The following is a 67,710-nucleotide window of genomic DNA, read 5'->3' as shown; positions in this document are numbered from 1 at the left end:
TTAAGCGTCCGACTTCAGCCAGGTCACGATCTCGCGGTCCGTGAGTTCGAGCCCCGCGTCGGGCTCTGGGCTGATGGCTCGGAGCCTGGAGCCTGTTTCCGATTCTGTGTCTCCCTCTCTCTCTGCCCCTCCCCTGTTCATGCTCTGTCTCTCTCTGTCCCAAAAATAAATAAACGTTGGAAAAAAAAAAACAAACAAACAAAAACTCCTCTTGAAAATGTCCTGGTAGGAAACTACAGGAAAAAATCAGATGCAGGAACTCGTGAATGAGAAAAAAAATCCACCCGGAAGCCCTTGCTTAGAAGTCTAGGGAAAGGACCACTTTCCTATATTCTCAGAAGGATTCAGATATTGCAATCTTCCGGTAATGTCTTCTTCCAAAATTGAAATGTACACACTCATTTCACTCTTGCAAATCTATATACAAAAGTAAAGACAACAGTATAGGAGGAAATATGAACTCAGGTGGTTCTTAGAGCAATGTGTGTAATGGCAAAGTAATTAGCAATGATCAACACGTCCAATAGCTAGTTCATGGTTTAATAAATGACGGTATATCCATACTAAAGTAGTGTACATCGCGTAGCTGTTTAAATTTTTTTTTCAACGTTTATTTATTTTTTGGGGGACAGAGAGAGACAGAGCATGAACGGGGGAGGGGCAGAGAGAGAGGGAGACACAGAATCGGAAACAGGCCCCAGGCTCTGAGCCATCAGCCCAGAGCCCGACGCGGGGCTTGAACTCACGGACCTCGAGATCGTGACCTGGTTGAAGTCCGACGCTTAACCGACTGCGCCACCCAGGCGCCCCTTTCGCGTAGCTGTTTGTAATAAATTAGCTATGTATACATTAACCTGGAAGAGTGTCTGGGATGAAATAAATCTGGAACAGTGTCTGGGATACAATGATGTTAAAAAGCAAGGAGTTGAATCATTTCTGCGTGATCCCATTTCTGTGAAACGTAGAGGGGGACCTGTTCGGGGCTTACATCTGCATGTATTTACGAGACCAGAGAGAAAAATGTGGAGGGAAGAAAACAAACTGTCAAAGCTGGTTAATTCTATATTATTCAGCCATAAAAAAAAAAAAAAAGAAAGAAATCTCACCGTTTGCAACCAAGTGAATGGAGTCAGAGGGTATCATGCTAAGCAAAATAACTCAGAGAAAGACAAATACCATATGATTCTGCTCATATGTGGAATTTAAGAAACAAAACAGGGGCGCCTGGGTGGCGCAGTCGGTTAAGCGTCCGACTTCAGCCAGGTCACGATCTCGCGGTCCGGGAGTTCGAGCCCCGCGTCAGGCTCTGGGCTGATGGCTCAGAGCCTGGAGCCTGTTTCCGATTCTGTGTCTCCCTCTCTCTGCCCCTCCCCCGTTCATGCTCTGTCTCTCTCTGTCCCAAAAATAAATAAATGTTGAAAAAAAAATTTAAAAAAAAATTAAAAAAAAAAAAAAAAAGAAACAAAACAATGAGCAGAGGGGAAAAAAGAGAGAGAAACCAAGAAACCAAGAAATAGACTCTTAAGCATCGGGAACAAACTGATGGTTATGAGAGGGGAGGTGGGTGGGGGGGATGGGTGAACTAGGTGATGCGGATTAAGGAAGGCACCTGTCGGGATGAGCACCTGAGCACCAGGTGATGGATGTACATGTTGAATCACTATATTGTACACCTGAAACTAATGTAATACTGCACGTTAACTGAAATTAAAACAAATAAACAAGGGGCGCCTGGGTGGCGCAGTCGGTTAAGCGTCCGACTTCACCCAGGTCACGATCTCGCGGTCCATGAGTTCGAGCCCCGCGTCAGGCTCTGGGCTGAGGGCTCAGAGCCTGGAGCCTGTTTCCGATTCTGTGTCTCCCTCTCTCTCTGCCCTTCCCCCGTTCATGCTCTGTCTCTCTCTGTCCCAAAAATAAATAAACGTTGAAAAAAAAAATTAAAAAAAAATAAATAAATAAACAAGGGGTGCCTGGGTGGCTCAGTCGATGAAGGCTCTGACTCTTGATTTTGGCTCAGGTCATGCTCTCAGGGTTGTAAGATCCAGCCCCGAGGCTGGCTCCTCGCTGGCAGTGCAGAGCCTGCTTGGGATTCCCTCTCCCTCTCTCTCTAAGTTTTTTTAAACTTAAAAAAAAAAAAAGAAAGAAACGAGGGGCACCTGGGTAATTCAGTTGGTTGAGCATCCAACTTCAGCTCAGGTCACAAACTCATGGTTCATGAGTTCAAGCCCCGCATCGGGCTGTGTGCCGACAGCTCGGAGCCTGGAGCCTGCTTCGGATTCTGTGTCTCCCTCTCTCTCTGTCCCTCCCCAACTCACACTGTCTCCCTCTCTCAAAAATAAATAAACATTAAAAAAAAAAAAAAAAAGAAAAGAAAGAAAGAAGAAAAAGTGGGAGTGAATGGGGGCAAACTGATTTTCCACAACAGGGAGTTAAAATCATAGTTCCCTACAGACTATGATCATTAAATATCACAACCACAACATCTGAAAACCTTCAAGGTAAACGCAAGTAGAATGAACAAAGAACTCTAATTCTTTCCTTCTAAATTATTGAGCATTACGGTAAACAGTCTACACAGCACTAGAAAGGAAATTAACAACAATTTTAAGTGCTGCTTTGGCACGTGGTGAAATGAGGAGGACCTTGAATGGCCTGACCGCTGAGTTCCCCTCCCCACTTTGCTCCTCAAATAAGGTCCCCCAGCCAAAGAACTCTCCTTATCAGGGGTACCAAGAGCAGGTTCGGCTTATTCCTGAGGAACAAGTTTCAGTTTCCTGCTAGCCGGCATAATTATTCAAACAAGCCAATAATATTCTCCCATGAAAACCAGGGGTTATCACACCCCTTTGATAGTGTAAAGGCTACCTTGCACGGCCTGTTGGTACACTCTGTTCCTGAACACAAACCTCCTATGACCCTGCACAGAGCACTGTTTTCCCCTCCCCTGGGCAGTGAGTATATGTGACTAATAAACTGCCCAGAATTGGGCATCATGTGTTCGGCCATCCCAACGACCCTAGGGAAGGAATCCCTCCTTCACCAAAGAGGTGAATAGAAGGCAATTAAAACACAAGAAGATATAAAAACAAACAAACAAACAAACAAACAAACCCAGAAAGCTCAAATAAGTTGACAAAAACAATACCAATCCTGGTACTGCTAGGAGAGAAAAGGAAAATAGACTTTCTCAATTCAAAAGAAGGTAGGAAAGGAGGAAAAAAATGTGGAGAAAATGGAAGGTGAGGAGAAACTATAGCATAATAACAGAAGAAAGTTCAAATAAATCACTCACAGCAATAAATATGAATGGATTAAACACACTTAGGAAGATATGGCTTATGAGATTGGATAAAAAATAAAATCTCTATTGTATGTTACGAGTTTTTTCTCCAACTCTGGAATAATCTCAGCTATCAAACCTTCAATATTATTTCCCTGCCATTTTCTTCATTCTTTTCCTTTGTAAATCCTATTAGAGGCTCTAGATCTATTCTCCTGTTCTTTGAACTCTTTTCTTTTGAATTTCTCTATTTCTTCTTGCTAAATTCTATGTATATCCTTCCAAACTATCATCCAGTTCACTAATTTTATTGTTAGCTATATCCAGTCTAAAATTCATCCCATCTTTTGAGATATTTTTTTAATTTCATGACTAAATTTTATCTCTGAGTTTTTTTGTTTTTGTTTATGTTTTATTTTTTAAAATTTACATCCAAATTAGCATATAGTGCAACGATGATTTCAGGAGTAGATTCCTTAGTGCCCCTTACCCATTTAGCCTGTCCCCCCTCCCACAACCCCTCCAGTAACCCTCATGTTTTGTTGTTTAAGAGAGAGAAAGAGAGAGTGAAAGCAAGCAGGCAAGAGGGGCAAAGGGAGAGAGAGAATCTAACCATGGGATCATGACCTGAGCCAAAATCAACCAACTGAGCCACCCAGGTGCCCCTATTTCTGAGACTTATAGTTGCTTATATTTCATTTCATTTTTTTTTAAAGATTTTTTTCGGTAACCTCTACTCAATGTGGGGCTTGAACTTACAACCCCAAGGTCAAGAGTCACGTAGTCTCCCGACTGAGCTAGCCAGGTGCCCCACTTATATTTCATTTCTATATGTTCGGTTTATTTTCATCTGCATTGTTTCATAATTTCTTGTTTGTCAAATGATGTCCTCATTTATCTCTCTGAGCGTCCTTATTTTCAAGTCTTTGCCAGATTAGTCCGAAAATGAATCTCATCTGTGAGTGCCTATTTCAGTTGTTGAGTTGGCTGGTTTATTTAGCATTTGATTTCTTCACGTGCTTTGGAATTTTAGTTTATAGGCTCATTATGGCTGGGAGTTTTTGCTTTTACTTTATGCTATGTTTTTCTCTCTCTCTTCTTTCTTGTCTGGTGGTTTTAGTTTTGTGACTGCATCCACAAGATGATTCCAGAACTGGTCTTATGACGGCAGCTGTGAACTTGTGCTTTTCACCGACTTGGGGGTCTTGCAGACTCGGTCATGGGCTTAGGGGAGGGCTTACCCAGTTATTGGCCGTGAAGCTGTCTTTGCTATGCTGCTTCCTCAGGCCCGCAGTTTCGGCCAAAGCCCCTAAGAGCTGGTCAGTTGCCATCCTTTTTTTTTTTTTTTTTTAATGTGTTTATCTATTTTTGAGACAGAGAGAGGCAGAGCGTGAGCACGGGAGGGGCAGAGAGAGAGGGAGACACAGAATCAGAAGCAGGCTCCGGGCTCCGAGCTGTCAGCACAGAGCCCGACGCGGGGCTCAAACCCACGGACTGAGAGATCACGACCTGAGCCGAAGTCAGACGCTCCATGGACTGAGCCACCCAGGCGCCTCAGTTGCCATCCTTTTTATTTATTTATTTATTTATTTATTTATTTATTTATTTATTTTTTTAAAGAGAGAGAGGGTGCACAAGCCGGGGAGAGGGGGTAGAGGGAGAGAGAGGGAGAGAGAGAGAGAGAGAGAGAGAGACTTAAATAGGCTCCACGCTCAGTGGGGAGCCTGACTCGGGGTTCTTTCCTATGACCCTAGGGTCATGATCTGAGCTGAAATCAAGATTCAGATGCTCAACCACCCAGGCGCCTCAGTTGCCATACTTTTCAGCCGCTTTTTCACAAATCAGGGGCCTTACTCCAGTCCCTGGCTTTAGCCAGAGAGTCTGGCTTTATCCTCTATTTCATGTGCAACATTTTAGCTTCCACTACTCCGTAGGCCCTTGGCTTTGGCTCTACTTGCCATCTTGGTTTCCAGTGAGATGTTTATCCTGGTGTTTTGTTTTGTTTTGTTTTTGTTGGTTTGTTTGTGTTAGTCTGTTTATCCTTTTTGTCTCTTGCATGCGTTTGGAACATAGAGAGTATGTCAAAGCATGAACTCTCCAACGTTCCTCCCGTTAACGTTTTTGTTTAAGTCACTTGGAGATGGAGTTTCTGCTTCTCACAGTGAAAACGTGCTGGCAGATAGAGTTTGGGGATTAAAGAGATGGGTGTTGAAACCACAACCGTGGAAGTACAAGTAATGGGCTTTCATGTGGGTTTAGTGGGCTGGGCAGGGCTGTGGGTCAAACTAGGAAAAGCCCTTCTGGGCACCTTTTAATTACTGACCAGCTTCGTACAGCGCCTCCACGTGGCAGCAAAATGATTTGCAGGAGCAGAATGTTCCAACCAAAGTGCTCTCCTGTTTGGGGGTGGAAACCCAGCTGCCCACCCCCCACCTCCTTTTGTGAACTGCATGTGCCCAGCACGGGCTTTTTAGACAACTTAGAAGACCAAGAAAAAGCTAATCCTGCATATGGGCCCTCAACTGGTTAAACAGAAAGATAAGCGATCTGACCCTTTCATTTTTGGAACAATTCATACCGTTGACATACACTTTAAACAAAATAACTGAGAACGAAAAACAAAAGAGACATAGTGGAGTGTTTAAATCCTTCCCCAGAAAAGAGATGCATGAATTTCAGGACCGGCCCAAAATTTCAGCACAAAATTCTGAACAGACTGATAACCAAGAGGGGGAAAAAAAAAAAAAGAAGTTGTCAAAGAATTAGCTCCTTGAAGACTCTTGGTTTACATGTTTTTTTGGGGTGTTTTTTTTTTTTTTTTTTTTTTTCTGACAAGGCTTTTCTAACATTTAAGGAACAGCAGTGTCTATTGTTGTATAAATTATTTCAAACACAGAATAAGGAAAGAATGTTCCTCGATTTGTGTTGTAAACTGATATAACTCTCAGATTTACCAAAAAATAAAAAGAACAAAGAAAACCATCGACTAGGGTTTTCAAACACGAGTGTCTATAAGCCAGAAAGGAGTATAAATGGGTGAAGTTGCTTAGGTGTGAAATGACAGGGGAAAGTGGGAGGTGCTGGAACTAGAGAGAAATTCAAATCCAGACACCTCAGGGGCACCTGGCTGGCTCAGTCGGAAGAGCGTATGACTCTTCATCTCAGGGTCGTGAGTTCGAGCCCCACGTTGGGTGTAGAAAGGACTTAAATAAATAAACAAACGCAAAAAAGAAATTCAAAGCCCTGGGCTGCTGAAACAAACAAGTCCCATGAGTCACCAGTCTGCAGCCTCCAGTGTAGGTCGGGCTATGTTGTAACCACAGATGCCAAAATTCTAAAATCAAATACTGGCAAATCCAATTCAACCTATACTACAATTAAAAAAAAAAATCTGATAAGACCAAGTTATATTTACCCTAAGAGATGTAAAAAAATGTTTTAATATGTGGAAATTGTTTTTTGTTTTTTAAATAACCCATTATCTCAACAGGTTACCTAAGAAAAACCCACAGGATCATTTCAATAGATGTTGGAACTTATTTCCTGACAAGCAGAAGCCCCGGGACCCGGAGCTGCATTGGCCGTGGGTTGGCAGAAGGTGTCCCAAAGGTAGCATCGAGGAATGAAGCCGGCACCGGGCCCAACAGACAGCCCAGTGAGGTGTCCATCCAAGAGAACCAGACGGAGAAGTGGAAACCAGAAGAAGGCCAGAAGACAGAGCTTGGGGAGATGCTGGGAGGCACAGCCCCCAGGCTTCACTGCAGGGCCCTGCACACCCTCTGGTCCTGAGCCAAGTTTGGACGCTAGCTGTTGAAAATGCATTTGAAAACATTCAGCATCCAGGTCTTATAAAGAGCTCCTAAAACCGAGACTAAGGAGAAAGGCTTCACACAAGAAAGACTACGTCATACAAGCAGTCCCCTTAAAATGTAAAAAATGTTTAAAAAAAAACAAACGTAAAAAATGTTTTTCCTGTTCTGAGTTTTAAGGAGCCATTTTGTCTTTTCAAGAATTCTCGGGGCGCCTGGGTGGCGCAGTCGGTTAAGCGTCCGACTTCAGCCAGGTCACGATCTCGCGGTCCGTGAGTTCGAGCCCCGCGTCGGGCTCTGGGTTGATGGCTCGGAGCCTGGAGCCTGGAGCCTGTTTCCGATTCTGTGTCTCCCTCTCTCTCTGCCCCTCCCCCGTTCATGCTCTGTCTCTCTCTGTCCCAAAAATAAATAAACGTTGAAAAAAAAAAAAAAGAATTCTCTACAATAAAAGGAAAAATAAAAGGATGGAAGTTATAGGGGAACTGGAAGAAACGAGGAGACCGTGGGGAGCAATGAACCTCGCATTTTCTATGGTCAAATCTAAATCAATCTATGCATGTTATAGCTCAGTAGCAAGTGTCTTAGAAAAATTAGTAAAATCTTAACGGGTATTGAGAGAGTAACCGAAAAGAAATGCTAAATAAAGACTTCTGCACCTCTGCCTCATACCATAACATAAAACAAATTCCAGGTGGGTTAAGACGTAAATGTGAAAAAAAAAAAAAAAAAAAAAAAAAAAAAAGACGTAAATGTAGGGGCGCCTGGGTGGCTCAGTCGGTTAAGCATCCGACTTTGGCTCTGCTCATGATCTCACGTCCGTGGGTTCAAGCCCTGCGTAGGGCTCTGTGCTGACAGCCTGGAGCCTGTTTCAGATTCTGTGTCTCCCTCTTTCTCTGACCTTCCCCTGTTCATGCTCTGTCTCAAAAATAAATAAATTTAAAAAAAAAAAAGAAGAAAAAAAAAGACGTAAATGTAAAAATGTAAGATAAAAATCGGAGGAGAAAATGTATGACACCGAATTCCTCATGAAGGACAGGAGACATCTGCTACACCAGAACGGAAAACGAGAAGCCATAAAACAAGAGAAACATACTTGATCCTCCAAAAAGTTAAATATTTTGAGAAAGGTCTGAAAAAGTCCAAGTGCTGTGATAAATTGAGGGACACTTTCAATTTTTAAAATGATGAAAACCCCTTAAAATGGATAAGAAAAAGATAAATAATGCAATTGCAATAGATAAACTCAGGAAGACGGTGAAGAGGCTGTTTTGGGAGGAGCAAATCCAAACAGTCAAGAAACCAATTAATACGCACCCCCCAGCAGAGAACCGAAAATTAAAAAAACCAAGGAGATCACTTCTCAGTTATCAGACTAGCAACAATTAAAAACAGAGCGCCTGGGTGGCTCAGTCAGTTAAGTGTCTGACTCAGCTCAGGTCATGATCTCACGGTGCCATGAGTTTGAACCTTGCATGGGACTCCCTGCTGTCAGCATGGAGGCTGCTTCAGATCCTCTGTCTCCCTCTCTCTCTGCCCCTCCCCTCCCTCTCAAAAATAAAGAAACATTAAAAAAAAAGATAAAAATCTGCCGCTGAAAGGAAAATTAACACTCTCGGACAGTGCTGTTGGAAATGTGAATTGTCACAGCATTTGGGGAAAGCAAGCTGGCAATGCTATTAAGATTTTAAATTCTTGGGGTGCCTGGGTGGCTCAGTCGGTTAAGCGTCTGACTTCAGCTCAGGTCACGATCTCGTGGTTTGTGGGTTCGAGCCCCCCATCGGGCTCTGTGCTGAGAGCTTGGAGCCTGGAGCCTGCTTCAGATTCTCTCTCTGTCTGCCCCTCCCCTGCTCTCTCTCTCTCTTGAAAATGAATAAACATTAAAAAAAAAAAAAAGATTTAAAATTCCTTCCCCCTTCCCCCCCCCCCCCCCAAGCCATTTCTGGGAAACTCTACCATAGAAATAAAAGCGTCAGTGCATAGGGATATGCATAGAACCAGGTTTAACAAAGCCTTGTTGGTAGTGGTAAAAGCTATAAACCAAGTGAATGCCCATTCAAGAAGCGACGGAGGTAAGATAAGGGCGCCTGGGTGGCTCAGTTGGTTAAGCATCCGACTTCGACTCAGATCTGATCTCACCATTCACGCGTTCAAGCAAGCCCCCGTCGGGCTCTGTGCTGACAGCTCAGAGCCTGGAGCCTGCTTCAAATTCTGTGTCTCCCTCTCTCTACCCCTCCCCCACGTGCACTCTGTGTGTCTGTCTCTCTTAAAAATAAACATTAAAAAATTTTTAAAAAGTGGGGGGGGGGGCGGATGGAGGGGTGCCTTGGTGGCTCAGTTGGTTGAGTGTCTGCCTCTTGGTTTTGGTTCAGATCATGATCTTGTAGTCAGGGCATCGATCCCTGAGCTGGGCTCTGCACTGAACCTGAAGCCTGCTTGGGATTCTCTGTCTCTCTCTGCCCCTCCCTCGCTCACACTCTCTCCATCTCTCTCAAAAATAAATAAACTTAAAAAAAAAAAAAAAGATGGCCCTTAAAAAAAGAAAAAAAAAAAAAAAAGAAGGGATGGGATATTATGTAGTCATTTAAAAAAATAATGGGTTAGGGGCACCTGAATGGCTCAGTCGTTTGAGTCTTGCCTTCAGCTCAGGTCATGATCTCGCAATTTGTGAGTTTGAGCCCCACATCGGACTCGCTGCTGTCAGCACAGAGCCTGCTTCAGATCCTCTGTCCCCCTCTCCCTGCCCCTCCCCCGCTAGCTCTCTCTCACAAACAAATAAAACGTGTAAAAATAAAAATTAAATAAAAAAAGAATGGTTTACACTTGTCTCATCCAACTTGGGGGACTTTCTACTATGTATTTATGGTTAAGGGAAAGAAGCAAAATACAGAGAAGTGGGTGTAATATGATTCAATTTTTTAAATATAATGACACTCCTCCCCCCCCACCAAAAAGTCTGTGTGTGTGTGTGTGTGTGTGTGTGTGTGTGTGTGTTATTAGGAGAAAGATGAAAGGAAGGAAATTAGGAAAGAAAGAAGCTAGGAAGTAAACCAAGCTGTTAACATGGTGGGAAAGTGAGAAAAACCCTTGAAAATATTTGAAAACCATGTAATATGACCCCATCTGTGCAAAATTATGTACACATAAAGAGATGGCAAAAAAGAGGGTCACCAAAATGTTAATGATGATTATCTTGAGGGATAGGATTGCAGGTGACTTTTACTTTACTCCTTATATTTTTTCTGTGTTTTAAATGTTATACGATGAGTATATATTATTTAAATAATCAGTGGAAAATAAAGCTATTTTCAGTGTGTGTGTGTGTGGGGGGGGGGGCAGTATTGGCAGGTAGAAGTCCCTAGGGGACCTGATTTAATGAGCACACAAGATCAATATTTAATTAACATATCAATTGCTGGCGTGTCAACTGATGTTTTCCAAAATCCTTGAGGTATAGGTTCTCTTAAGTAGCCAAACTGTCATCTGAAACATTGTTTACAATTCTCCCACTTAACTAACGCTGAAGAATGGAATGATTACAAATACCAAAGGGGCAGGAGATGATTAAAGTAGGTCTTAAATTTAAGTGCCATCAAATACTGGATCTCCTGTACTCAACACAGCTTAGAATTCCCTCACCAGGTTTATCTCCTGGCCACTTGCAACATTTACATTGCTTTAAAAAATATATATAGGGGCACCTGGGTGGCTCAGTGGGTTGAGCATCGGACTTCGGGTCAGGTCATAATCTCAGGGCTGGTGAGTTCCAGCCCCGCATCGGGCTCTGTGCTGACAGCTCGGAGCCTGGAGCCTGCTTTGGATTCTGTGTCTCCTTCTCTCTGCTTCTTCCCCTCTTGCACTCTGTCTCTCTCTCTCTCTCTCTCTCTCTCTCTCTCAAAAATAAATAAACATTCAAATATATATATATATATATATATATATATATATATATATATATATTAACCATTTCTTTTTCCAGACCACTCTGTAGTGGATCTTAAAGTCTTTATTTTCAATCCTCCAATTTGGTTTTGCTCTTTTTATTGTTTCGTCCCCACGGTGTTTGGCATTGGCTGGGCATGCACTTTTCGGTGGGCACTGCTTTCCCTCCTCTTGGCCCTCTCTCTGTGGACATGCCAGGTTCAGGGGAGGGCTGTGGGTGTTTAGACCTTGTCTACACTGTGCTTGAACATGCCAGACTCTCAAAAACTGTTAGGGTCAGCTGGTTAAACAGCAAGTTGGGCTTCGCCTCCTCTTTCTTTTGAAACATTTCTTGAGCACTGCTAAGTGTCCAATGTCAAGACAAGAATTCAAAGGTGAATTAGGCAGGATCCCAGAGAAATCACGACCCGCTATGTAGTTAGTGCTCAACTGCACAGTGTTCGGGAAGCACTTGGTGGGAGGGATGTCACTGATGGGGAGGCGGAAGGAGGCAGGCAACAGCTGCTAGCACTTGGCAAAGAGATCAGATATGCAAAGGTCTAATGGTTCTCCAAGTGTAGCCCCAGACTAGCAGCATCGGCATCACTCGGGAACTTTTTGAAAATTCTAAATCTCGGGGCCCCACTCCCGACCTACCAAAGCAGAAATTTTGGGGTGGGAACCTATCATGGTCCTCCAGGAGCATCCGATGAACCTTAGAATTTGAGAACCCCCGGCTCCAGTAGAGGCCTTAAGATCCTTAGGATGAAAAGAAGAGGCAAGAGGAAACGAGGCTCTGTGCAAAGCCTCGGGTGCCAGTCAAGGGGGTTAGACTTTGCCCCGTGGGCGCGGCCTCCAGGGTTTCTAAGCAGGGGCCTGTGGCGTTTATACACTCTCTCAACTCGGCATTTCTGGGCGCTTTAGCATTCTCTGCGCGCCCAGGGCGGAGAGCTGATCAGCAGGGGGCTGAGTTGCCCCACCTCCCGCGACACCAGGCGGCGAGCAAGACAGAGGTCGGGCCGCAGACCTCTCCGCAAGCCGGTTTGCCATCCTGGAGCCGGTGTGCGCCCACGGGGACCCGGCCACGGACGGAGACCGGGGAGGAACCGCCAGGGAGGCGGACCCCGCACGGGCCGGGCCCGCGGCTCTGCGACCCCAGGCTCCGCCCCTGGCCTGCGGGGCGCGGCATTTCTGGCCCGTGGACCCCGCCCCCTGCCCCGCCCCGCCCCGGCGCGCGCCAGGCCCGCCTCCTATGGGGGGGCCCACCGGCTCCGTCCGCGCCCAGGCGCGCGCCCGCGGCCGGGTTGCAGGGCTGGGCGCGCGCCCCGCGTCCCGGGCAGGAAGATGGTGGCGAGCGCGCGGGTGCAGAAGCTGGTGCGGCGCTACAAGCTGGCGATCGCCACGGCGCTGGCCATCCTGCTGCTGCAGGGCCTGGTGGTGTGGAGCTTCAGCGGCCTGGAGGAAGACGAGCCGGGCGAGGTGCTCCGACGGCCGGGCGGGCAGGCGGGCAGGCCGGGCGCGGGGGCGCGCGGGGTCCTGGCGGGGCTGCGGGCGGCCCGGGCCAGGGAAGTGGGGCACCGGCCGCGTGCGTGCTGGCGCGGGCGGCCGCGGGGAGCAGGACATCGGACCCCTGGTGCCCCTTTCCCAGGAGGGCCCCAGGGACTGCGCGCGGAGGCGGTGCGTGACCCGGAGGCCCGGGCCTCGGGCGGGCAGGGGGCCCGGGCGGGAGGAGCGGGTATCGGTGGGGTGGTCTCCGTCCCGGGGAGCTATGAAGGTCAGGCGCGGGGAGCAGGACCGGGAGGCGGGGCCGGGCCCGAGCCTGCTCGGAGGTGGGGAGCCCCAGGCCAAACTTTCTGAAGTTGGGAGGGGGCGGGGGTGTGCGTGTCGTAGGCGGAGGAGCGGGGCCGAGGGACCCTGGGCATCGGCGCCCAGCTGCGCCTGACGGGCTGCCGCCAATGGGGAGGTGGAGCCCTGGGCCGGAACTCCGTACAGCAACTGAGGGAACAGGGAGTGACCCCGAGGAAGAGAACTGGGAGTGTGTCCCCCAGGTGTGGTTTTCTTAGCCTGGGGTCTGAAGAAAAGTCGTGGGTCTTCAGGAGGAGATGGTCGGGAGAAGTGAGCCGGTGAGTGGCCTCAGGACATTAGGGAATGGGGGTGGGGGGAGTGAGGGGGGCCTCTAGCCCTTAGGGAATGGGGACAGCATCAGCTGGTTCAGCAGAGACTCAGGCCCGGGAGCAGGGACAAACCTGTCCAGCTCAGTACCCAGGTCCCTGCCTTGAGAGTGTCACTCACTCGTGACTGGGTTCAGCTGGAGGCCCATACACGTCCCCTCCCAGGGTGTTCAGGAAGGGTCCAGTGGGGTCTGAGGCCATTCTAGAGGGTCGAAACCCTGGTCCTAAGCTGTGGACCAGAGGACAAGGCTTCCCTGCCCCTACCCCCACCGGGTCGGTTCTGGTGCCTCTAGGGCTCTGAGTCAGACACTCTGCTTGGCATCTCCTCTTGGGCCTCTCCACCTGGCAGTCAGAAGGCCAAGAGAGGCTCCATGTACCCTTACGGCATCTCAGTGGTCAGGAAGGCCTGGTATGGAGACTGGGAGAAGGGCTGCCCTTGCCTTTCTGGGGAGAACCAAGAGGCTGGGAGGGTGAAGGAGCTGGAACACAGTCAGGTGAGACCACAACTCCAAGAGGAGCAGAGGGGGGTGGGCGGGGGGGGGGGAGGCTGGCTCTGTGACACCCAAAGGGAGTGAGCTTGTTCTGTGTGGACCCATAAGTAGGAGGAAGACGAAGAGTGTTTGGGGGTCAGTGTAGAAGACTGGGCAGATGAGATGTTCCCAGGCGCCCTAGGCTGCTGAGGCAGTTAGGGAACCCTCTGATCCTGGAGTCTGTGAGTAGACGCCAGTGACCACTGTGGGGAGGGCTGTGGCACAGCATCGGAAGCTTCTCAGAAACAAATGGCCCTGAGCTGCATGGCCCTGTGCGTCTCCCAATGGGCTAAGAGATTGTCCATTCCTCAAATCCCAGCTGCCCTGCCCATAGCCTGGGGCGGAGAACTGGGGAGTAAAGCAGTTGGGGTCCCACCACCCCACCTCCTTCTCCAGGTTCCTGGTAGAAGCTGACAGGGCCGGACTGGACTGGAACAGAAACGATGCTCGATGACCTAAACGTTGGGCGGTCCAGGCAGCCATTGGTGCTTGGACCCCTTCAGCGGCCACCTCGCTAGAGCTCAAGGCTTTCCAGGCAGCCTAGCATAGAGCTTAGGAAGGCGGGTGCTGAAGTTGTACTGCCCTAGCTCCTCCACGTCCTGTCTGTGTTTCCAGCCTTGCTGCTAAGTGGCAGGGAGACCCCGGGCCAGTCACCTAACCTCTTTCCGTGTCCTCATCAGTGCTCCCTCTCGGGAGGGGGTAATAATAGCCCCTCTCTCATTGGGTGATTATGAAGACTAAAAATGAAAATGAAAATGATACCTGGGAAGGATTTGCAGGAGTTCCTGGCACAAGCTAAGCCGTCAGGAAGTAACTCTTGCTATTATCTCAGTGCTACACACTGGGAATAGGGATTCATTAGCCAGCCATTCAGTCAGTCAGTCAGTCAGTCAACAAACACTTGTTCACTCCTCCTTAGTAGCAGCAGGTGCTGTGCTAATACTGGGGCTACAAAAATAAACAAAGCAGGGGCGCCTGGGTGGCTCAGTCGCTTAAGCATCCGACTTCAGCTCAAGTCATGATCTCATGGTTCGTGAGTTCGAGCCCTGCGTCGGGCTCTGTGCTGACAGCTCAGAGCCTAGAGCCTGCTTCAGATTCTGTTTCTCCCTTTCCCTCTGCCCTTCCCCCACTCACTCTCTCTCTCTCTCTCTCTCTCTCTCTCTCAAAAATAAATAAAACATTAAAAAAAATAAAAAAAAAAAAAAAAGAAAGAAAGGAGACAAGGCCTGGGCCCTGAAGGGCAGACAGAGTGCAGGGAGAGACTGACAGCAGAAAGGAAATTCATTGTCAAGGGGGTTGGTGGAGCTTGGTGAGGGAAGGCTTTGGCAGGAAGTGGTGTGTGAGCTCAAGGAGCCAGTCATCCGAGTTTGGGCAGAGGCCCTGAGGAGAGAGAATGGGCTTAGCTGGGTGCCTTCGAGGAATGGGAAGAAGGGTGTGGCCTGCTCCCTGGAGGAAGGCTCAAGAGTTAGTCTGGGGCACATCCTAGAGACCCTTAGGGAGGGCGCGGGTTTTGCTGTAAGTGAAGTGGGAAGGTATCGGAGGGGTTTCAGCGGCGCTGGGGTCAGACGGTGCCTTTCAGACACACACTCTGTCCATCTGTGGAGGGGCTAGAATGCAGACCAAGGCTGACCATTATCATCCAAAGAGCCACTTTACGGCTTTAAAAGCTTTCACAAACATGGTCTCACCACTTAACTTTAAACACCGTCTGAGAAGTCTGAAGGTGGTAGGATGTGGGGTAAGCCATTCTGCGTTGTCTGCCTCCCAGGCTCAGAGAAGGATTCCAAGCAGGACTGCAGGGCCAGGAAATGGCAGAGGACTTTGAATGCTTCCTCAGTGGGGAGGAGGCACCTCGGAGGCCAGAATGCATCCAGGCCAGAGGTCAGAGGGCGAGTCCCTCCCCCTCAGTAATCAGAGGGGACCCTGACCTCCGGGCTACTGAGGATCGTCCCTTTGGGGGCACAAGTAGGGGCCCCGCTGATGCCCCCATGAACGCTGGTGGGAGGGGGCAGAGGTGGGGGCTGGCTGCCCAGCAGGGGCCCCCCCCCGGTCCTCACTGCTGCCTCTAGGGCCCCCAGCTTCCTCTGGGATCGACCTTCTCAGGGTCAGCCAGCTCCCTGCTGCAGTGCAGGGCACCAGCCCGCCCATCTCCTCCCACATCCCGTCCCCCACCGCAGCCAGCCTGGCCTTGTGCCCCGTGCCCTGCCCTCTTGACCAGCTTCCTGCCTCGCTGGTGCTGGCTTCCACCCCGAGAGCCCACAGCTGCTCTGCCGTCTCTGTCCACCTGACTTCCGCCCACCGTGCCGCCAGGTCACCCATCACCGGGTCGACATACACTCAGCGCCACGGAGCCGCTTTCTCCTTTCCTGGGGGCTGCCCAGGCCAGGGCACCCTCCCCACCCTACCCGTCGCTCTTGTAGTGTCTCCTCAGACGGGGACAGACGCCCGGAGCTCTCGTGGGGCACCTCTCAAGAGATCAGAGGGCCGGCTGGGTGCTGTGCACGGAGAGTGCGGGCGCCTGGGTGGAGGAGCAGGGCGCGGACCCAGCCATGCGAGGTGCCTGCCATGTTTTGACAGGGGAGGGGAGAAAGGGCCTAGGGAGGGGAGGGGCAGGGAACACTCACTCAACCCAGCGTCCAAAATGTCTGAGCGCCTTTGCGCCTCTCCTGACTTCCCTAATCCTCCTCCAGTGATAGTCATAGCGGTAATAATAAGGATGTCAGGAGGTACTGAATGCTGAGCCTCTATCAAGAACTTTATATTCATTCATTCCTCCATACGACAAATATTTTGGGAGTGTCTGCCTTTGCCAGACATGCTTCTGGGCGCTGGAAGGCACTGGTTGAGGAAACAACGAAAGCCCTGTCCTCGTGGAGGTTGCATTCCTATGAGCGGAGAGACACGGGATAACACAATATGGATGCGTTATAGGATAAGAGAAGGAAGTAAGTGCTGTGGGGAAGGTCAAGTGGAGGCTGAGGGAGAGCTGGAGTTGAAATGCAGCGGTCAGGATGGGCCTTGCTGAGAAGATGCCATCTGAGCAAAGAATTGAAGGGGGCAAGGCATGAGCTATGGAGACATCTGTGTGAGGGGGGGGGCGCATTCCAGGCACAGGGGACAGTGTGTGGCCAGTGGCGTGGAGGGACAGCGGGAAGGCCACTGTGGCTGGAGGAGAGTGGGCGTGAAGAGAGGTTAGTAGGAGATGAGGTCAGAGGGGGAGGGCGGTGGGAGGGACAGCCAGACCGCAGCTCTTGTGGCCTCTGTGGGCTCCTGGAGGGGCTTTGGGGTTTCACGCTCGGCGGGGAGGCCAGGGGTGGTTTGGAGCAGGGGGGTGGCGAGACGGGGCTTGTTTGAACAGGAACACTGGCTACTACTGCGATGGGAACAGACCATCGGGAAACCAGAGTAGGAGCAGGGGGACCAGGGACACCGGCCAGGGAGGCCGTGGAAACCCCGGGAGGGCACCCGGCGGCTGAGTGGGGAGGGTGCTGTGGACCAGCAGGTGATGCTGCTGAAAGGCCAGGCCAGAAAAGGCCTGTGGCCTGTGCGGTACTGCTGGGGGCTGGGGGGACCCACAGAGGGGTCACAAGGGAGCAGCGGATGGCCGGTGGAGACGGCTCCTTCCAGCACACTCTCTTGTGCTCTATCTCACTTACGCTCACACCTCCCTCCCCCCTTTAGAGCTGAGGGACCTGCTCAGAGGAGGTAGGTGGCCAGGGGGACAGTCACACAGTGCCTCCTGCTCTTCCCACGTCTCAGCCGCCAGACAGCAGCCAGGTGTCCTACTCCACCAGACGCTGGGAGGTGGGGCTGGTGTGACAGTCTCTCACCTGGGAGCTCTGCCTGCCGGAGGAACCTGACCCTCGGGGGCAAATGGGGTGTTCGCACGAGGGGGCTTGGAGCTGGATCACGAAGGATGAGTGGGATGGGGTGCAGGGATGGGGAGGGTAGAGGAGGGGACAGAGGGAGCTGGGAAGAGAGTGCCGGTTTGAGAAGAGGCAGGGGAGCCAGGAAGCAGTGTGAGGCGGCCGGCCGGGACAGATTTCCCTCCGGGAGAGAACCCACCGAGAGGAGCGGTGAGGGGCCGGCCTCCAGCTGCGGGCGCCTTGAGGCTCGGCCTCAGCCCTCCGGCCAGTGACGGCATGTGGCAGTGGTCCACGCCATTCGCATTAGCTGGCCACGGCTCCCCCCGAGCTGCGCCACTGTCTGAAGCCCTTCCTTCTGCCCCCCTCCTAACACCAGAGTCAGGCCTGCTCGGTGGTCTGACGGCTTTGCCGGCCCAGCTCCGGCTCCTGCCCCCGCATCACCCACGGGTCTTACCCCCCAGGGAAAGTCACACACTCTGACTCCCTCTTGGTCTCTGCCTCCCAGAGAGCCCAACGAATATGCTGTCCCCCCCACCACCAGGCACGGTCTATTCACTCGCACGGCCTCCACACTCCCACATGGAAACACTGTAGTTGGCGGGATGCTTTCTTCCTGTCTCTTCCCAGCCAGGCCTGGGTGGGACCCTGGCGTCCTCGGCCGGGCCTGCCACCCTTCTTTTGGGACATACGCGGACATCGTATTTGCTGGGAGAGAGGGTGGTATTTGATTCCCAAGCACAGGGGGGATGCACAGGTGCCCTGTGGTCTGGGCATGTGGGGACAGGGGTGCAACGGTGCCGTGGAGGTAGGATGGCACTTCCTCGGCCGGCTGGTCGGAGAAGCCGCTTGGCGGACGTTGTTGCTTGTGCAGAGTCCTCCCGTGAGGAGCACTCACTGGGTGGAGGGTGGCAGGGGCCAGCAGGGAGCTAAGGGAGCAGGAGGAGGGTGACCGTCCCCATGACTTGTGTTTGCCTGTCTCTTACAGAAAGGAAGGCAGAGAAAGCCGCGGCCGCTGGACCCCAGCGAGGGCTCCAAGGACACAGACAGTTCAGCTGGGCGGCGGGGCAGCGCGGGCAGAAGACATGGGCGCTGGCGGGGTCGCGCTGAGAGCCCCGGCATGCCCGTGGCCAAGGTGGTACGGGCCGTAACCAGCCGGCACAGAGCCAACCGCCGGGTCCCGCCAGCCCCACCCCCGGAGGCCCCAGGCCGCCAGAACCTCAGTGGGGCAGCAGCCGGGGAGGCGCTGGTCGGGGCAGCTGGCTTCCCGCCACACGGAGACACGGGGAGCGTGGAGGGCGCCTCCCAGCCCACGGACAACGGCTTCACCCCCAAGTGTGAGATTGTGGGCAAGGACGCGCTGTCTGCCCTGGCCCGGGCCAGCTCCAAGCAGTGCCAGCAGGAGATTGCCAACGTGGTGTGCCTGCACCAGGCCGGGAGCCTCATGCCCAAGGCTGTGCCCCGGCACTGCCAGCTGGCTGGTAAGAGTACGAGACAGGCACGGGCGCAGGGGTGGCAGGGTCTTCACCTCATTTCTCAGAGGAAGAAGGCTCAGAGGGGCTCACCTCCCTGGCTAAGCCGGTGATAACCTGTGCTGAGTGGCAGAGGCAGCGCTGGGACCAGGGAGCATCGGGTGGGCGGTCCCTCTTCCCATCTCACCCCCGCCCCGGGGCCTGGGGAGGGGCCTCACTGATGCCCCTGGTCTCTCCTCTCAGGGAAGATGAGCCCTGGCATCCAGTGGGACGAAGTGCGGGCCCAGCAGCCCGTGGACGGCCCCCCGGTCCGAATCGCCTACATGCTGGTAGTTCACGGCCGTGCCATCCGCCAGCTAAAGCGTCTCCTCAAGGCTGTCTACCATGAGCAGCATTTCTTTTACATCCACGTAGACAAGGTACTGTTGCGGGGGGGGGGGGGGGCGGGGGGTAACCACACAGGCATCTGAGCGAGCGGCACCAAGACCCAGAAGGTCACAGATGGACAGGGTCTCTGATCTGCTCAGGTGGCCCGGAGAGAGGGGAGCAGGCCTAGAACATGGGGAATGGCCAGCACAAGGCGACATAGCCAGTTAGGAGCTGAGTCCTGCCCGGTGCTCTCTCCATTCCATGTCACTTGTCCCCGGGGGTGGGGTGGGGTGGGGAGGCTGTGATACCGGGGGTCCTCTGTGGCTACTGAGTCTCGCCCACCCGCCCCCAGCGTTCCAACTACTTGCACCGCGAGGTGGTGGAGCTGGCCCGGCGGTACGATAATGTGCGGGTGACGCCCTGGCGCATGGTCACCATTTGGGGCGGGGCCAGCCTGCTGAGGATGTATCTGCGCAGCATGCGGGACCTGCTGGAGGTGCCCGGCTGGGCCTGGGACTTCTTCATCAACCTCAGTGCCACCGACTACCCAACCAGGTGTGGGGCAGTGCTCTGAATCCCTCAGAGCAGAGGGCGGCCCGTGGGGGTGCTTGGGGTGGGAGGGGCCTGATAGACTCCTTCCCTTCCCCCCCCCCCCGCCCAGGGTCCGGTCCCTGGACCACAGCCTTGTGTTCAGGGAGGGGCTGGTGAAAGGTGATGTCAGGACTGAGAGTGACAAGGGACCAGGGAGCAGGCAGAGGCCCGGACCTGGGTGCTAGCTGAGAGGGCAAGGGGCGGAGGGAGGCTGTGGGTGCCCCCACCCCGGAGCATCATCCGGGGGCAGGGCCAGTGGCTAGGACAGCTCTCCATGAGGCAGGGAGGGGTGGGGAGGGAAGGCAGACGGTGCTGAGGGGGCTGTGCCCCGGGCCTGAGCCAGGCCCCCTACCCACACCGCCCACGCCCCTTCCCTTCTCTAGGACGAACGAGGAGCTGGTGGCTTTCCTGTCTAAGAACCGGGACAAGAACTTCCTCAAGTCACATGGCCGGGACAACTCCAGGTGAGGGTTCGGGGCGGGTGGGGGGGGGGGGGCCCGCCAGGGGGCTTGTCACAGCCCCTCCCACACACGGCCGGTTTGCAAAGCCTGCCAACCAACCACAGACCGAGGCCCACTGGTCCCAAGGTGCCCGAGCGAGCTCGTCTGCCACCCGCAGGTTCATCAAGAAACAGGGCCTAGACCGGCTCTTCCATGAATGTGACTCGCACATGTGGCGCCTGGGCGAGCGGCAGATCCCGGCGGGCATCGTGGTGGACGGCGGCTCCGACTGGTTCGTGCTGACGCGCGGCTTTGTGGAGTACGTGGTATACACGGACGACCCGCTGGTGGCCCAGTTGCGCCAGTTCTACACCTACACGCTGCTCCCTGCGGAGGTGGGTGGCCCAGGTCCCCGGCGAGGCCAGGGAGGCTGCGTGACGGGGTGCCCGAGGCTCACCCTCCACCCTGCCCTGCCCACCTCCCCCCCCCCCCCCCCCCCCACAGTCCTTCTTCCACACGGTGCTGGAGAACAGCCCAGCCTGCGAGAGCCTCGTGGACAACAACCTGCGGGTCACCAACTGGAACCGCAGGCTGGGCTGCAAGTGCCAGTACAAACACATCGTGGACTGGTGCGGCTGCTCCCCCAACGACTTCAAGCCACAGGACTTCCTCCGGCTGCAGGTGCTTCCCCGTGGCCCCTGCCCCCAGCCGCTCTGCGCGCTTCCCAGGGTCGGAAGGGATTCAGGGTGAGCCCACCAGAGCATCTGGGGGGGTCCTCCCCTGGAGCAGCGCCTGGGGCTCCAGGGGGCTTCCGGCGGCAGCAGGGAAGGGCCCCAAGAGGCCGGGGAGGGCCCCCACTCCAGCCACGCCATCTGAAGGGGCCTCCGGACCCCTTCACCCTCCTTACCTCTCCCGCTGCAGCAAGTCTCCAGACCCACCTTCTTCGCCCGGAAGTTTGAGTCGACTGTGAACCAGGAGGTACTGGAAATCCTGGACTTCCACCTGTATGGCAGCTACCCCCCGGGCACGCCGGCCCTCAAGGCCTACTGGGAGAACACGTACGACGCGGCCGACGGCCCCAGTGGGCTCAGCGATGTGATGCTCACCGCTTACAACGCCTTTGTCCGCCTCAGCCTGCGCCATGCTGCCACCGCTGCACCCCCGCTGGCCACCCCCCTCTGCAGGTGAGGCCTCCTTTTGACATAGCTCAGGTCCTCAGGGTGCCCCGTGGGGAGGTCAGTCAGAAAGCGTCAGCCCCCGCCCCAGGGAGCCCCCAGTCTGAGGCAGGGAGAAAGGCAGATGAAGCAAGCATGGCAAGAGCCAGGCGTGCAGGTGCTGGGGGCGTGAGATTTGGGGCGAAGGAAGCGCCTGGGGACGGGACTCCCCAGCGCCCCCTCCCTGGGACTCCAGGCCAGTCGGGTGTGCTGATGGCATCTCCCTTTCTCCCTGCTGGAACCTTCTTAGGTTTGAGCCCAGGGGCTTGCCGTCCAGCGTGCACCTGTATTTCTATGACGACCATTTCCAGGGCTACCTGGTGACGCAGCCGGTGCAACCCTCAGCCCAGGGGCCGGCAGAGACGCTTGAGATGTGGCTGATGCCCCAGGGGTCGCTGAAGCTGTTGGGGCGCAGTGACCAGGCCAGCCGGCTCCAGAGTTTGGAGGTGGGACAGGTCCTCCCCCTTGCTTTCTCCCGACCCCCAGCAAGACTCAGGGTAGTGGGAAGAGAGGGACAGACCTCAAGGGAGGGAGAAGGACTGGGCTGGGCCTCTCAGGACTGAGTCCATGGGCTCTTTCCCCGTGATGGAACCCTGGTGACGCCCTGCGCTCATGCCTGTGTCTCCCCCGCATGCGCACACTGAGAAGCACCTCCCCACTTGGGGTGCACCGAGGACATGCAGTGAGCGGGGAGGGGACCGTAGCTGCTCTACGACACGAGCCCAGGCTTCAGAAACTACAGTGATTTTCTTCTAGAGGGACTTTGCTATTCCGTTAGACGTTTGAGTGTCCTCTTGCTCTTAGAGGCCTTGGCTTTGTGTGGAGATGGTCTCTGGGCAGGACCTCAAACTTCATCTCTGCCTTACCGCCCCCACCACTGCAGAGCAAGCCAGGACAGGAGTGTAGAACAAATCCAAGAGCTGAGAAAGATACTAAGGAAATCCTAGTCCAAGCCCTTCGTTTTGCAAATGGGGAAACTGAGGCCCAGAAAGATACAGTGCCTGGCCTGAGGTCACACAGAGAGTGAGAGGCAGCATCAGAGTAGAGAGGACTTGCTCCCCAGGCTCCTGCCCAGCTGCCTCCCTCCCTACAGGTCGGCACCGAGTGGGACCCCAAGGAGCGTCTTTTCCGGAACTTTGGGGGGTTGCTGGGGCCGCTGGACGAGCCTGTGGCCATGCAGCGCTGGGCCCGGGGCCCCAACCTCACGGCCACCGTGGTGTGGATTGACCCCACCTACGTGGTGGCCACATCTTACGACATCGCGGTAGACGCGGACACCGAGGTCACGCAGTACAAGCCCCCGCTGAGCCGGCCCCTGCGGCCAGGGGCCTGGACTGTTCGACTGCTTCAATTCTGGGAACCCCTGGGCGAGACCCGCTTCCTCGTGCTGCCCTTGACCTTCAACCGCAAACTACCTCTCAGGAAAGGTAAGGATCTAGGCCCAGAAGCCAGATAGAATAAGATTTGCCTGGCAGGTGACCCCGAAAAGCTGACCATCAGAGCTGACCCTCGAGTAGGGGAAGAGGCAGGGTTGGGGCCCTGATGGTCTGGCCCTTAGTGTCCCCGCACTGAGGTAGGGCAGAGAGGCAAGCTTTGGAGTCAGGCAGACTTGGCTGTGAGGTGTAGCTGACACTTTACTTGGACCTTTATCCTTGGCAAATTATTTGGCCTCCTGAGCCCCAGTCTTACTACGTGTAAGGTAGGAGTGATACAACTATTGGAGACCTCCTGGGTGTGTGCAACACAAGTCCCCTCAAACTAGCTCAAGTACAAAGGGAAAATTTTTGGAAGAATGCAGGGCTGTCCCCCAGAACCCAGGAAACGTCTCGGGTTTCACCGGGAACCGGAGGTGCTTTGTCTGTCTCTGTGGGGCCATCTTGTCCCTCATCCTGTCCCGTCTGTGTGTCAGCCTCAGGCTCTGGCTTCTCAGTACATGATACGTGGCCTCTCAGTGCAGCAGAAACTAACCAGGGCCTCTTGGGGCCCCTGCTCCTCATTCTTGGGACAGCAGATCCGATTGGCCCTCAGTCCGTTGTGTGGCTGGGTGGGCAGGGTCACGTGGCCCACCCCACACTTGGCTGAGGCTAAGCGAGCAGGCTCTGAACACAGGCAGAGACTTCAGGTTCCCTCGAGAGGGGCCTAGTACAGCCACCGCCCGGGAGATGTGAGGGATGAGCATGCGGGCAAAAGTAGCCCGTATCCAGTAGGTCAGCAGGTGCTCAACGGGTAGGTAGAGGTTCCCTTCCTCCGGCTACATCTTATCACAGAGAAAGTGGGTCAGAGCAGGGGTGATCTAGAGAAGGAAGGGTGGGGGGCGCTGTGGCAGATCCAGAGCAGACAAGCCGCACCCCTGCTCTCCTGGGACTCCCAGCCTGATGCAGGAGATGGGGACAGATGGAGGCCGCTGTTGGAGCTGAGCCTTGATGGACTGGAATTTCATAGACAGAGAAGGGCTGTCCTAAGCTGAGGTGTCTGGTGCACAAGGGGAACAGAGAGTCGCAGGAGTAGGATGTAAGGAGCGGTGGGAAGGGAGGCTGGACAAGCGAGCTGGGCCCCAGAGCTGAGGGCCTGAGTGGGGGGCCGTTCATGGCTCTGGGAACCACTGGAGGTGGTTGAGAAGGGGCACAGGGGACACAGACCAGACCACTGCAGGAACGTCACCTTATCATCCGTCATGCCTTGAACCCACCTTTCTACTTAATCCCCAAGTCGGGGATTCAGAGATGACCGCCGTGATTTTATAAAACTAACAGTTTTACAGGCACAGAAGGTTCGGCAGATGAGCCCGAGGTCATAGGTCACTCAGCCGTACGTGACTCAGTGGTAGAGTTGGGACAGAAGCGGGGGTGCCCAGACCTGAATCTCAAGAGTCTGGCCTTCGTGGCCTCAGTTGGGCGGGGCATGCTTACCACCTATTCTGTGTCCCCCCCCCCCCTCCCCCCCCCGCCCACCAGATGACGCCAGCTGGCTGCACGCCGGGCCACCTCACAACGAGTACATGGAGCAGAGTTTCCAGGGCCTCAGCGGCATCCTGAACCTGCCTCAGCCAGAGCCCGCGGAGGAGGCCGCCCGCCGGCACGCGGAGCTCACAGGCCCGGCACTCGAGGCCTGGACAGATGGGGAGCTGAGTGGCTTCTGGTCTGTGGCCGGACTGTGTGCCATGGGCCCTTCCACCTGCCCCTCCCTGGAGCTCTGCAGACTGACCAGCTGGAGTTCTGTTTTCCCCGACCCCAAATCAGAGCTGGGGCCCGTCAAAGCAGACGGGCGACTCAGGTAGCAGGGCCCCAGCCAGCACCTCCGGATGACCCCGGGGGAAATTGCACCTTACAGACAGCGGAGGGATGTCCCCTCCCTACAGGCAAGAACCAGAGGCCCAGGCAGCACACCCACGCCAGCCATCACGAACCCGCGTGGGCGACAGCGAAGGTGGGCATCATACTTCCTGCTAATGGTTTTGCTGGGGACCAGAGGTTGGCAGGAGTGTGGGGAGAAGGGCTCCAGCTTCCACGCCCCACTCTTCCTCACTTTTCCTTCTAGGTTTCTTGGGTTTTTTTGTGTGTGTTTTTGGTTTTGTTTTTTTTTTTTTTTTTAACGGGTGGTAGGGGGAGGAACTGGAAATGAAATTGTGCAATAGGGCTCAGGGCAGCTCCAGGAAGTGGGCCATGGCTCTGGGGAGCAGGGGCCTGACGAGCCCATCTGTTGTTGTTCTGGAGGAGGCTGGGCCTGCCTCACTCTCCAGGGCGTCGTCTCCCAGCCGGGGCCTGTGGTGCTCATGGCTGAGGCTCTACAGGGGTGCAAGTGCCATGCCAGGCTCTGAGGCCCGGAGAACAGGTGATTTGGGGGAGCGCTGCAGAGCTGGACTCTAGCGGGACAGCCTCTCCTCTTGTAGCCAGGGGACCGTGGAAGAAGGGGTGGGGCTGGTTCTAGGGCTTTCCAGCATGTCCTGCCCCTTGATGGGCAACACAGGGCACCAGGGCCTGCTGAGACCAATGCAAAGTCTCCCAGGTACCCAGAACTGCAAGCAGGGCCTGGGCTCCTGCCCGGGAGGGCGAGCCCTCACAAGCAGTGTGGGAAGAAGGCTCTGTCAGGGCTCTCAGAAGAACCTAGAACAGCATTGTGCCTGAAGCTCAGTGTGAAGTCTGAAATATGCAACAGAAGAAATATATCTCTATCTCTCTAAGTCGAGCCTCTGTGTTTTTCCTCCTGGGTGTCGGGAAGCCATCACTGTCGGGCCTTGGAAACGTCTCGCTGGTATATGTTGGCAGCCGTGAGAAAGTGGAGGTCCCATTTGCCTAGAGTGGGAACGGTTTAAGAATCCAAGAGCCAGAAGGGATACAAGAACCCATCTGAAGCAGCTCCCTCTTTTTCTGGGGGCTAAGCAGGCCCAGAGAGGCTTGGAGACTTGCACATTGCCACCCAGTAGGGCAGCACAAAAGCCAGTTCAGTTCTCATGGGTCCTGACCCAGCGCTTTCCTGCAGATGTGGCTTCTTTGCCGTTGGCCTAATGAGGGCCCATCCCACAAGCCCTCCTCACTCTCCTGCCCAGCTCTGAGTTATGGAGCATCCTTGAGAATGGAGGCAGCCCCAGCCACGGCCTGATCGTTACTGTTGGAGCTTTAGGGGCAAGAGCCATGGTGGCTTGGGGCCGTGGCCACGGCCCCAACACCTGGCAGGGCCAGGCTGGAAAGGTCTGTCCGGCCTCCCTCCTCTGCCCAAGGCTTTTCTCCCTCCAACTCTCCCGCCGTTGTCAGCAAGGGCTCCGTCTCAGCCCCTCACACCTTACTTAATGCAGGAGCGAGGGTTTCTCAGACCTTTAAAACCGTCCTAACATCACGCCTGGGGACAAAGGGCTCAGTTCCTGCCTAGACGGCCTCACGCCCAGTTTTCCTAGTTGCCAGGAGAGGGCACCCCTGCCCACCAGGAACAGCCCTGGGGTTGTGCTTGTAGCCCGCGTGCTGACCCTGCGGGTGGCGTCCTGTGGCATCCTCCCAACCTGTGAGGCAGGAACTTTTATTACCTGCATGTGGCATGTAGCACATTAGGAAACTGGAATGACGAGCCCACAGCTATCAGGTGGTGGCAGCAAGCCTCACAGACGCCTGCCTCCTGCCTCCGAACCACTCTCGCTACACCCTGCTGTCCTTAGGGCGGCGAACCAGGAAGGAGCCCACAGTAGGATCTCCCAGGAAATAGTGCTCGGGTTAGGGGCTAGGATGACTTTTTTTCCGGCTGCTTTTTTTGTGAACATCTGAAACTCCCCTCCGATTCTCTAGAATTTTTTTTTTTTTCTTTTCACATCGACTCTCAGGTCGATAAAAAGAAAAATTGCTAACTGGGTCCAGCCTGTTACACCCAGGCAGTGAGGGTCAGAACATGAGGCTCTGCTGGCTGAGGACTTGCCCGTCCAGCGGGCAGGTTTCACCCGGGCTGCGCCGCTGTTAGGCTTAGTGCAACAGTTTCCAGAATCTTGTCTCTTTAACTTGGTGGGGCGTGAGCGCCATCTCGGCCCCTGCCACACTCACCCCATCACACCAGGCTCTCCGTTACTTATTACTCCGGACTGTCCCCGGGTGTGGGCGTTCTGAGTTTGCACTTTTAGCCTAGTGGCCTGGCATCCTGACTGAGGGTTCAGAGTTCATTGGTGTGAGGAGGGAACCCAGGGAAAGTATGGGCTCAAAGCTCCCCCCAGGAGATGGTGTTTATTTTGAGAGAGCGCGTGAGAGAGAGCGCCTGTGTGCACGGGCGGGGGAAGGTCAGAGAGAAGGAGAGACAGAATCCCAAGCAGGCTCCACACCTTCAGAGCAGAGACCGATGCAGAGACCAATGCGGGGCTCAAACTCATGAACCCTAAGATCCTGACCTGAGCAGTCGCCCCTCCCCCAGGACTCTAATGTGCAGGCCAGCTCCACCCGCACTGCTCTGGCGGGCCTGCTTTGGCCTCCTGAGCTGGAAGCATCGCAGGACCTGGGCTGGTTCAGAAGGCAGCTCTCCACTCCTGTCCTCTCTGCTGTGCAAACCACTGAGGCAAGAGCGAGTGCAGCTTCTCCGCCGTGTTCCTCACCCCCATCTGTCTGTAGGGGGAGCTCAACCTGGAGGCTTGGGCTTTTTGAGGCTTCTTTGAAATCCTCTCCTGGTGGGGCCCCTGGGGTCAAGATCAGGATTCAGGGCAGGCAGGATGTGGACGGGGTGGGGGTGGGGGTCTTCTGGGGCAGGCTGGACCCCTAGGCTGCTGGGATAATTCCTTTGGAAGTAGGGGGGAGATCCCTTGCAGAGAGGCTTTTGTATTTTGTGGCCCATGCCCGGTTTCCAGAGCAACCGTGGACGCCTCGGTTCCCTTAGAGGCAGGAGCGGAGACCAGAGGACAGCCAGTTGGCATCCGGAGCCCAGTTACCTGGGCCAATGGGAAGTGGCAGGCCAGAGTTCCTGTGAGGCGATCTGGAACGGAGGAGTACAGAGGTCTGGGCCAGTTGGAGCTCCCCTGGCTGGCCATGGGGTGTAGAAGAAGCTGAGCCCATTCCTGCCAAAACCCCTTCTGAAGGTTGTAGAGGGGACTTGGTGGCTGCCAGGTCCACAGAGGGGAGCACCCTCTGTGGGACAGGAGGTCCTGGCACCGTACTGGCAGGTCCAGCAGGGGCAGACCTGCTCACAGATACCCTGCCTCGAATGCAGTTGCTCCTCTGGGCCAGAGTTCCTGGGCTGGGGGTGGCCTGGTGACAGCAGTCCTGTGGCCCTGCCGACTGTCTTCAAGGTGGCTCAAGGCCGATGCCCTGTCTTGGCACCCCTCTGCCAATGCTGTTCTGCATGCAGAGACCACCATGGGCAATAGCCTCCTTCCTCGTCCTAGTTGTAGCCACTGGTGAGTCCCAGGGTTGGATCAGATGTACCCTTGACCCCTCACCGTAGGCCAGAAGCCCAGCCTCTTCATCTATAGGGTCACCTAGGGCAAGCCACTTGGGAAGAATGCTGCGTATGGCTAGTCCCTTCCCTGCCGAGTTCTGAGATGCCACAGTCTGTCACGGTGGAGAAGGGGCTGGGCACTGGGGTCAGAGTTCAGGCTCTGGAGTCCTCCCCTTTCCCTTCAGACTCACAGCTTCTAAGGGTGCCGCAAGTTCCTTCTCCTCAAGTTTGTCCCTCTCTAAACTCCTTACACACATCACTTCCCTGAACTGAAGAAAGAGACAGGATAAAGCTACATCGCTCTTCTAAATAAATCTCTGCCCGCAGGGGGTTGATGCAGCAGCAAAAAGGGAGCTGCCCGCACCCCAGTCTCCCCTGCCTGTCAAGCTGATGTCAGACTGGCTAGCTCAACCCTACTAAACTTCTGGAGCGGGATTCCAATGTGGGGAGGTGAGGTGGGCCTGTGCGTGCCAGGTCCAGGCTGGACCCTTGACCTGTGCCCCTGGGGACAGGGGGAGAGGTAGCGTTATGGACTCTGCACTCCCAGCCTGGGTTCCCCTGGGGCCAGAGCATCAGCATGGAAAAGGTTAATAACGTTGTCAGCGTCCTGCCTGGTTACTGTTAACTGGGACCCAGTGCTGGGAGCTGCTGGTGAGGACAGTGGTCTCATCCCAGCTCTACAAGCAACTGGAGGCCCACCCTCTCCCTAGTTCCCAGGGGAAAGCCCAGAACGCTGCCTTCACTGCAGAGAGGCGGTGACTACAGTCAGGCTGCTCCCCAGGGACAGGATACCGTATGGGAGCCTAGGTACAGAGAGCAAAAGGAATCATCTGACCTGCAACCTCCCCAGGGCAGGAGGAGGAGGCTTTCTCTGACTCTCAAAGGTCATCAGAGCCGGCTGCCAGACCATGTGAGAATGAGCTAGTGGTCAGAGAGGACTGGGGTCTCTACACTGGGTGCATCTCTGAAATGCAGAGGATTGAGCTCTTGCCTTGGCCTGGAGACAACTAGAGGGGAGAGAGCCATAGGGACAGAAGGGGTTGGGCTCTGCTCTCTTGCTTGCTGAGCCCAAATCCTGAGTTTACTCAGTCATCCTTCATGCTCCCCAGGACTGCCACCCTCCCTGCTTCCATACCACTGGACACCCTAGCAAAGTCCAGGCAGTGGGAAGCTGCTGAGATTCCCAGGGGACACAGGTGAGGGAGGATCCTTGGGGCTGTCACCCGGGAGTCAGCAGAGAGATGTTGGGGGGGGGGGGGGTGGCGAGGGAGGGAAAGGGAAGGGAGGCTGAAGTCAGGCCAGGGGCTTAGGGTGGCTAGGGATGGGATGATGCCTAGAGACTTCTGGGAGCGTAGGCCGAGTGGTACCCCAATCTCAGACTCACGCTGGGGAAGAAGGTCTGGATGGAAGCTAAAGGGTCATGTGTGCCTGCCTGCCCCCCTTCAGCTTTTCTTGGTCACGGGGCTATTCTGTGCGTGGCTTCCCAGCAGCTACCAGCTGCCCCTGTGGCAGCTGGCTCACCTGCCCAGCTATGAGAGTATTCGAAAGAAGACCCAGCAGCAGCAGGTTCACCAGCTGATTGCACGGCGCTTCGGGATCTGGGCCTGCAGAGAGGCGAATGTTCGGCATTCCTAACCTTGGGCGCCTTGGACAACTGAGCTTTTGTTCATATTACTCTGATACATAATGCCCAGTTAGAGCCCAGGATGAGGAAGGGGTCACTGGTGGAGAGCCCCAGGCTTTGAGAGGAGGCCCCACTTCATCTCTTCGGGTGGAGGGAAGGATGGGGTCTGCCCTGGGATTCAGAACAGGCTCCTGCGGAAGGGATTCTGTGCAGCCAACAGCTCCACGACTCAGCTTGTCTCCAGGAAGGAGCATCACTAGGGGAGAGGAGACACAGAAAGCTGAAACCAAAAGAAAGGACGTGTGTACGGGCGGGTGGAGAGGCTGGTGTGTTAGGAAATGGCTAAAGCCTTTACTCTCCTATCCCTCAGCTGTCACCAAGCTATGAGGAGGCGAGGCCCTCAGGTCACTGCCTGCACCACGACCGAACTGCGGCTCTGCTCATCCACCCCATGAAGCGACACCTGCTCTGCTCAGGGAAACACCACTGTGTAGGAGGAACACCCTCTTCCATCCTGCCCCTTTCTGCTTTTCCAGAGGACTGGCAGGGACGGTGCTGAGCCTACAGAGACACCTCCAGCCATCTCCCCCAGCTGGGCCTTGGTACGTGAGCCCCCACAAGAAGGAAGCCAAAGTGAACCTCAACAAACCCTGGGCCACCTCTGCCAAGGATCTGCAGGAGGTGGAGAATCTGGGATCGTGTCCTGAGAAAATAAGGTGACAAGTTCAAAGCGGACCTTCTTAGGTTGGGAGGCTCTGTGCCCCGGTCCCTGAAGCTCCTGCCTGCAGGGCTGAGAGTCCTTGGAAGGAAGCCACTGGACCCTACAGGCCCTGCTGGGGCTGCAGCCCAAACTGCCCACCCCCAACAGCCAAGACAGCCCTCTGCCCCAGCTGAGACTTTCTTCCTGGCCTTGCCACTCGAAGCCAAGCGTCTAAGGTCTTGGGCTGGACTGACAGTGAAGGCCCCAGCCCAGTCGAGGCCCAGATTGAGTTCCTAAAGCCAGATCCTTTGCTGTTTATGGTTTGTGATAGATCAAGAACCAGAAAAGGATGTGAGGTGGGCATGTCTTTCCCCAGGAGATGGAAAGCAGCCCATTTGTCACCCATTCTGCCTCATCACTGAAAGGACCTGGGTATTCCTGGGTAGATGGGGACTTTCTACGCTGGACCCACAGAGTCAGACAGGGCCACTCCTGGGGCTGCAGCCCCAGCTCCCTCCAAATATGGCTCCAGGAGAGGACATGACCATGTTGCTTCCTTTACGGCCCCTCCCCCACACCCCCACTCCCCCCAGGACCCGGCCTGGGATGGGTTCCTGGGGGAGAAGGAGCAGTGACACCCTCAAGCACAAGCTCTCCTCCTCCTTCCCCTCGGGGAGATGGCTCTAAAGCAATCCCTTCTCAAACACACTCCCCTCTTCTCTTTTCCTCACTCTGGCAGGCCGCTTCTCTGCTTTGAGGGTGCTCCGTGGTGCACGCTACAGAACGTGGGTAAGGGCCAAAAAACCAGCAAGCAGCGCCATCCAGGTTTATCCCCACACAGCACAGACTCATGACTCCAGCACACTTTATTTCTGGCCCCAGGTCAGGTCTCCCAAGAGCCAGTCACTTCAGAGTCTTCTGCAATCACCACCAAACAGATGTCCTCAGCAGACCTCGTCGTGCCAACCCTGGACTTCTGCTGCTGCCATCCTCTCCTGTCACCTGGGCTCCAGTCTCTGTCCGGCGGCCTCGACCAGGAGTTCAAAGCATAGCCACCAGTTTGAAGGTGCCCTCAGGCTTGGCAGGAACCACATGGACAAAAGTCTTATAGAGCACAGCACCCTTGGGCAGCCTGGTGACCAGGTCCACAGCCTCCGCGTTGCTGGGACTGGGCACATAGACCTCCTTAGTGTAGCGGACTATCCCCTCCTCCAGGGCATAGAGGTACTTCTTCTTCCCCAGCCCCACCTGCAACACAAAGACCCAGTCAGCTGGACCGACGGCCACGTGGTCCATCCCAGGGCTTCAGAACAAACTTCTCGTAAGGATTCAGGCCCTGGGCCCAAGCGGGAGATCAGAAAACTCTACCCTGGGTTCCCTTTCCTACTGCTTGGCATTGTCTTGACTTCTACTTCTTTACCGACCCTGGGACAGAAGGGGGAAAACAAAAACTCCGACAGCCAATCCACGGGGTTGCTCCGTCCCCGAAGGCTGGGATCCGGACCCGTGTCTGTGCAGCTGGCCAGAAGCCACACCAGACAAATCCCCAAACCCCGGGCCCGGGGAAACTGCCCCTCATCACTGCCCCTGGGAGCTTGCCTCGCTTAAAATGAAAAAGCACTGGAGTTGTCAGAGTAAACACACGTTTGCCATATTTTCATCCAAAACAGTGATCTCTAAAGTTCAGGGCTTCATGGGAACGACAGAGCAAGGCCATATGTATGGCAACACGTACACTAACCAAACAGCAGTACCAATGGTATCCGCTGATATGTGCATCAACTCGGTTAACTCTCACCTGCCGGGGCAGCTGTTTATTTCTAGCTGTTCTTTGGGCGAAGACTATGAGCAGAGAATAAACTAAATAAACCACGAGTTGCATACACGGTTTGTAAACTGTATGTATTTCGGCATTTTTCTTTTAGAGCTTGAGATTGGCAACACGGTACTCAGTATTTCTCTGATTAGAGGAATGAGCCCTGGAGCGAGAGTGCCTGGTTCAAATCCCAGCACGACTACCTACTATCGTGTGACCCGGACGAGCTGTGTTACTTCACTGTGTCTGGGTTTTCTCATCTGCAAAACGGGGGTACTATTAACTGCTTTATGGGGTCAACTCGAGGAATTAAATGAGTTCATCATTAAGAGCTCAGAATACTGCCTAGCCCACAACACGTTAGCTTTTGTTATTGTCGTTGTTATTACTTTGGCAAGTCCCAAGAGTTAACACAGCCACACAGCCAATGTCTCAAGTTCTAAAAGACAAAGCTCCTGCAAGTACAATCAATTCACACACAAATTAGCATTTCTGACATAAGTATTGGCTACTATCAGTCTTCCGGTGCCTCCTAAAATTGCCAAAAAAGGGGCGGTAGGGGAAACGGATTCCAAAGGAAACCAAACCAACGCTTAGGATAACGTGAAGAGTCTCGTACCGATCTGCGTTGACAAAGATCTTTCCTACGTCAGAAAGTAATCCCAGCTTGCTGAAGCTGAAATCCCTGCCTGCTGTAGACCTGATTTCTTGCACGTCCACTGTACTTATTAAATCCAAACTATCTTTTTCAGCCATCTATTAACTTCGTGCAAAAGAGCGGTTAGAAAGAAAGAAAAAGGAATACACTGGAATTAGCTTCCCCAGATTCAAAAAATATCTCAGATCACTAAGCATCTTCTCCTCTAACAGGTGGGGGTTAGAAAGGAGACCCGAGAGAACCAGGCTGCTGCTACACAAGGCAAGGCACAGTGACCGGGAGTCAGGCATCCCTGGCATGAACCCCAGCTCTGTCACGTGGACCCCTCCACTAAGTCTCTGGCATCTTACCTGGACAATGGAAGTGCCATCACAGTGCTATCACCACATCACAGGGATGGGCTAAGGGTGAAACGAGATAATGCAGGCCCAGGAAGCAAAATGATGATTGGCATTTGATAAGTACCCAATAAACGCAACTGTTTTGTTATTTACTATCATGCTTAGGAGCACAGAGAGGTGGTCCTGGGAAAGAAAAAAGGGGAAAGGGCCACGGAGCAACTCACATGGGCGCCCGGGTGCCAACGGAAGTGGCGCTGAGTCGCAAGGATGTTGCCGGCATGAACGTAGTGATCTAAAAGAGAAGTCCACAAGCACACTGACTCTGGGCCCCAGTGCTGGGGCAGCACAGCTAACTGCTGGGAAAACACACCGGCCCTCGCTTTCCTGGACCAAGTGCCGCACGCCGACCTCTAAGCCTGACCCTGGACAAAGTCAATTTCTTCATGCAGCAGCAGCCCTGGGTCTCCCTCTGCCAGTTTTCTCTCTCCAGTCACGTGGCCCAGGTTCACAGCTATCTGCTCTTCCTCAGGACCCCCTCCCTGCCCCAGGTCTTCTCTGCATCTGGAATCTGGAACCAAGTGCTCTGGCGAGCTAAGTGCAGAGCAGAGGACCAGGAGTGTGCGTGGTTTTCCTGTTCTGCAAAGGAATGCTGGGGACAGCACGGGAGGGGGCAGGTGGGAAGTGGAAGCCAAGGCACACCCTCACCCTCCATTTTCTTGAGGCCAAAGCGTTTGCCTGGTGACTTTCCACCCAGGTTTTTGGAGCTGCCGCCTGTCTTCTTGGATGCATATCTGACAGCAAGAGACGCAGTCTGAGGGGGGCCCAGCAGGGTTGTAACTGCAGACAGAACAGAAAAGTTGTTCAGAGAGGCTCCCAATCACTCCTCCTCTGCCTCAATGGGCCATCTGCTGAGAGGTGACAGGGGGGCAGTGGCAGGGGAGGGGAGGAAGATATGTGAGCAGAAATGCCACTTGACCGTGTTGGTTTTCAGGGAGTGTCTGCAAGTCCTTGGCCTTCTCCCATGGCAGGGGACAAGTCGTTCCTTGTATTGTCCAGGGTGTATGCACTCATGCAAAGAGTGTGTGTGGCCAGGGGAGGTGGTGGGTAGTGAAATATTCACGGAAGATAAATAAACACCATGTGCCCTGGGTCCTGACACATTCAGTCCTGCTGAGGAGAGACAAACACCACAGAAACGTAAGCCATCAAGAGGACACCACAGAGCTGCTGGCTTCAGCCTCACTCACCACATGTCGTCAAAGCTCCAGGCACTGCAGAGGGGCCAGACCACAGGGCCCAGCAACAGGACACCCAGACAGAGGGTCCTGCTTTGGCCTCACCCACCACTTTCTCAGCCATCCACCCATCCACTGCACACCAGATACGTGTAAACAAAAAAGGGCAGCTTCTCTGAGGGTGGCTCCCACAGGCTCCCAGCCATTTCAGAAGGCTAGATTCTCTTGGGCAAGCCTGTCCAGCACAGGTCCTAGCCAAGACTGATACCCTGCCCTTGACAACCTGATCTCCCCATACACATTCCAAAATGCTCAACGGCATTTACTTTTGAAAAAGGAAGTGAACTAGGGGCGCCTGGGTGGCGCAGTCGGTTAAGCGTCCGACTTCAGCCAGGTCACGATCTCGCGGTCCGTGAGTTTGAGCCCCGCGTCGGGCTCTGGGCTGATGGCTCAGAGCCTGGAGCCTGTTTCCGATTCTGTGTCTCCCTCTCTCTCTGCCCCTCCCCCGTTCATGCTCTGTCTCTCTCTGTCCCCAAAATAAATAAACGTTGAAAAAAAAAAAAAAAAAGAAAAAGGAAGTGAACTAAAATTCACACTAACCAAGCTAGAAGCCCCTTGCTATATGACAAGCACAGGGCTGGCAGTCCTTGCTCTCAGGTCTCCGGACACAGCCAGGGCTATGCCAGAGTCTTTAGAGAAGTCTTGTGAGTCCCCGGAGCCTACAAGTTCAGTGTTCCTGAAACCAGGTTTCTGAAGCTTTAATGAGCACAGAGAGTAGCTGGGGCAAAGGACCAGATATAAATACTCAGAAAGACATGTCAAATACCCAGCACCGGGATCTATCTACCTTTAAACCTATTCGTGTATTCATCCTCTTATTAAGCTGAAGAATGGGGCTTTTGTTTTACCTACATTTTCTCTTTCATAAATCTTTGCCTTTCAGCCTACTCCCCATCCTTCACCTCAAAGTAAATGATGTGACTACCTATGCAGTTGCTCAGGAAGAAATCAAGACCTTGCAGATCGCTTCCCTTGGCTCATCCCACATATCCAGCTCACCAGCAAACTCTGGGCTCTATCTCCCAAACAGATCTTAAAAACCACCCACCATTTCCCTCCAAGTTCACTGACACTAGCATCTTGGGGAAATCCTCTCTCATCAAGGCTCCCATTTCAGCTTCCCATCTGGTTTCCTCATTTCCACTCTTAACCCTCTTTAAATTCACGTAAGAGCAGCTGTTTGCTTCTCAAAATGTAACACTGGCGTGAGTCACTCTCCTGCCCCTCATTCTCTGACAGGGCTAGGCCTCCTATCGTGCTTTGGGTCTTAACTTAGATGTCACCTCCTGAAAGGCCTTCCCTAATCACCAACCCCCCGCGCCCAGAAAAGCCACCCCCCCACACACGTATTTTTGCTTTCCTTAACAGCACGTGTCACAATTTAAAACCATTTTGTGTACGTGCTTATTATGTATTGGCTTCTCCACTAGAAAGAACCGGTCCGGGGGACAGAGACTGTCTTCATCTTCTCTGCTGAGATCCCCAACACCGAACCACAGTCTAGCACAGAGACCCAGTGGGTTATTTGGGGAGGGCGGGGGGCACCAATGTACAGTGTTTATAGATGAAGGGATCCAGATACACCAGGGAGTGGAAGCGAGGTGCCCAAGTCACCAAGCGCCAGGGAAGCCGTACTGGCGCGCCCGGCAAAGGAAGAACACGTGCTCCCCCAACCCATCCACCACCCACTGCCGGCCGCCCGAGACGTGTCACGTGACCGGTGACAGCCGCCCCTCGAAGCTCGTGGGCCCTCCCACACGCCCGACTCCGCGCCCAGTGTCCTCCGCAGAGAACGGCCTCCACCCCCAGGCTCCCTGCAGGGCCCCCGCTCCGCCGGCACCCCTCGCCCCGCAACAGCCGCGGCGTCCCGTTACCGGCCGCCCGCGTCCTCAGCGCCAGCGCCGCCGACGCCATATTTGCTGTACATTCGCTTCCGGTTTCAGAGACCTGCTTCCGCTACCGGGCGATCTACTTCCGGGGTCTTCGCGGCCGTTGAAAAAGTGGCGCGGGGAGTGGCGGGGGAGCGTCGCTGTGCTGGCGCGGCGGGCGGCGAGCGGGGGCCTGCCTCCTGAGCACCCCTCTGCAGGGCCTGGGTGACCAGGGCATCGGGGGCTGTGCCGCGCGGTGTGGACGAGCCGGGCGCGTCTGGCAGGCAGCCTCGTTTTGCCGGACGAATGCGAGACCCAGGGAGGGGACCGGGAGGAGGTCCCTCTGGAGGCATTCAGCGTGTTTACTGAGTGCTTAGCGTGTGTGCCTCGTGCTGTACCGAACGCTGTAGACGCACGATTTTACTCCTCAACAATGTTATCACGTAGGTATTGTTATCATCCCTATTTTGCTACATTGGAAAGCGAGGCTGGGGAAGGTTAGGTGGCTCATCCGGGGGTCACACCTACAGTGTTAGTGTCTATTCAAAGATACGGATTCTTGTACCCGACCCAACAGTTGCACTCCTAGGTGTATGTGCAAGAGGGTTGAAAACACGCCCCCACGAAAACGTGGAGATGGATGTTCGCGGCAGCATTGTTCATAATGGGCAAACCCCAGAAACGAACCAAATATCCGTCAGTGCTGAATGGATAAACAAAGTGTGGCCTATCTACGCAGTGTTACACCTCAATCTTTAAAGAAAGGATGCCTTGATAACCTGCATGTCAAATGCAGAGATCAACCAGGGGTGGTGTTGAGTCTTTGCGTTAAAATTTTCTCATGGTAATCTCCACTTTGTTTATAGGTCGCCTTGACCTAGAAGGGATTTGAGGCGTCCCGTTAGGCTACAGACAGCTGAGTTCCAGCTGTTGGGAATGTTGAATGTGTTGGGACCGCATCCTGTCTTTTCTGTTTCTCTAGATACCGTACGTATTTCCGTAAAGTTGGGCCACAGAACGTGTCTAATGGACTGAATTCAGTGCTAGTCTGTGTCTCATCTCTCTTTTTCCTTTTAGGGAGTTAATTTGATAGCGCCTATCGATGGCTGTAACGAAGTCATCACTGTCGCTGGAGTCCAGTGAGAGTGACTCTGAAGAGTTGCCAACGTTTGCCTTTCTGAAGCAGGAAGCGTCTTCAACGAAGAGGAGGCAGCCTCAGAGGGAGAAGATTGTTGTGGTTGACACCTCGGATTCTGAGGCCTCCCGTCCTCCATCACCAAAGTTGAAAGATACACCACCTGTCCCAGACATAGCGGAACCTGTCCCACAAACGGAGCCAGTCAGGGTGCTAAGCAGTGGAAGTGAGGATGAGGAAGAATTAATCCCCCTGGCCCAGAGGCTTACGTGTAAGTTTCTGACCCGCAAGCAGCTGAGCCCTGAGGACGCTAGCTCCCCGATTCAAACTGTGTGGGGTCATCAGAGTACTGAAGGAGCATCATGCGGCTGGAAAAAACAGTCCTTTCCAAAGGTCCCTGGTGCCTCCTTCCGTGACACCTCAGAGAGACGTTCATCAAGTAACAGGGACCCTGTGGGAGACCGTCTGTGCCATCAGCTTCCAGCCTTCCAAGCCACCTGCCCTGTGCAGAGCGACAGCTTGACAGCGACCAAAACAAATGCTGAAGCCCCCCCACTTCAGAAGAGAACCAAGCATGGTCAGAAGGTCCAGAGGAGAGGCTCACGGGGATGCCAGCCGCGGGGACAAGCAAGCCAGAAGGAGAGCACCCTGAGACAACAGGAAAGGCAGAAGAAGGCGGCCCCGGTGAACAGGCCGAAAGCTCAGAGGCCCGAGGAATGCTTAAGGCACATCATTGTGGGGCTGGATCCAGGTGCTGCTGGCAACTGTCTTCATCGTGTGCTGGGCCCTTCCTGCTCCTGGGCCACCCACTGATAGCGCCTTTCCTGTCGTCTGTTGCAGTGCTCCTACAGATGGAAGGCGGAGGCCAGCTCCTCGGGGCGCTGCAGTCCATGGAGTGCCGCTGTGTGATTGAGGCACAGGCCGTGCCTTGCAGCATCACCTGGAGGAGAAGGGCCGGGCTAGCTGAGGTAGCAGCTTTCTGGCTGACGTCTCTCCTCCCCTCCTCGAGCCACCCGATACGTGTGCTTTTATTGTTAAGAATATTAGGCAAGGTCCCAGCAGGAAAACAGAAGGCACACTCAACTTAGGGTAATTTGAGGAAGATTTAGTAAAGGATCTGTTTTTTAAAGCGTGGGCAGGCTACGAGGAAACGACAAGGGACGACACAGTACCTCAAGGTAATAATAACACCGTTAACTCAGGATTTCTCCACCTCAGGTACGGTCGGCATTTCAGGTCGGATAATTCTCTGTTGTGGGGGCTGTCCTGTGCACTGTAGAACGTGGAACGGCATCCCTGGCCTCTATCCACCAGATGCCAGTTAGCACACTCCCGGGCATGACAATCAAAAACGTCTCTAGATGGTGCCAAACATCCCTTGTGGGAAAAACTCACCCCTGGTTGAGAACCACTGACATGTTTCTTACCATACCTCGGCCTGAATGGATGAAGGGGAGAAATGGTTATCAGAATCCAGGAGAGAGAAATGTAGACAGCACCCACCTTGAGAGAGGCTTGACCTCCAGTAGAGGAAGGTAGCAAACCCTAAGTGACCCCATCTCGAGGGAGCCAGGGAAATATCTCGACTTCATTCCTCCCTCCCTCCCTCCCTCCAATCTCCTCCTGGGTTTCCCGCCAGCCTTTGCACCAGACAGCCTGGTGATGCGGCCTCCTGCAGGGAGCAGAGTGGGGAAGGAGGGAGAGGGGATCCGTGGGGGGCAGAGAGAAGGTAATTCTCACGGGATTTCTACTTCTCTCTAGCTGGGCTTTGGGAATGGGTGGGCTTGTGCTTGAATCTCAGCCCCAGGCCTTTATGGCTATGAGCCTAGGCAAATTATTTCATCTCCTTGTGCCTCATGTGTAAAATGAGGACACCGTTACATCCTTTTGGGTGCCCCGTGTCGTGGGGACTAAGATAACCAAGCACCGGCCCGTAGCGGGCACACAGCAAATGTTCCTTCCTTGGCCTGGGCTCCCAGGTTACTACAGCTGCTGTGCCTTCCACTCGTCTGGTCTGTGAATCCACGATACTCCACCCCTCATTTAAGAGTTTCTAGATGAAAACGTTAAGATTTTTTCCTCTTGGGGCACCTGGCTGGCTCAGTCAGTAGAGCACTTGACTCTTGATCTTGGGGTCATGAGTTCAAGCCCCACTTAGGGTGTGGAGCCTGCTTAAAAATATTTTTCCTCGCATTTGGCTCTCATTTGCTCAATAATTTAGGGCAATTGCATACTTTTTTTTTTCTTAATTGATTTTATTTCTTTTGAGAGAGAGAGAGCACGCACAGGAGGGGCAGAGAGAAAGAGAGAGAATCCCAAGCAGGCTCCGCACTGTCCGTACAGAGGCTGACCCGGGGCTGGAACTCACGAACCGTGAGATTGTGACTTGAGCTGAAATCAAGGTTCAGACGCTTAACCGACTGAGCCACCCAGGCGCCCCTAATTGCACACTTTTTAATTTGGGTTGTTAGCAAATCTTTATATCCATGTCGCAGCTTAACCTTTCAAGGCACTTCCACATTCTCCCTCTTGCGTCAGTCGCGGTCACCCCAGTCACCTCGCACAGAGGGAGTCCTTACCCCCACATCACAGGCGGGGGGAGGGAGGCAGGTCAGAGGAGCACAGCTGAGCGGGAACTAGAACCCACAGCTCCTCCCACTGCACTTTGCTCTGTTCTAGGCCTTGGCTTTTGTTTCCAGGGACCCAGTCAGAAAACTGCACTGGCCCCGCTCCCGGTCACCGTGCGACACTGGATTGTTGGCCCTCTCCCAGGCGGAAGTTCCCCTGTGGCTCTTATCTCTGTCACACAAAACCTGTGTGTGTGTGTGTAAGGGCCACTCAGCTCCCAGTCAGCGTCTACCCTCAAGGGCCAAGTTACTTATTTGTACCAACCCCTCTGGAAGAGTTTCCTTCCCCTCCACCCCCCTATCCAAAGCGCCCAGAAACATTGGCAGTTCTCAGCATTTCCACACCTTTTACTCACCGCCTCTGAGATGCAGTATGCCAAGGTCGAGCAGGGGAGGACTGGGAGGGACAGGATCACGGGTTACCGTTTCTGGCCACCACGGCTTCATGCCAGAAGAATACTGCACAAGTGGGCTCGGCTGATGGGAATAAGTTCATCACCCAGAAGGCCTGGGTCTCTCTCACGGGTGCTGAGCACCTGCTGAGCTGCCCCTCTCTGCTGGGTCCCGGGTCCTTTGGCAGGATGGAGAGGAAGGCTGGGTGGAGGAACCGATGGTCCTGGTGCTGCTCCTGGCAGAGGCGTTTGTGTCCATGGTCTACAAGTTCAAGCAGGTGGGCAGAGACGAGTGTCCCGCGAGGCACGGGGCAGAGGGCCGACTCTAGGGAACAGACGTTAACACGGCGTCTGCCTTCGCGCAGGGAAGCCTGGGTGACTCTGAGAAAGGGAAGGAAACACTCCGGAGCTTCGTAACTGACACCGCAGCGAGGACAGCTGGGAAGGCTCTGTCCCTGGTGATTGTGGACCAGGAGAGATGCTTCAGGTTTGAATTTGTCCTCGAGACAGCCTGAAAAGGGGCAGCTCTGGGGCCGTCGGGGTGTACTTACTCATCCCAGATCTGGGTCCTCCCTGGCAAGCCCTGTGGAACCCTCTGGTCTGGTCTTTTCACCCCTTTCCTGCCTGAGCTCAGCCTGGAGCTGCTGCTCTTTGACCTCCCCCCACCCCACCCCCCGCCCCGATTCCAGCGCTCCCCATCTTCCGAGAAGAAGGAAACCGGGGGTGGCAAACAGAGAACAGGCCAAGGAGAAGAAGCGGAGACAACCAGAGGCCAGCACAGGGCAAATGGTGTCCAGGGTAGACGTGGAAGAGGTAAGAACTTGGTGTTGCCTGAGTCGGGCTGGGCTCTCACTCTCCCCTAACTAACCCAGTTTGCTGTGGATAAGGAACAAAGTGCCTGTTGGACACGACTCTCTGCCTTGGCACCGAGGAGGAGAGAAGGGGCTAAATCAGGGAGCCAAGGTGCTGGGGTGCAGCTTCGGCGGGTGTGAGAGGGCAACTTCGGCGAGGCCGAGTCCCTCTGCCCTTCCAGCCCGTCCCGCTTTTGGGTGTCTAGGCATTGGTGGATCTGCAGCTATACACCGAAGCCCAGGCCCGAATCGTGCAGAGCTGGAAAGAGCTGGCCGACTTCGCCTGCGCATTTACAAAGGCTGTGGCCGAGGCGCCCTTCAAGTGAGTGCCCCCAGCAAGTCTCCGCCCCACTGCCGGGCCTGGTTCTGTGCGGATGTCCTCTTCCCCCGGGGTCTGCTGCCGGCTCATTGTCGGTCAAGCTGGCGGTGGAAGGAGCAGACCTCATGCTGGGGATTCTCATGAGGAGCCCTCAAGCCTAGCGCCTGTAAAATGTTCTGCTTTAGCTCATGCGTAAGTTCCTGGCCTGCAGGCCGCCCTGGGTCACCAGTAAGCCAAGTTACCAGGTTTCATTACATGGCAGGTCACAGTGTAATAAGCCCTCATGAATCAAACTTTTAGCCTACTTAGTTCTAGGAGTGTTCATGGTCGGAATTTAGAATTAGTAAAAGACCTCAGAGACAATTCAGGCCAAGTCCCTCCTCATTCTATACCTGAGGGAACTGAGGCCTTAAGAGAGTGCCTAGTCTAAGCTCCTAGCAAGTTAGAACTGGACCAGGTTCCCCGATTGCCTGACACCCGGTCCCTTGTGTCTGTCTGTCCTTGTGCACACTGCTCTCTGGTCAACACAACCCAATTTCAGCATGTGAAACAATCTGGTACTTTCCTGGTGCTTTCTCTCTTAATGGAAAGGACTAGGTGTTGTTTTTAAGGGAACCAGCAACTAGCGGTGTTTGGGAACAAAGCACTCAAATAGGCCAGATACAACATTGTGCCTGCCTCTTGGGAGGTCAGTGGAAGGAGGGAGGGTTTTTAAGCTCCCAGCCGAGGGGACAGATGGAGTGACTGACTCACGACTCTTCAACTGCTATTCACAGGAAGCTTCGAGATCAAACCAGTTTCTCTTTCTGCCTGGAGAGTGACTGGGCGGGAGGGGCAAAGGTTGACCGAGCTGGCAGGGGGCTCGCGCTGGTCTGGAGGAGACAGATTCAGCAGCTGAACAGAGTCAGCCTGGACATGGCCAGTGCCATTGTGGACACCTATCCCTCCCCGCAGCGTCTGGTCCAGGTATGCTGCTGCAGGGGTCACCCCCCACCTGGCACCCCATGGCCTCGGTGGACTCCCAGGCGGCTTCCTTGGGGCACACCGGTGGTCCACAGTGTGGGCCTGCTAAAAGCAGTTAACACTGACCCGGGGAGGACAGGTTCTCCTCCCCAACACCCTAGCTTACTGCCCCCTTATGGATGCACAAGGGTGACTGGATGGTACAGTATTGAGAGGTCATGTGCCACTTGCAGGCTTACAGGCGGTGTTTTTCGGAGCAAGAGCGCCAGAATTTGCTTGCGGACATACAGGTTCGCCGTGGGGAAGGTGTGACCTCCACCTCCCGCCGTGTTGGACCAGAGCTCTCCAGGCGGATCTACCTTCAGATGACCACTCTGCAGCCAGCTCTCTCTTTAGACAGTGCAGACTGACGCCAGCCCTCGGGGACAAGGATGACAAACGAGGTTTGCATCTCCTCCGCCTTTGGCCACAGGAAGAGACCAGACGCACCTCCTTGAAGCACAAGCCTGGGTCGGACCACAGGCTGTTCCCTGGGCGCCCTTATCTGCAGAAGTCTCCCTGTCAGCTTGGGACAGATGGCTGAGATACTTGTGTTTACCTTCACAAGCCTTTAATTTTCCTCTCCTAGCAAAAACCCAGCTGCCGTGCACAAATCACCCCTCCCCCCTCCCCCGGCCAGCCCTCAACCCTCAAAACACAAAGAAACAAAGACAGACCACTCAGACACATGTTTAATAATTGTAGAAATCCAGAAGAACCTCAGCATCAAATCTCGAGATCATGAGTGAACTTCCCTCAGCGGGTTGACTTGACTAGGGCTGGGTGTGCCCTGCCTTCCTACACCCACTGAAGCCGCCTCAACCAGCCCCTGCGTGGGGACTTCCATATCCTCTTAAATCTCATGTCACGTACTGTTTAGTTTCAATAAAGCATTTGTACCAATGGCTCTGGAGCTTGGAGGAAGACTAAGGAATGTGTAGTGATTCTGAGTAAGGTATGGGCTTTTGCAGCAGAGCTATCTGGGGAGGGAGAAAGGAACAAGTCACTTCTTCCAATAGGACAGTCATAAGTGGCCATCCTATCCAAATGAGCCACTAAGGCTAAAAACCCTGGACCTCACTCTGTCTCTGAACCATGACAGGTTCTTGTTCCCCTGAGGGAGAGACAAGAAGCTCGTAACTGGGACCTTTCAGTGAATGAGCACCATGATGACCATTTCTTTTCCCTTCATCCGGCTTTTGTGAAAAAGAGAGGCCAAGGAGGCCACAGAGCAAGCAGAGGCATAATCTGGGAGACAAGAGGATGGACAGTCCTGCCCGTCTGTGCTGGTCATTAGGAAGTGCGCCACTTTTAAACTCCGTGGTGCCACTCGCTTCCCTTCATTGCGGAGGTGGTTCTAGGTCTAGACCCAAACAATTCTAGACGTCCATCTCCATGAAACTGTGGAATTTTCAGGTTGACTTTGACTTAATTTGTCGCACCAACTACCAACAGCTGCCCGAGACAATATGGCTTTGCAATGGTCCACCTCGCTGTTTACTGGCAATCAGGGAGTTAATGCTCTAAAATTGAGGCAAGGAGCCTGGGCCGTCCCCATTTTGCGAAAGCCACGTGAGCCGGGGGCAGGGCTCTACAGGAGCTGCCAGGACCCTCATGGCTATGAGATTTCTATTTGTGGGACATGAAGCTTGCCTACCATCAAAGATTTTACACCCCAGCTGAGAGACACTCAGTTCTGGTGTGACTTCTGTTCTCTCCTGACATTATTATGGAAGCAAAATGACAGACAGAGAGGATACTGAAGCAGGAGTTCAGTTCTGCCTCAACTAGCTGGGAGACCATAGGCAAGTCACAGAAGGCCTCAGTTTCCCTGTCTGCAAGTGTTCTATTGGACTGGGTGGTCCTGAAGTCCCTTTCACAGCCTGAGGTTTCATATGGTCATTAAAAATGTCTGAGGTCCTTAAGAAAATAGGTATCCCCCCCCCCCCAACCCCTCCCAATTTAGGCTAGATTTGCCGAGTATGGTGTTCCCGTAGTCCCCAATCACACTGCCTCCTGATGTGCCCTGGCTGCCCAGGGAGGAATGAAAGAAAGGGTTTGTGACATACAAAAGTATAAATGTAGTGACAGCTGACCTGACCGTTTAGTAGAAACGAGCCTTGCCTTTACACAGCTTTGTAGAACAACTAGAAAAGGCCGTTTTTCCCTCTCCCCACCCCAAGCCTATTCCTTTAGGCATGCAGGTAACCGTCCCCACGTCTCACTTCTTATTCCGCCAGGGGACCCTGACCAAGGAACGGAGAAGTCCTACAAAGAGGGGATCTCAAGTACCAATCGGCAGCCATTTGATGATGGCAGGTAGGTCGGACGCTAAAAAGAGGTTGTGTCCAGCAGAACCCAATTCCATAGGAATCCAAGCTCCAAGGCTGGGAGGCAGCAGGTGTGGAGGACAGGCTCACTGCTGAGAATCGGCCTGCAGCACCCACTGCAGGATGTCGTGGCTGCGCAGACCCCGGACCGCGTTGTCGTAGATGGTGTTCACGCTGGTGCACAGGGGCTGCCGCTGCAGCTCTGTCACCCGACAGGCGACCAGCCCGCCGGCCACACACAGCAGCAGCAGCAGCAGCAGCTTCAGCACGGCCCAGGACCTGGTGTGTTTCCGGGGGGGCGGCTTGCGGGGGCGAGAGCCGGACTTCGATTCTGGAGGGACAGAGTCACAGCGGACAAGAAGACAAGAACGTTCAGTCAGTGGGAGACAAGCCACACTCTACCCATTGAGGCACATCCGCCAGAACCCCCTCCTCAAAGGCAAACTCCTAGGCCCTGACGAGAGGACTTTTTAAGGCCATCTGAGTTCTTGAAACCCTCTGCTTATGCAGAGCCCGAAACAGAAGTCCTCCTCCAGTGGATCTCAAGAGGGCACACTCAGAACGAGGAGTCATTCGGGGCGCCTCACGGAGCTCAGTCCCCAGGGTCCCTCGGGATCAGGGGAGGGGCTTTTCAGGGGGCAACAAGCACAGTTAGAATGCTGCTTCAATGCTAGAGTGAATATATATATATTACATTTCTAATTTTTTTAAAAAATTGGTTTTGAGGGGTGCTTGAGGAGCTCAGTCGGGTGAGTGTCTGACTTCGGCTCAGGTCATGATCTCATGGTTTGTGAGTTCAAGCCCCGCATCGGGGTCTGTGCTGACAGCTCGGAGCCTGGAGCCTGCTTCGGATTCTGTGTCTTGCTCTCTCTCTGCCCCTCCCCCATTCATGCTCTGTCTCTGTTTCTCTCAAAAATAAACATTTTAAAAAATAATAAAATGTTTGAAACGCTTAAAAAAAATAAATATAATAAAATAAAAACCGGTTTTGAGATTAAAAAAAAATTTTTTTAATGTTTATTTATCTGTGAAAAAGAGACAACGCGCACATGCGTGGGGGAGGGGCAGGGAGAGAGACAGAATCCGAAGCAGGCTCCAGGCTCTGAGCTGTCAGCACAGAGCCTGGTGCGGCGCTTGAACTCACGAGGTGAGACCGTGACCTGAGCCGAAGTCGGCCACTTAATCGACTGAGCCACTCAGGCGCCCCTGGTTTTGAGATTTTTAGCCAAAACTTTTAAAAACTTGACTGAGCACCCACATGCCAAGAACTGCATGATCCTGTCACATAGGTTTTCTTGCTTAATGCTGTCGCTACCCTGGGAGGAGGCGGAATCCTCATTTTACACAAGGAAACAGAACGGTGGCCAGGCAACCTGCTCCAGGCCAGCGAGGGAGAGCCGCGGCCGGGCCCCACGCCTTCACCCTCCCTACAGAATTCCTTCCCCGGCTTAGGGGCCCCTCCCTCACGGGCCCCATTGGCCCAGAAGGTGTACAATCCTCCCCTATATATGGAGCCATGTCCCTACACAAATCCAACTGGACGTATTCAGGCAAAACACTGTGTTTTTTATACAGCATGGCTCCCTGAAGGCAGCAAAACGATTCCTCTCGTGTTCAAGCAAAAAGAGGGCGCTCTGTTCCGACTTGAAGAGAAAACCAGAGGTAGTGCTGGCATCTCTGAGACGGTACCGTGCACTCAGAATGCCCAAGTGCACTTCACAGATGATGCGAGGGACTTTTAAGGGCAATGTGACCACATGCAATCTTCGCTTTATGGTGATTTTGCCATCCAACCCTTACAAGAAGGAAGGGCAGCTCTCTATTCTGGGAACGCTCTAAGCCATGGCTCACCAGACACCTGCACGTAAGCACCTGCTCCCCAGGCCAGCCCCCCCACCCCCTGTAGGCAAACCCTCCACGTGACTCCCAGGACTGAGAGCATGCTGGATCTGACCAGGTCTGCAGCCTCGCTCACTGCCCCCTCGTGCCCCCACGGCACCCCCGCCGGAACCCTGCAACTGCGAAAACATACTCGGAGCCTGATTTGCCTCCTTCTTCGGCTTCTTCTCCTGCTCCCGCTTGGCTGCTTTGAGGGCGTCGTACTCCTTTCTCCGGCGCTCCTTCTCTTCCGCCTTCTCCCGCTTCCGCAGCTCCCGCTCCTGCGCCTCCTTAGCTCGCTGCTTAGCCTCCCGCTTCTTCTCGGCCTCTGCAGGAAAATCCACCCCAAGATGACTTCTCACCCACAAACCTGCAAGAGTGCTTTCCTGAGTGACTAAAAGCACGGGCTTGGCCTTTCCCTTATGCCACAGGTCACTGAAGCAGTCTTAAGGAGACAGCTGTCTTCCTGCTCTCCAGGAAGTAAGCCCTCCCTCAAACACGGTAAACTGCTCTCAGGGTTTGCTGGATGGATTATTGAAAGGTTCCCAGCCCCGTGCAGTGGAGAGATTAGGGTAATGTAACAAGGGTACATGAGAAAGGCATGGGTGACGAGCCTGGTGATTCAGAAAGCACAGAGGGACACCCTTATTACACAACTTGGCTGTCAAGAGAAGAAACCATGATTCTATGCGATTCCTGTCTTCCCAAGCTTCAGAAGGGAACGTAGCATGGGAAGGGCAAGTAAGAAGACAAAGTGAGCACTCAAGTTCACAGAGACGATGCAAATGTTTTCCTGAGAAAGCAAGACTAATCAGTTGTCAGAGGGAACCTCTAGGCTCCCACTCAGGAATCTGTGACACATTCTGATTTACTTCACGGTTCAAGTACGTTTACATCCAATGCCCAGCTTACCAATTACTGGGTTCTAAAAATGCACTTCCAGATTAGTTATTTGGAAGCCTGAAGTACATTTTTCCAAAGCCAGAACGCCACAAATTAGGGAGTTAAATGTCTTTCTGGGCTTAAAAGCCCATCTGACCCATAATGTAGCTGAATTGTAGTATGTGAAGTACTGGAGCTTTCCACTGCTTTTCTGTGTACAAACAAGCTCCAAGTTCCAGCTGGGCAACGACAATGCCAAGAGCACATTCTACCCCACCCGGAGAGAACATGTGGAGGCAGGAAGTCAAGCAGCAGTGGTCCAAGGAAATACAGCATCACAGCAGCCACGCATGTGAGAAGGCCCGGTGTCACTCAGGCTCTTTCAGGGTCTGCCCATGACCAGTACTAAGCACGTCCTCCCCCCCTCCAACCACGGAATCCTCCAGTAAGGGGGCTCAGACATGTGCCAGTCAACAGACCGCCCGCTGTGCGCCAAGCCTTGTTCTAAGTGCTTGAGATACAGCAGTGAAGACAAATCGGGTTCCAGCACCTAGGACCTTCTAGAGACAGAGACAAACGAGTGAACAAACAGAAAAAAGACAACGACATGTGCCACAAAGAGTAACAGAGACTGTGATGGAGTGACGGGAGGGACGCTACCCACGTCTGGGTGGTTCGGAAGGGGTTACGGTAAAGCTACGGCAACATCTGAGCAGACAAGAAGGACATGAACCCAGCCGCGTAAAGACCCGAAGAAGAAACCAGGCACAGCCCCTGCAGTAAGACCGGACTTAGCGTGTTCGAGCAACAGCAGAGGCTCGTGTGGCTGAAGTTAACAGCGTTCTCTCCCCTGGGTGCGGGACACAGCTGGAGAAGCAAGCAGGCCTGGGGCCATGGCGGGCCCGGTCGTCTGTGGAGCTAAGTTTGAATTTCATCCTAAATTCAATCAGGAGCCATTAGAGTGTCTTAAGCAAATAGCAGCATCACCGACTTATGTTGTAAAGGGATCCCTGTGGCTGCCCGTGCGGAAGGGGCACCAGCGTGGAGACAGGCCACAGAGCTGGGAGGGGTCTACAGCGCGGAGGCTGAATTACAGTACGGCCCGGGGGTGGAGGAACCATCACACACGGTCCTTGCTGACACACGATACTGGGGAACTGAAGACAGACGTCCGGACATCTTTCCAGTTTCAGGCTTGAATAACTACAGGGATGGTGACAGTCTAGTCCAGGGGACCCCCGGGAGGGCTCGCAGGGGACTGACCGTCTCGGCCACACTTAAGTTGAGCTGCCTCTTAACCCTCCCAGCCGGCTGCCGGACTCTCGTGCTCAGCGGAGAAGCCAGGACTAGACACAGATGACACCATACACCACCATACTCCTCCTCACGATGCTTCCACGGACCCCGGCTCCTGACCCGTGGGAGCCAGCGGCCGGGCGAGGACGGGAAGATGGCTGGCGGAGGGACGGCACCTACCTCGTTCTACTTCCAGCCGCCGCTGCCTCTCTCGCTCCTGGTCAGCCTGCACGGCCTTCATGTGCTGTAACACCTGCAAAGGGGAAGCGGAGATCTGAACTAGCCCAAGCCGGGGGCTCCATGGCACACACGTCTGCTCAGAAGGCTCAAAAGCACGACGGCTCCTTTTAGGTGAGCACAGCCCCGCGGCAGCGCGGAGCTAACAGAGGCCATCCTGTCTTCGTCTCCTACCTTATTAAGCCGGCCTTAGCTGGAGAAGGGCCAGCTGAGCCCAGGCCACGAAAGCTGTGAGCAAACACGTTTGTGAAATCCACTGCCAACTGGAGCGTGGAAGGAGTCCTGCTCTTTACAGTTCCTGTCACACGCACGATCTCACGTGTGCCCCAGGCAACTCGTGGTGGTGGGCAGGACAGCACTTCCGCCGAGACCTTCTGACTTCCTGACCTCCCTCCCTCGGCCACCTTACAAAGTTCCGCTCTTCCCAGTCCTCGGGAGGCCTCTTACCTACGTCAGTCGTAACGCTAGTTTCCCTAAGGGTGGCGACTACCGTCCCATCTGCGGGCTAGACACTCAGTATGTGTTTGATGAACGACTGACTGGATCCCCACCTCAAAAGGAAGAAAGCCAAGGCTGACGGGGGGTGATGTGTCCGCCTCGCGTGGCTAGAAGGTAGCACAGCTCAGAGGACTGGTCTTCTGAGCTCCTGGGCCAGCGCTTGTCCCACTCAGGTCAGCACACAAACTAAGGAAGCCTCTAGGAGGAAGCCAAGAGCCATTTGGCCCACACACCGCCCAAAGCCATGGCTCCCAGAGCCCCTCAAATCCTCGTCCAGTCAGTCGTGGACAGCCCCTGACAAAAACAGCCCCAGAGATTCTCACTACGGGCATGGTTAGGGGAGGAAGTAAAAGACTTTATTTTCTCAGGCTGTGTTTTTAGAAGCTATCCCTTGTTTGTAGAGGACAGAGTGAAAGCTTAGAGCCCGGCACAATCCTAACGCTACCACTTACGGACCCTGTGACCTTAGCAAGTGACTCAACCTCTCAGGCTCCCTGCGAGAGCCTGCTTTGAAGCCACAAGGAACCCTGTCCTGAGCAACCCAGGCCTTGAACCTGCCGCAACCTCTCAGAAGGGAGTCAGTCTTACTAAAAAAAAATGGCCACTCAACAAGGAGTGCAGGATCTGCAGGAAGGTCAAGCCTGATGGCGAGAGGCAGCCCAAGTTCAAAGTCCCTGTCTCACTCTGAATTCCAAATACTAAGTAAGCACCAACCATTCAGGCGGTTTTAAGGGGTGTACAGGTGGCTAAATAAAGAGCTGAGAGGTTTAAGAGACGTCCCTTTTTCCCCGGGCCCTAATACATCAGGAGTTAGCCGAAAACAGCCAGTTCAGAAAAAGGAGCGACTCCTCTGGTGCAGACCGTGAGCCCCGAGGGTGGATTTTGTCCACCGGTCCCAGTCCACGTTTTCTGATGAGCACTTGATGAATGCTTTCCAGCTAACAAATTATTTTTAAAAGGTGCTGTACTACGCACCAGGCTTATCAGTGACTACAGCTGACCCATGCAGCCACAAGGTCAGGGCTGGTGAGATCTACGCTATCTCCCGGGGACAAGTGACCTCGTCCTGGCTGGCCCAAGCCACGCTACTACAACGCCTAAAGGTGTGCCGCTCTGGGCAGCAGTGCCAGGGAGCGTGGCTCTAGTTACCATATCCACGACGCAGTGTGCTACCTGGAGCTCCGTCTGGAAGGTAGGTGCTAACACTAAAGACCTCTGTGCTCAACAGAAGTTATCCTCGTGGAGTACCAGCAATTTCACGAGGTTTCACATATTACTAGTTGAATGAATAAAGGGAGAAATGAAACGTGTGCGCACTGGGCATGTCTCGGGTCAGAGAAACGGAAGTCGTATCTACTTCCCGGGGTTATGAGGAGCGTGAGGTGAAATACAAAGCATGCAGGACGAAGGGAGAGTCATCCCTTACAGCTATCGTTCTTCCTCAGAACACACATCACTCCTAAAGCGCCAGGAGTTCCCCGATCACTTGTACTGTTCTCGGCTAAGGGCAAGCTGTTGCCGTGGCTACCTGGCTGCACTGACCTTGTACTTGGATCTCCTGTGCCAGTGGATGACAGAGATGATGAGACTCTCTCAGAAGCCCTGAGCTAATGACAAGACAAGGCCATTATTCTTGAGCCTCACCTAGAGACCCGCGCCCACCCCCCCACCCCCCACCCCCGTGCCCACATCTCACTGACATCAATTCTAGGATTTAAATCTAAAGCGTTTAAAGTCTATTCTGTTCATCAAGCCTCCTCAACATGGCCAAGTAAGTCATCTGGTGCTCAGCTGAAGCAGCAGCAATCTGTTCTAAAGCTGGAGGGAAGAGGGACTGTGGCTGGAGTGTGAGAGATGCGTGGTGTCGTTGTTAAGAAGCAGCACAAGGCCCCCTCAGGGTTGCTGGCTGTGTCTGCTTCCGTGCCGCCTTTGGTTCCTCGCTCCTCTATCAGACGACTTGACTGAAATCAATCAGATCTGCCCAGGACGTGTCTGCCTATCGGTACAGCACCCAAATGTTGACTCCGTTATCTATATTCCTATAACCACCGCGACTTAGAAAGGCCACAGCCCCTACCCTTCTTGTCCCATTTGAACAACTGTCAATAGTGTAATGTGGGATCAGGCAAGGTCCTGGTTTCTTAAATGTTTATTTATTTTGAGAGAGACAGAGAGAGAGAGAGAGAACGCACGAGAGAGCAAGTGCGTGAGTGAGTGGGGGAGGAGCAGAGAGGGAGTGAGAGAATCCCAAGCAGGCGCTGCGCTGACACATGGGGCTCGATCTCACAAACCAAGAAATCATAACCTGAGCCAAAATCAAGAGTCGGATGCTTAACTGGCTGAGCCACCCAGGCGCCCCAAGGTCCTGGTTTCTTAAGAACGGAAGTTTTGCAGTAGAGAAGACAGTCTTGTTCCGCTACTTGTAAAGTCAACATAGAAACAAAGGTCCCTCTGCCTGACAGGCTCATAGCAGACGTATTTCACTGGGACCTTAGTGCTCGAATCAACACACAGCTACAGGTGCCCTGGGAGGGAAAAACAAGAGGAGGCAGAGGCTAATCCCTGGGGAATGGCAGAGGCGACCCGGGGGAGCTTCGTGCTTACCTTGTTGGCACACTGCTTACACTGCTTCTCATCCAAGCAATCCCCTGCCACTTTGGCCAGGACAGGATCCAGGGGGTTATCCTTCAGGTCCAGCCACTTCAGGCTCTGAAGGGATAGAACAGAGAGGCTGGCTAAGCCCAAGTTCACAAGAGAGTCCCTCAGGGCGAGCAAAACGAGCAGGAAGAAAGCCCCTGTGTGTTCCAGCTGCAGGGAAAGCCGTGCGAGGCAGCACCAACAAGGTGGCATTTCCGCCAGCATTCCTCACAGCCAGGCTCCATCGGCCCCCGAGCCCCGTGCCTCACCCGACCGTGGAACGCTGCTTCGTGAACCGTTACCTTGAGCTGAGCAAAGCTGACGGGCAGGGTCACCAGCTTGTTGTTGAGGAGATCCAGGTGCTGGAGGTTGACCAGACGGCCAAAGTCTGCCGGCAGCTGCTGCAGTCTGTTCTTACTCAGGTCCAGCTTCACCAGGTGTGTGAGGCCACAGAAATCCGACTAGGACCCAAAGAGACAGCGCCTAAGCCTCGGGCGCACACTCTGGTGTAGCCACTGCAGAAGCCCGCGAGCCAGAGGCACCGACGTGTAAACCCTGACCCTACCTTCCACCGGCTGTTCCACCCTGGATGAAGTGCGGCTAACACTCAGCCCCTCTGGTGCCAAGCAGTGAGAAGTCCGTGGAAAAGGACGTAGCACAAAGTGGGCACGAAATAAGTGTGTTCCCTCATGCTCTGTTCTCGCTGCGACTGGAGCCATGAGGGGGGTCCCTCCTGTGCCCCCACAGCACCCTGTGTTCTCCTTTCACAGGAGCTGTCGAAACACAACGGAACCATCCGCCTTCCTGGAAAGATGATGTGCCCCTTAAGCGCTCAGTGTCACTCTTTGTTCTTCACGGCACCTAGCACAGTACCCACCTGAAATCAAGCTCCGGCCTCGGCTAAGAGGCACTACTCATGCTCTCCGGGGACCTGAAACCGCCAGTGATTCTGCACTGCCGAGGAAGGCACAAACAACTGAGTTCAGACCGAAAAGAGCACCAGGGGCTGCTTGAGTGACTCCCGACAAAGTGTGCAGCAGCATCAGGCTGCACGGAACTGCCACCATCCTGTCATTAGACATGGAATACTTCCTAGGGGCAGCGGGACCTCAGCTGCTTTTTCAGCGTGAAAAAACGGTTCCTGATGAGCCGCAGGAAGACGCTGCAGATAATGAGCGAGGCCCGGGAGAATACTGAGAGGGGAACAGACTAATGATCCAATGAATAACCTGCCAACTTCTGAGACTCGGTCCCTGAGCCGGAGCCCAGTGGAGTACGTCAGGGAGTGACACGGCCAGAGTGATGGATGGAAAAGGCAACGAGGAAGGAGCACTGCTCTGGAGGAGAATGGCTATCACCCCGGAGAGGCTGAAGGGCTGAACCACTCCAGGGCCTAGACGGGTATAAAGGGTGGCGAGCTGAAGAAATCTCAAAGCATATGAAAGAGGAGAACTGGGAGAAGTTGTGCAAGAAAAATCAAAAGGATCTGACCACAGACTGGCTGTGTTGAACAAAAAAAGTGTCTCGAGTAATTCAAGGGTTGGGAGAAAAATAATATGGTAGTCCCCCAAAACCACGCTTTTTTCCTGTTCCCCATCAAAAGGGGGCTGTTCATAAACAACTTTCTCCCTGCGCTGCACAGCAACTTCTGGAATGGCTTCTAATCTCCTCTACCCAATAGAGAGGTAAACTGTTCTTCAAAGGAATAAAATAAGGCAGAAAAAAAGATGAGCCCAATAAGTGATTCAGCCAGCATTCCGCTGCCTTTAGTGTTTCGTGGCCCGACTTTCCCACTGTTCTGAAGAATGAAGCCTTGCTTCCCTTCTTGCTGAGACAATCCACCCCACCTCACCCACCCCCCAGCATGCTCCGATTCAGTCACAGCCTGTCTGCAGGGCCTGTCCTGAAATTGCGCCTTATGACCTAACTCCTCTAAACAAGAAGGAGAGGGGTGCCTGGGTGGCTCAGTCAGTTGAGCATCTGACTTTGGCTCAGGTCACGATCTCACGGTTCACGAGTTCGAACCCCGCGTCGGGCTCTGTGCTGACAGCTCAGAGCCTAGAGCCTGCTTCGGATTCTGTGTCTCCCTCTCTCTCTGCCCCTCCCCCACTTGCACTGTCTCTCTCCCTCTCTCTCTCTCAAAAATAAATAAACATTAAAGAAATGAAAAAAAAAAAAACAACAAGAAGGAGAAGCAGCATCAGGGCTCTAGAAGGAACTGTGCTTGCTTGCCGATCTTACCGGTAGACTAGTCAGTTTATTGCAGGACAGATCCAGTATGGTGGCCTTTGGGAGGGCAACCTAGGAAAAGGAACAAGAAAATGTCAGACCAGCACATGGAATGATTCAGTGACATCTGCTAACGAGGCAATTTCCAGAGAAAATTCCCACAACTAGGAAAGGCCTTTAAAAATCGGCACTGAAATATAACATAGTAAGAGCAACAGCTGAGTGCATCAGCACTTGCTACCTAGCGAGTATTTTACATTACAGTCTTAATCCTCATAACCCTAGAAGATGGGAACTATTATCACCATTTGATAAATGAGGAGGTCTAGGCATAAAGATTAACTAGCTTGCCAAGGGCACTCAAGAGATTAAGCAATGAAACTGGAAATCTGTTCTAACTTCCGCACTACAGAGCCAAGTGCAATTCGTTAAAGGCAGTGGGGAAAACGTAGGTCATCCCAAGTAATGCTCGGGTGGGGGGTGCAGGTAGGAAACCCGGCGGGAAAAGCGGGGACTAAGATCTAACTCTACCCTGGCAACAATCCAGCCGTGTAACCTTCTGGGACCTCGGGCCTCAGTTTCCTGAGAGGGAGCCTGGGAGGAGCGGGGTGGTGGGGTGGGCGGCAGCGCCCGGATTCCAGCTAGTTTAAGCTGGAATTTGGGAAGAGCCCTCGCCGGCCCCGCAGTGACACTTCGCAGAATTCAAGGAAGGACGCCTCAGGGCTGGGACAGCCGGCTGGGATGGCCGGCTTCCTAGAAATGCACAGTTCTGGGCCACACCCAGGTCTACCCAGAGGCCTACTTCTCGGCCGAGTCATTCATTCATTTGTTCATTCATTCTCCCAATGCAGCCAGCAACCACACCGTGGGCGCCTACTTTGAGTCAAGCACGGAGCTGAGCGCTGCGAAAGCCCCCAGACGAGGGGAGATTCACTCCCGACCCGTAAAAAGCTCAGGGCCGAACAAGCAGCTCCTTCTCATCTTCTGGAACTGCGCCAAAGTGACACGTGTACATCCAAGGAAGAAAACTGGGGGCAGAGGTGGGCGCCCGAGGACCGAGTCCCATTCCTCCCACCTGGTTTTAAGACCTGGAAACTGAGGCGTGGGAAAGGAGGCGGCCCGCGCAGGGGCCAGCGCCGGTCTCGGGTGGGCACCTGTGCCCCGCGGGACTGTACTGACCAGCTCCTTGATGGGGACCTCATTCAGGTCGCTGAGGCTCAGGTCCAGTTCGTTGCCGTCCAGCTTGTCGCGGAGGTTCCCGCCCTTGCTACCGGCCTTGGTCATGGTGACGCCGGCTGAGCGGTGCCGGCTCCGGGGCTCCGACCGGCAGGAGAGGCGCCGAGAAGCCGCTCGTCGGTTCAGCGGACTCGCACCCAACCGACAACGCCTGTGTCCGCCGCCGCCGCAGGTGCGAGACGCCGCCGTCCGCCCGACCGCCCGCTGCACTCTGAGCCCCGCGCCCCGCTCCCACCGGTGCCGCCGCGACGACGACCACTTCCGTGTCCACGTCACCTTCCGCGGCCACTGAGACGGGCGGGGCCAGAGCGGCCCGAGTGTGCGCGAGACCGCCCTCTGGCGCTTAGGAGAGCGCACTGCAGTCGCCTCCACGTCCGGAAGGGTGGGGTTCAAAGCCTTGAGTTCTGTTGCCGGTCGGGCGACGCCACCGCTTTCCCCATCCCGGGGCCCTTGGTAGGCCACTGTCGCTGGCAACGCCAGGAGGCGAAAGGGCACGGGCCTGGGTGCCAGAAGACCTGGGTTGCATCCCAAACTGACCTCACCAAGTCACCCCCATTCCCCTGGATTAGGAGCTGAAACCTCATGTCCTTCAAAATTGCTCCCTGCCCTCTTTAACTTAATCCCCAAATCATTAACACTCGGAAAATTCGAGCCTCGGAATCTCTCTTCTCTCCTCTTCCCTGCCCCAGTCCTTGTCTAGGCCGCCGTTAGCTCGTGCCTGGATTTCTCTTGAGTCTCTCTCCCCTCCACCTCTACCCAGCTGCCCAGATCTTGCTAAAAATCTAGCCAAGTCTTTCCTCTGCTTAAAACCCTTCCAACCTTGGCTACCTCTAGGATATGGACCCTCTCTTTTCTAGACCGGTCCTTGCCTGCTTCTGCAGTCTCCTCACAAACCCCAGTCCCTTCCTCCCGGGGGTGCTGTGTAGACTGCCATTGGGCGGCCTCCACACCTTTCCCTCTCCTGGGATGGCCTTGCTTCCCAACGCACCTCTGCCTGGCTAATTTCTAGACCTCCGGGAAGCCTCCCTGTCCACCATGAACCGCAGACTGAGTTAGGGGTCCCTCCTTGGGACTCTGGCAATGTCCTGTGTGCTGCCTTATTATCAGGAGTGGCAGAGTTTGGCTACAGTGGGGCCTCTGGCTCTGCCCATTGCTGTTCATGAAACCGTAAGCGATCGCCGTGCCTTATTTATGGATAGATGAGAAATGTGCATAATAATGATACCGACTGGTAGCGGCGGGGAGGACTGAATGAGCCAAACACACCAAGAGCTTGCCACAGCGACTGGCACTCAGTGAGTACCTGATAAATATTTGCCTTAATTCATAATCTGCCTTGTGTTATCTTTAGGTGTCTGTCCTCCACTCTGGACCGTGAGCGAGGGATATGGTCTTTGTATCCCCAGTGTCTGGGTGTCAGATGCACCACAGTTGCTCATTCAAACAAAGGTGGCTGAATGAATGAATGAACGAGTGAAGCGCTTCCCCCGCTTCACACCTCCGTTTGCTCATCTTGGAAGTGGGGATGCTAAAGCTTATCTCAGAGGGCAACTGTGACGACCAGGTGAAGTCCGCATGCAAATCCTTGCGCACACGCCTCCTACCCCCAACAAGGCGCCGTGCTGGGCTTCTGGGAGCCAGGCAGGACAATTGGATAAGAATGCATTAGCACTTGGCAATCTCTAAAGCCATTGAGCATCCATTATCTCATTCTGATCAAGTACACGAAGAGATGATAGGGCACGTTTTGTTGTTCTCTCTCTCTTCTTAAGGAAGAAACTCGGGGAGAAGCAACTGTATCAGTCACTTAGGGGCAGACCCGAATCTTTTGATTCCAAATCCTGTTTCTTTTCACTCCACCCTATCATCCCTATCCCCAAGGAGCCTACAGTCTACGCAAATAATTATTCTAGAAGGTAGAAAGGATAAGGGCCCTAATACATACAGATAAAATCCGTGGACAGGTGCAGAGCTGTGCGGGTTATGTGTTAGAGCGTGATAACATCAGACTAAAATATTTGAGGGCATTCTGTGTGACTATGACCATGATTTTCATACATTATTTCTTTTAACTCACAACGGCAGATACTCTTTCAGTTTTCCAAAGACAGTAATTGAGGCTCAGACAAGCCAGCTACTTAGCTATCGAAGGACAGTCACAGCAAGTCAGTGAATGTATTCAGAGGAAGGTGGGTCATGCCCAGCACAGAGGGGGACAGGAGCCCGGAGGAAGGGAAGACAGCAGAAAAGGCACCACAGAGGAGGTGGCTTGGAAGAATGGGTCAGGTTCAAACAGGCAAAGCAGGGCGGAAGAGCGAGCACTTTGACAGCAGCTTGTCCCCACGAGTTTCTTCTTTGAAAAAAAGAGACTCAAATAGCCCTGGAGGATGGGAGCCCCCAAAGAACTTTTTAATGCAAGTGATCTCTCTCTATGGTTTCTTTCTTTTTTTTTTTTTTTTAATTTTTTTTTCAACGTTTATTTATTTTGGGGACAGAGAGAGACAGAGCATGAACGGGGGAGGGGCAGAGAAACAGGGAGACACAGAATCAGAAACAGGCTCCAGGCTCTGAGCCATCAGCCCAGAGCCCGACGCGGGGCTCGAACTCACAGACCGCGAGATCGTGACCTGGCTGAAGTCGGACGCTTAACCGACTGCGCCACCCAGGCGCCCCTCTCTATGGTTTATTTCTTTACATAGACTTGCTTTAAACACTTCCACAAATAGAGAGGTACGCCATGTTCACTGTAGATCAAATTCATCTGGAGGGATGGACGTACAAGAATTGCCAAGAACACTTCGTGGAATTAAAAAAAAAAAAAAAATAGCCACAAGGATCCTGCCAACCAGACGGTGGACCTCGTAGTAAAGCTCAAAAGAGTATAACATGGTCATGGGCAGGTACCAGTGGAACAGCATAGAGAATCTGGAAACAAATACAAATGCATATAGGTCCTTAATATATAACTGAGATCCCATTTAAAGTCAAAGCCATCAAAAGGGGAGTGGTTGAATAAAGCAGAGTGCATTCATGCAATGGAACGTTACTGCACAACATTCTGCAGCATGAAAGAGAATGAGTAGAACTATATGTGTTGACCTGCAAAAAAAATGTTGTATATGGTCAAGTAAAAAGATGCAAGTCACTGAGTAAGATAGATGCAAGGCACGATCTTATTAAAAAAAAATTTTTTTTAGGGGCGCCTGGGTGGCTCAGTCGGTTGAGTGTCTGACTTCAGCTCAGGTCACGATCTCGCGGTCTGTGAGTTCGAGCCCCGCGTCGGGCTCTGGGCTGATGGCCCAGAGCCTGGAGCCTGCTTCCGATTCTGTGTCTCCCTCTCTCTCTGCTCCTCCCCCGTTCATGCTCTGTCTCTCTCTGTCTCAAAAATAAATAAACGTTAAAAAAAAATTAAAAAAAAAATTTTTTTAGGGGCACCTGGGTAGCTCAGTCGGTTAAGCATCCAAAACTTGATTTCAGCTCAGGTCACGATCTCAGGATCATGAGATCGAGCCCGTGTCAGGCTTTGCTCTAGGCTTGGAGCCTGCTTGAGATTCCCTCTCTCCTTCTCCCTCTGCCTCTTTCTCTCCCCTCAAAAAAAAAAAAATTGACTTTGACATTATTTCAGACTTTCAGAAAAGTTGCAAGGATAGAAGAAAGAATTCTTGGATACCTTCTACCCAGATTTGCCAACTGTCAACATTTTGCTACAGAAACATATGTATATTTCTAATCTATTTAAGAGTATGCTGGAGGGGCGCCTGGGTGGCTCCGTTGGTTAAGCATCTGACTCTCGATTTCAGCTCAGGTCATGATCTCATGGTTCACGAGATCAAGCCCCACGTCGGGCTCCGCGCTTGGCGTGGAACCTGCTTTAGATTCTCTCTCTCCCTCTGCCCCCTCTCCCCCGACGCGTACTCTCTCTCAAAAAATAAAAAAATAAAATAAAATTGCAAAATAGAAGTATGCTGCAGACATGATGCCTCTTTATTTGTAAACACATCAGTGTGTTGTCTCCCAAATATGAGGAAATCTCTTATATAACTACAGGACAATTATAAAAGTCAACGAATTAACACAGATCAATACTACTATATAATCCATGGACTTAATTCACATTTCATCAAATGTCCAACATGGTCTCATTTTTTGGAAAAAAATACATAGAAAGGGAGGGCATTGGAGAAACACTTATATATATGTCTACATGTTTGTATGAGCCTAGGAAAGGTTTGAAAGAATATCTATCCTTTTAATGTGGGTTGAGTATTTGCCACAAGGTGCAGGTATTACTTTGGTAATATATTAATGTAGAAACTGGGGCGCCTGCGTGGCTCAGTCGGTTAAGCGTCCAAACTCCGCTCAGGTCATGATCTCATGGTCCGTGAGTTTGAGCCCCGTGTCGGGCTCTGGGCTGATGGCTCAGAGCCTGGAGCCTGCTTCCGATTCTGTGTCTCCCTCTCTTTCTGCCCCTCCCTGTTCATGCTCTGTCTCTCTCTGTCTCAAAAATAAATAAACATTAAAAAAATTTTTTTTAAATAAATAAACATTAAAAAAATGTTTTAAAAATGATTCCTGTAAATCTGCTGAAATATCTCGTGTGTTCCCATCTTCTCCTCTGTGCCACGCCATTCTGCTTGGAATGCCCTTTCCTGGAAGGGTCACCATCCTTTCATCCTTCAAGGCCCAATCTAGATGCCACCTCCTCCAGAAACTCTCCCCTGATTACCAAAAGTGAGCCGTTTCTGCAGATGTTCAATGGCTACCCCGTGCCCACAGTACTGTGGCTTGCTTTGCACTGGCGTTGTTCACAGGAATAACGATGATGGCAATGGAACCCCAGGGGAGCGTGGTGGGTGGCCCTAGGGAGAGGCCTTCCTTGCTCATCAAAGGCTGCCATGCCTATTTGCTGGTTCTTTCTTGTGTGATGCCTGGAACTGCCATCTTGAAACCGTAAGGGAAGACCCTACCTGCACACCGAAAATAGCAAAGTGGCAAGAAGGGTTAGCTCGGGTCATTGTACCAGCTCTGGAAGCATCCTGACACAAGGACGAAGGCCTGAAAGGCCTCACTTCTTGATCATAGGGTTTGAATCCCACCAAAGGGGATCCTTTTTATTTGATTTGATTTTTTTTTAAAAATTAAAAAAAAATTTTTTTTTTAACGTTTATTTATTTTTGAGACAGAGAGACAGAGCATGAACAGGGGAGGGGCAGAGAGAGAGGGAGACACAGAATCAGAAACAGGCTCCAGGCTCTGAGCCGTCAGCACAGAGCCCGACGCGGGGCTCGAACTCACGGACCGTGAGATCATGACCTGAGCCGAAGTCGGACGCTTAACCGACCAAGCCACCCAGGCGCCCCTATTTTATTTTTTTAAGTAAGCCCAATGTGGGGCTTGAGCTCCCAACCAGCTTTTTTTTTTTTTTTTAATTTTTTTTTTCAACGTTTATTTATTTTGGGGACAGAGAGGGACAGAGCATGAACGGGGGAGGGGCAGAGAGAGAGGGAGACACAGAATCGGAAACAGGCTCCAGGCTCCGAGCCATCAGCCCAGAGCCCGACGCGGGGCTCGAACTCACGGACCGTGAGATCGTGACCTGGCTGAAGTCGGGCGCTTAACCGACTGCGCCACCCAGGCGCCCCTCCCAACCAGCTTTGAGATCAAGCATCACATGCTCTACTGGCTGCACCAGCCAGGTATCCCTGGAGATCCTTTGTATATTTCCACCTCCAACAAATGTACGGGAGGCATTCTATGAATATTATTTGTCTGAGTCATTCATTTGACCCAAATCAGCAGAAGTATATTGAATACCTATCACATGCCACACTCTAGCTACAGGCTCCCTGGGAATAAAATCCACAATCATTGTAATATATGCCCTGACTGTCTCTCCCATAAGACTTTACCTAAGTCTTTACATAAGACTTCACTCCTCCCGAAAAAGCACTCTTTGCTCCCCTAACAAAAGCACTAGCAACTTCCAAAGCGCACATGCTCTCTGTCTTCACATACATTTCCTCCCTATTCCCTTCATGTGTATTCCCCCTAGAACATCCCATTGGCTGTCCACAGTTGGCTGTCCACATCCCATTGGCTGCCTGTGGTGGCTGCATGATGGTCCGCGGTGATGTCCACATCCTAATCCCCAGAACCTGGGAATATGTTACTTTCCATGGCAAGAGGGACTTTTCAAATGTGATCAAGTTAAGGATCTTCAGATGGAGAGATTATCTGGAATCATCTGGGTGGGCCCTCGATGTAATCACAAGGGTCCCTATAAGAGAGGCAGAGAGGGATTGGACATACAGGAGGAGGGGGCAGAGATGAGAGTGACATGGCCACAAGCAAGGACGGCCTGGAGCCACCAGAAGCTGGAAGAGACAAGGAACAATTCTCCCCTGGAGCCTCTAGCAAGAACCGTTGCAAGACTTTCTTACCTCAACACCCAGAATTCGTTTTCTCGCCTCTTCGAAGAATGAAAAGGCAGACACAAAATGACCAGCATTATACTCTATAATCTTAGAGTAGAAGATTAGAAAGGAAGAATAGTGGGGCGCCTGGGTGGCGCAGTCGGTTGGGCGTCCGACTTCAGCCAGGTCACGATCTCACGGTCCGTGAGTTCGAGCCCCGCGTCGGGCTCTGGGCTGATGGCTCAGAGCCTGGAGCCTGTTTCCGATTCTGTGTCTCCCTCTCTCTCTGCCCCTCCCCCGTTCATGCTCTGTCTCTCTCTGTCCCAAAAATAAATAAACGTTGAAAAAAAAATTTTTTTAAAAAAAAAAAGAAAGGAAGAATAGTATGAAAGCTCTCTTTACAGAGAGGGGACCTGCAGAAGTGAATGCCCCCGTCTCCAGGCACGAGCCTTTGCTTTATAAGGTTCTGATCATCACCCTCCCTTCCCTTCCCCCTCGTTCCTTCTCAGGTTCTGCCCTTACTGGCTTGATAGCTCTGGGTGCTGGGTTGTCCATTCCTGATTGGCTCGATTCCATTGTATGAGGGGTGATCTATGGCCATATCATCTCTTGTGGGTCATGTGTTTTATGGTCAGTCTACTATCATATCGTTAGGTCTTCTTTCAAATTCCCGAGGAAAATCTGAGGGGAGTAGGTGGTGTCTGTTACATTCTTTTTTTTTTTTTTTTTAATGTTTATTTATTTTTGAGAGAAAGAGACAGAATGTGAGGGGGAGAGGGAGACACAGAATCCAAAGCAGGCTCCAGGTTCCGAGCTGTCAGCACAGAGCCCGTCGTGGGGCTCCAATTCGCAAACCGCGAGATCATGACCTGAGCTGAAGTCAGATGCTTAACCGACTGCGCCACCCAGGCCCCCCCAGGAAAGTAACTCTTAGGGGCGCCTGGGTGGCGCAGTCGGTTAAGCGTCCGACTTCAGCCAGGTCACGATCTCGCGGTCCGTGAGTTCGAGCCCCGCGTCGGGCTCTGGGCTGATGGCTCGGAGCCTGGAGCCTGTTTCCGATTCTGTGTCTCCCTCTCTCTCTGCCCCTCCCCTGTTCATGTTCTGTCTCTCTCTGTCCCAAAAATAAATAAAAACGTTGAAAAAAAAATTTAATTAAAAAAAAAAAAAAAAAAAAAAAAAGAGGAACCTTATGCCCGAGGGGGGTTTGCTGTGGTCAGACACTCCCGGCATTGTTCCAAAATATGTGTTTTTCCCCAGCCCAAGTGATGGGGTTTCAGGGTGATGGTGGGGTTTGGAGCCGATAGCCAAGAAAGAATTCTAGGAAAGGTCTTGGTGCAAATAGGTGATTTTATTAAAGCACAGGGACAGGGCCTGTGGACAGATAGAGTTGCACTGGGGTTGTGATGGGTAACTGATTATATACCTTCTGATTGGGAGGGGCTCAGGGCCAGCTCAAGTCTCTAAGGAATTTTGGAAGCAAGGTTTCCAGGACCTTGAGGGGCTAGCTGTGTTAGGAAAATGCCATTTATTACTGAGGTTAGCCTGTACTTTGCCTTCAGCTTGTCCCCAGGCTCCCTCAACACAGGGACCTCAGGTCCTAACCTTTCCCCTTTCCCTCTCTGCCTCCTGAATCCTATCTTTTCCTATCATGGAACCAGCCCCCCCAATTACCTTGATTCTAGTCCCATAAGACTCACCTCAGACTTCTGGCCTCCAGAAATGTAAGAGAATATGGTTCTGTTGTTCTGAAGCCACTACATTTGTGTAATTAATTCCAGCACTAATAGGAAACAAGCACACACTCGTTTTTCAAGGACTCAGCTCGGATATCTAGGAGACCTTCTGTGACATGCCCAGGGTAGGTGCCTGTCCCCTGTGCCCCCTCTCCCACAGCACTGGCCACATCGCATGCCAGCGTCTGTCTCAGGGTGAGTGTTCTTTGCTAGACAGTGAGTTCTCTGAAGGCAGATGTCCTGCCTCATTCATGTCTCCAGCTTGAGGACCCAAGGCTGTGCCTGGGACCAAAAAAGGACTCAATGAAGGTCTGCAGAGCCAATGAGTGAGTAAAGGAAGATAACTTTGATTTGATCTAATAACACTGGGTCTTTACCCAAGACTTCCCAGCTGACCTTCCTCCTGACTTTGACCCAGGAAAAGTTAACAATTACATCACCCAAAAAAGATTTTCGCCCTAAACTCTTTATGAAAGCAAGGCTTTCACAACCTTTGGCAGCTGCGAGGATCGCGGCTTGTTTGGTTTTTCCAATTTTGAGCTGTGGGCAAGAAAACAGGGGATGTTTTAAGGTCGTATCTGCCTGTGTCCGCTATCAACTATTAGTTGTGACCAAAATAAGTTTACTCTTCAGAGCAGTTTGGAACAAGTTCCCAAATTTCACTTTCAGTTTGAATGTCAGACACAGCCATTCCTAGAACCATTGTTATCAGCCTTGTTCTTTTATCTTCGGTGCTGGCTACTAGGTCTGATGGGCAGAGTGTGAGCATTATGGTGTCCCAGGGGACCGTCGTCTCGTCTTTCATGAGCGCTCTTCCCCACCCTTGTCTCCCTTTTTCTCCACCGGCGTCGCCAGCGTCTCGACTTCCCACCGCTCCTTCATGAGCACTGCATTCCTAACCAGACATGGCGCGAAGAAGATTCTTTAAAGGGGACATCTTTCATATACTCCTTGGAAGCAGGCGATTACAACAGAGAGCGATGAAAAATTACCCCAGAGGAAAGAAATTTTGTCCAAGGTCATTGAGAAGAAAGGCAGTAGAGCTGGATTTCTTCCCAGATCTGACTCTGAGGCTGACGACGAGCCGGAGCAACCCCTTTGCACTCATTGGCGTCCAGTGAAAAACCTCACCAGACATGCAAGTCCCTGTACATGATCAATGGCACTCATCAAGAAGCCTTCCTTGGCCTGCTAGTAAAAAAAAAATATATATGTATTAGAGATAAAACACGTAGGAGGCGCCTGGCTGGCTCAGTTGGTAGAGCATGTTGATCGCGGGGTTGTAAGTTCGAGCCCCACGTTGGGTGTAGAGATTACTTGAAAATAAAACCTAGAAAGATGTTTTAGGAAAATAAGATGAGAAAAAGGCTTTTGAACAAATAAGCATCGGTTCTCTGTCCCACCCCTCCTTCTAGTCCCATGCTCCAAAGAGAACTTTGTTTTATTAGTAGCAAAATCGACGTAAATAAAATACACCAGTTTACCATTTTGAAGTGGACGGTCCAGTGGCATTAGGTACAATCACGCTGTCGTGCAACCATCCCCACCATCCATCTCCAGAACTTTTCCATCTTCCCGAACTAAAACTCTATACCCGTTGAACGCTAATTCCTCACTCCCCCAATCCCCTGCCCCCTGGCAACTACCGTTCTAATTCCTGAGGAATTTGACCACCTTAGGTACCTCAGGTCAGTGTCTGTTCTTCTGCGTTTGACTTCTTTTACTCAGCACAATGTCCTCAAGGCAGCACGGGTGAGAGTTTCCCTCCTTTAGAAGCCTGAATAATATTCCGTTGTATGGACGTACCACAACGTCGTTTATCCACTCAACCACCCGCCAATGGGCATTTGGGTTGTTTCTGCCTTTTGACGATTGTGAAGAATGCTGCTATGAACCTGTGTGTACAAATGTCTGTCCAGGTTCCTACCTGCACTTCTTTTGGGCACAAACCCGGAAGTGGCGTTACTAGATCATGGGGTGATTGCTTTTAACTCTTTGAGGAGCTGCCTTGCTGTTTTCCACAATGGCTTCCATTTTGGAATGGAATGGCTTCCATTCCATCTTACATTCCCACCGCAGCACGCGTGGCTTCCAATTTCTCCGCCTTCTCACCAACACTCAGCGTTTTCTGTTTTATTTTATTTATTTTTTGTCATAGCCACCCTCACGGGTGTGAGGTGGTAGCTTGTGGTTTTGATTTGCGTTTCCCCAATGACTACTGATGTTGACCACCTTTACGCCTGTATTTTTGTACCGACTATCGTTTTCATGTGCTTATTGGCCATTGCATGCCTTCTTTGGAGAAATGTCTGTTCAGGGGCGTCTGGGTGGCTCAGCCAGTTAAGCGGCCAACTTCGGCTCAGGTCATGATCCCGCGGGCTGTGAGTTCGAGCCCCGAGTCGGGCTCTGTGCTGAGAGCTCGGAGCCTGGAGTCTGCTTCGGATTTTGTGTCTCCCTCTCTCTCTGCCCCTCCCCAGCTCACACTGTCTCTCTGTCTCTCAAAAATAAACGTGAAAAAAAAATTTTAATAAATAAATAAATAAATAAATGTCTTCTCAGATCTGAACTATTTTAACCACGTGTGTTTTATCTTCTGTTATTTGCCTCGAAATATTATACAGCCATTTCTTGATCTTCTGTTTGACAGGGGAGGATTTGTACTCACTGCCGTGTCTCCTCCCCAAATCCTCCTAATACAGTTGTATTGTTATTTTCGAACACAGACTGGTTGCCTGTGCAACTTTATTTTCTTTTTTTATGTTTATTTTTTGAGAGAGAGACAGAGACAGAGAGACAGAGCACAAGACAGAGGGGCAGAGAGAGAAGGAGACACAGAATCCGAAGCAGGCTCCAGGCTCCGGGCTGTCGGCACCGAGCCCCCACGTGGGGCTTGAACTCACGAACCGCAAGATCATGACCTGAGCCGAAATCAAGAGTCGGAGGCTCAGCCGTCTGAGCCACCCAGGCGCCCCAGTGACGTTTACATTTTGAGCCCAGTTTTGAAGCACAAAGGGAAGGATTTTGGCAAAGGGGACGGACTAAGGGCTTTCTCAGGGTCGCCAGGGGCCTGAGCAAAACCAAGGCACCATAAACCATCCAAGTCAGGTGCAGCACTCAGCAGGCATGCTGGGCTCGGGCAGAAAGCCCCTTGGGAAGCCG

General features: G+C 53.1%; 4 protein-coding genes and 1 long non-coding RNA gene across 7 annotated transcripts; 3 read left to right on the top strand and 2 right to left on the bottom strand.

Annotated features, from left to right (window-relative positions):
• Positions 1–12,284: 12,284 nt before the first annotated feature.
• XYLT2 (xylosyltransferase 2) lies at positions 12,285–25,837 on the top strand. The gene is made up of 11 exons (XM_045488443.1): positions 12,285–12,486; positions 18,560–19,052; positions 19,287–19,462; positions 19,765–19,967; positions 20,387–20,467; positions 20,622–20,838; positions 20,948–21,124; positions 21,365–21,627; positions 21,908–22,103; positions 22,751–23,084; positions 24,612–25,837. The coding sequence occupies exons 1-11, from the start codon at positions 12,352–12,354 to the stop codon at positions 24,932–24,934; spliced, it is 2,598 nt and encodes an 865-aa protein (XP_045344399.1). The 5' UTR covers positions 12,285–12,351; the 3' UTR covers positions 24,935–25,837.
• Positions 25,838–29,824: 3,987 nt separating this feature from the next.
• On the top strand, positions 29,825–31,872 carry LOC123603471. Its single transcript, XR_006714899.1, has 2 exons — positions 29,825–30,120; positions 30,549–31,872. It is a non-coding gene; the product is annotated as an uncharacterized LOC123603471 (long non-coding RNA).
• Positions 31,727–36,988, bottom strand: MRPL27 (mitochondrial ribosomal protein L27). Of its 2 annotated transcripts, XM_045488441.1 has the most exons (5): positions 35,512–36,831; positions 34,941–35,273; positions 34,399–34,530; positions 33,918–33,985; positions 31,727–32,126 (listed from the first exon to the last, which is right to left on the bottom strand). In XM_045488441.1, the coding sequence occupies exons 2-5, from the start codon at positions 35,248–35,250 to the stop codon at positions 31,920–31,922; spliced, it is 717 nt and encodes a 238-aa protein (XP_045344397.1). In that variant the 5' UTR covers positions 35,251–35,273; positions 35,512–36,831; the 3' UTR covers positions 31,727–31,919. The 2 variants fall into 2 exon arrangements, with proteins under 2 accessions (XP_045344397.1, XP_045344398.1); XM_045488442.1 differs by lacking the exons at positions 34,941–35,273; positions 35,512–36,831 and adding an exon at positions 36,863–36,988.
• A 114-nt stretch (positions 36,989–37,102) lies between these two features.
• On the top strand, positions 37,103–44,089 carry EME1 (essential meiotic structure-specific endonuclease 1). 2 transcript variants are annotated; one of them, XM_045488438.1, is made up of 9 exons: positions 37,103–37,299; positions 37,934–38,742; positions 38,832–38,959; positions 41,199–41,288; positions 41,376–41,497; positions 41,700–41,823; positions 42,068–42,183; positions 42,957–43,146; positions 43,377–44,089. In XM_045488438.1, exons 2-9 carry the CDS (start codon positions 37,959–37,961, stop codon positions 43,551–43,553), a joined length of 1,731 nt encoding a protein of 576 aa, XP_045344394.1. In that variant the 5' UTR covers positions 37,103–37,299; positions 37,934–37,958; the 3' UTR covers positions 43,554–44,089. The 2 variants fall into 2 exon arrangements, with proteins under 2 accessions (XP_045344394.1, XP_045344395.1); XM_045488439.1 differs by lacking the exon at positions 41,199–41,288.
• LRRC59 (leucine rich repeat containing 59) lies at positions 43,857–56,720 on the bottom strand. The gene is made up of 7 exons (XM_045488440.1): positions 56,349–56,720; positions 55,182–55,241; positions 53,243–53,401; positions 52,908–53,012; positions 49,749–49,821; positions 47,545–47,718; positions 43,857–45,843 (listed from the first exon to the last, which is right to left on the bottom strand). Exons 1-7 carry the CDS (start codon positions 56,451–56,453, stop codon positions 45,599–45,601), a joined length of 921 nt encoding a protein of 306 aa, XP_045344396.1. The 5' UTR covers positions 56,454–56,720; the 3' UTR covers positions 43,857–45,598.
• Between the last annotated feature and the right edge of the window lie 10,990 nt (positions 56,721–67,710).

This window comes from Leopardus geoffroyi, chromosome E1, assembly GCF_018350155.1.
Source record: "Leopardus geoffroyi isolate Oge1 chromosome E1, O.geoffroyi_Oge1_pat1.0, whole genome shotgun sequence".
Lineage (NCBI taxonomy): Eukaryota > Metazoa > Chordata > Mammalia > Carnivora > Felidae > Leopardus > Leopardus geoffroyi.
Note: the sequence above shows the minus strand (reverse complement) of the source record. Positions and strands in the feature narration are given on the sequence as shown.

What these genes read in the sequence shown, in the direction of transcription:
- MRPL27 (XM_045488441.1), bottom strand. Translation starts at nt 35,250, where the DNA reads ATGCCGTTGAGCATTTTGGAATGTGTATGGGGAGATCAGGTTGTCAAG. An exon ending in TGGCCTCAAGAAAATGGAGG is followed by an intron (nt 33,986 to 34,398) that starts GTGAGGGTGTGC and finishes CTTCTCTTTTAG; the next exon opens with ATCACTACGTTCATGCCGGC. An exon ending in GTTGGCACCCGGGCGCCCAT is followed by an intron (nt 32,127 to 33,917) that starts GTGAGTTGCTCC and finishes TTTGTGTTGCAG; the next exon opens with GTGGGGCTGGGGAAGAAGAA.
- EME1 (XM_045488438.1), top strand. Translation starts at nt 37,959, where the DNA reads ATGGCTGTAACGAAGTCATCACTGTCGCTGGAGTCCAGTGAGAGTGAC. An exon ending in GACCAGGAGAGATGCTTCAG is followed by an intron (nt 41,498 to 41,699) that starts GTTTGAATTTGT and finishes CCCCGATTCCAG; the next exon opens with CGCTCCCCATCTTCCGAGAA. An exon ending in GTGGCCGAGGCGCCCTTCAA is followed by an intron (nt 42,184 to 42,956) that starts GTGAGTGCCCCC and finishes TGCTATTCACAG; the next exon opens with GAAGCTTCGAGATCAAACCA.
- LRRC59 (XM_045488440.1), bottom strand. Translation starts at nt 56,453, where the DNA reads ATGACCAAGGCCGGTAGCAAGGGCGGGAACCTCCGCGACAAGCTGGAC. An exon ending in ATAAACTGACTAGTCTACCG is followed by an intron (nt 53,402 to 55,181) that starts GTAAGATCGGCA and finishes TTTGGGTCCTAG; the next exon opens with TCGGATTTCTGTGGCCTCAC. An exon ending in GGAGGCAAATCAGGCTCCGA is followed by an intron (nt 45,844 to 47,544) that starts GTATGTTTTCGC and finishes CTGTCCCTCCAG; the next exon opens with AATCGAAGTCCGGCTCTCGC.
- XYLT2 (XM_045488443.1), top strand. Translation starts at nt 12,352, where the DNA reads ATGGTGGCGAGCGCGCGGGTGCAGAAGCTGGTGCGGCGCTACAAGCTG. An exon ending in CATGGCCGGGACAACTCCAG is followed by an intron (nt 20,468 to 20,621) that starts GTGAGGGTTCGG and finishes TGCCACCCGCAG; the next exon opens with GTTCATCAAGAAACAGGGCC. An exon ending in CAAACTACCTCTCAGGAAAG is followed by an intron (nt 23,085 to 24,611) that starts GTAAGGATCTAG and finishes CCCGCCCACCAG; the next exon opens with ATGACGCCAGCTGGCTGCAC.